General features: G+C 38.4%; 2 protein-coding genes and 4 non-coding genes across 6 annotated transcripts; 2 read left to right on the top strand and 4 right to left on the bottom strand.

Annotated features, from left to right (window-relative positions):
• Positions 1-17,752: 17,752 nt before the first annotated feature.
• Positions 17,753-17,825, bottom strand: TRNAN-AUU (transfer RNA asparagine (anticodon AUU)). The gene has a single exon. It is a non-coding gene; the product is annotated as a tRNA-Asn (tRNA).
• A 157-nt stretch (positions 17,826-17,982) lies between these two features.
• On the bottom strand, positions 17,983-18,055 carry TRNAT-UGU (transfer RNA threonine (anticodon UGU)). Its single transcript has one exon. It is a non-coding gene; the product is annotated as a tRNA-Thr (tRNA).
• A 788-nt stretch (positions 18,056-18,843) lies between these two features.
• On the bottom strand, positions 18,844-18,916 carry TRNAT-UGU (transfer RNA threonine (anticodon UGU)). Its single transcript has one exon. It is a non-coding gene; the product is annotated as a tRNA-Thr (tRNA).
• A 157-nt stretch (positions 18,917-19,073) lies between these two features.
• Positions 19,074-19,147, bottom strand: TRNAT-UGU (transfer RNA threonine (anticodon UGU)). The gene has a single exon. It is a non-coding gene; the product is annotated as a tRNA-Thr (tRNA).
• A 19,380-nt stretch (positions 19,148-38,527) lies between these two features.
• LOC149653634 (uncharacterized) lies at positions 38,528-40,169 on the top strand. Its single transcript, XM_089847018.1, has 3 exons — positions 38,528-38,663; positions 38,757-38,899; positions 38,956-40,169. The coding sequence occupies exons 2-3, from the start codon at positions 38,872-38,874 to the stop codon at positions 40,167-40,169; spliced, it is 1,242 nt and encodes a 413-aa protein (XP_089703144.1). The 5' UTR covers positions 38,528-38,663; positions 38,757-38,871.
• A 7,952-nt stretch (positions 40,170-48,121) lies between these two features.
• LOC149653633 (3'-5' RNA nuclease TATDN2-like) lies at positions 48,122-49,094 on the top strand. The gene has a single exon (XM_089847141.1). The coding sequence runs from the start codon at positions 48,230-48,232 to the stop codon at positions 48,944-48,946; it is 717 nt and encodes a 238-aa protein (XP_089703267.1). The 5' UTR covers positions 48,122-48,229; the 3' UTR covers positions 48,947-49,094.
• The last annotated feature ends 22,995 nt before the right edge of the window (positions 49,095-72,089 follow it).

Below are 72,089 nucleotides of genomic sequence, written 5' to 3'. Positions count from 1 at the left end.
CCCAGTTTTGCCAGGCTTTACGCTGTTGAACATCAACAGCGTCTAACTCGGAGGGTCGTAAGACACTACCCGACCGGGATAATACACTAGAAGTTGCCCTATGGGGGGGGGGTCCTGAGCCATTAAGGCCCTTATATTCTAAATCACAATCCTTGAGGAACCGGTCCATTAGGTCAAAAGAGCCGGGACGCGCTTGCGCCTGACACCCAGCGACAGGGTTTAATGTTAGGGGTATGGGAGGCCCAGTCTGTTTAATATTGCCAATTGGCAGCTGGGGATTAATACCTTGACGAGGCGGGGGTATATTAAATCCATGTAACGGGGTATGTCGATTATAACCCACGGTAGTACCGATTTCCCGTAATATCAAAAGACCCACATAACCCAGGGTAACAGTAACCGCAAATGGAATAATATACGGTAAAAATATTTGATCAAAGAAAAAATAAAGCCCCATTTTAAATTTGAACAAATAAGAAGACCAATTAAATTAAGAAGGCCTATCTGGCAATAAGACCGAGGCCTAAGATGGCGGCCCCTGAAGTTAAGCTCTACCTATACACAATGACGCGGCCCAAAAACGCTTAGCGACCGAGGCTTAGGATAGATGATGTACGGATTTGATTCCTTTAGATAATTAATTTTGATCCCAAAGTAAGAATTAATTCAGTAATCTTACCGAGAAATTGATGTTAACGAAATAAAATAACGGAAATCAGAAAAAAAAAACTTTTCTTCGTAGTCGGATAAACAAATTTTGTGATCTAACTAGTTCGGCAGTCAACGAGAAATGGCTTCCAAAAACTGGGTGCTGGCAAACGCCGACAAAAAGAAGCCAAAAACTTAAGCTCCACCCTATCACGCGGTTCAGAGAGCGAGGTGTAGCCCACCGGGGAATCCTACATAGCCCCTTTGCTCACGCTTACCGGGGCAAACATACGGAGTATACAAAAACCGAGTAAAGAAATACGTAAGATAGACTTATCGTTCGTAGAGTCCTGGGTGTCCGTGCTGGTAGAGTGTTCCCGATGTCTGCGGAACACCCTCAAAGATCCCCCAGGCCGGATCAGGGGCTCACTGTAGGGTGTTCCAATCCCACGTTGTGCAGAAGGAACACACTAAGATGCACAGCAGCCCACAAGTCCAGTAGTATACCAATAAGTTCACTCGGTGAAAAGACGTCCGTATAAAACGCAAGTCCGTATTAAACACAAAATCTGGGAGATAAAGGCGCGAAATTCAAAAAGTTATGTCCTCACTCGGGGCACCAATTGTAATCGCGCGCTGTCACTGAGTCCAGAAAACACACGACTACGTAATTTATCTTAATTCAATATATTTATTAATGTAGAAAACCGGTTAATTTATATTTACAGTCCGTTAGTTAACATTAATATACATTACAATTCCGTTAAATAATATATAAACAAGCAAATAAAGTTAATTTAAATAACAAAAGGTATTAAATTGATCTTGATGCCGGTAACCCTCCAACTGCCTGGATTCCCGGGCTACGTTTGATTATATTCCCTCGGGCCTCCGGGGCTCGAGCAGACGACAGGTCCAAGGTACAGTTCTCCGGGAATGGGCGCCGTCTAGCGGGGAACCCTGGTTGTAGGTTAGGTGGCTCCTCCTCGCGGTGAATCCTGGTAACGGGCTCCCCGTTACAAGTTTATACAAATTAAGTGCGTCAAAACTTATAGGGCTCGACTTCATTTATCAACATAACAAGGATGATTCGGTGTTAAGTTTAGAGATTTCACGTAGGAAAATGCTTACTGACATCGGGGGTCTCTATGAAGTTAGAGTAAAAATTAAGTTCGCCTCAAATGGCATACTTTTTGTTATTCTGGTTTTGAAATCGGTAATACAAGAGACTTATTGGAATTCAGAAACGTCTACCATAGATACAGCTGTGCTTTATAGAGCATTAAATTATCTTAGTGAAGCCAATGTTTTCTGTTCAGGAATTCAGACTGTAGAGAGTATATACTGCCGTATACGCCAGTAAATATAATGCTTTGGTCCCATTGAACCGAATTCCCATTCGACAGAAGGGGGTTTTTTTTGGGGTCCCATTCGACCGAACGTAGCCAAAGGTGCGGTTTTATTATAGTCCCATTGGACCGAAATTCTATTGAACTGGAAGAAGACATACTGTGTGGTTTTGCATTAAATATATTTTTAATTTCACAACTTATTATTGTTAAAATAAATGTGAGTTGAAAATGTATTACTGCACTTATTTAAACTACGTTTTAATTACGGCGAACCTCACCTACCCTAGCCTAACCTAACCTAACCTAACCTAACCAAACGTAACCTAACCTAACCTAACCCAACCCAACCTTGTTTGGAGGTAAAAAGATTATTTATATGAGTATTAAAAGCCCGCCTCTTACCACGAGCAATAATAGAAATATTTTGGAAAAGATGTCAGATAATTAATTGGAGAATATTTTGGAAAAGGTGGCAGCTAATTAATAGGAGAATATTTTGGAAAAGGTGGCAGCTAATTAATAGGAAAATCTTTTGGAAAAGGTGGCAGCTAATTAATAGGAGAATATTTTAGAAAATGTGGTAGCTAAATAAAAGGAGAATATTTTGGAAAATGTAGCAGCTAATTAGTAGGAGAATGTTTTGGAAAAGGTTGCAGCTAATTAATAGGAGAATATTTTGGAAAAGGTGGCAGCTAATTAATAGGAGAATGTTTTGGAAAAGGTGGTAGCTAATTAAAAGGAGAATATTTTGGAAAAGGTGGTAGCTAGTTAAAAGGAGAATATTTTGGAAAATGTGGTAGCTAATTAGTAAGAGAATGTTTTGGAAAAGGTTGCAGCTAATTAATAGGAGAATATTTTGAAAAAGGTGGCAGCTAATTAATAGGAAAATCTTTTGGAAAAGGTGGCAGCTAATTAATAGGAGAATGTTTTGGAAAAGGTGGTAGCTATTTAAAGGGATAATATTTTGGAAAAGGTGGTAGCTAATTAAAAGGAGCATATTTTGGAAAAGGTGTCAACGAATTATTGGAATCAAACCAAACCAAACCTAAACTAACCTAAGCTAACCAAACCTAACCTAACCTAACCTATACTAACCTAACCTAACCTATGCTAACCTAACTTAACCTAACCTAACCTAACCTAACCCAACCCACCCGAAACCAAAATATTAAAATTTTAATTTAAAATTTAAAGACATTGATGGAACTACCATTAAGACTGTACTTCATTTTAAGCACAATTTGTTTATTAATTCTATATATCTCTTGCCTTGAAAGGAATGAAAGTGAGCGTTTTAATTAGTATCACGAAACATTTACTTTTAATATTACTAACATACCTTTCGGAGATTCGAACCAACAATCTATCGCTTCGCAGTCCAACATCGTATCCACTACACCACCGAATCGCTGACGGCTACAGTGTTTCAAGTTATATTCATGTATTTTTTAGGGGCATATTCGGACGATTGGGATTTCGGTCCATCGGGAATATAGCCATTGGGCTGGAAATCTAAAATCATTGCGAGATATTCGGTCGAATGGGATTTCGGTCCATTGGGAATTCGGTTGAAAGGAACGATACCAATAGATAGAGAGAGACAAGATATAGATTTATGGCACGAGAGAGAGCACATTAAGGAGACGGTACCAGGCACCATTAAGTGGCACCCCTAAAAATCGTATTCGCGTACATATATTTAAAAATAGAGTCACAATGTAAGAACACAGTTCAAATGGCCTAAGCGGCCTAAATACAACAATACATTTTACCGCAATATACAATTTAACCCTTAACCCAGTACTTTCGCTTGGACATTTTCTTATCAATACAATGCGAGAAATGGAAGAGATATGACGGTCGTAAAAGGGGACTCTTCGAGAAGCCTAGTTCTGAGGGTAGCGCTAATAAGGTACCGAAGGGAATTGTAGCAAAAGTGTGGGAAAGAAGCAATCTCGGGACTACAGGATATCGTTATAATGAGTTAAAATAGGAAATTTATAAAACTGAACTAAAGGGACACTGACACAACTAAAGGTCAAAATATAACCGTGACAGTCTCAAACAGTTTAAATTTGTTTCCTTCAGTTTCACTGGTTCGAATCTCTTGAAATTTTATTAAGAGGCATATGGAAAGGTTTTAAATTATCGTGCAAAATTTAAAAGTTTTGAAACGAATAGTTCTATTCTTAAAATTTTCCTAAGCGACTGAATAGGTTGTAGGATTATGCACAAACAAAATTTTAATGAATTTTTTGGAAGTGAATTGTTCTTTTGAAAACTTTGAAACTTTGCATCATAATTTCAAACCCTTCATTATGCCTCTCACTAAAATTTCAAGAGATTCGATCAAGTGAAACGGAAGAAACTTTTAAACCGTTCGAAGACCAAGCCCTTTTATTAGGGCTAATTTTCGTATTAATATTTATACAAAAACTATAAAATGAAATGTCTAGAAAATTTCCATAAAATAGCAAGCGTTGTTTTGAACATCTCTTTAAAATTTCAAGAGATTTGAACCAGTAGTTTCAACATTCTGGCTAAATAACTGTGTTCCTCTCATAGCCGGCCTATGGCTCCTTCGATTTTTAAAGCGAAAAAGACCAAAATTACCAACACGCGCTTTTACATAGGAAAAATATTTCCGTGTGAAGCCAACGAGTGATCGAGTGAGCTGTGGTTGTAGCAAGGAAGGCAAAAATGAGAACCAGTCAAAGCTAGGAGTCTAGATCCGTGGAGTACAAATTTATAATGACTAGAATTTTTAAACTGGTCCCTCCTCAATTTTCTAAAAAGTTCTCAGTTAATAAACTGATCCCAAGGACCTGTAACCCCCGGATTTAGAATAAAAAAAACTGGTCCGAGTAATTAATAAACTGGTTTTGGACCTGTGGACCTGTGCTATTTCCAAGACTGGTTGGCACGCCGGCGTACGCCGGTGATATTTCGGCGTCGCGGCGGGGCGGCGCGCTGTTTAAAAGTACGTACGGCGGCGGCGGGGTTAAAAACTAGAAATTTGGCGGCGCGCCGGCGTACTATCGGCGGCGTCGGACTCTAATTTCATCCAACAAAATTAAAAAGTAGCGGTCCCAATCTGGTCGCTGATGAATATTGGTGGTTTGGACCATGTTAGTGAACACTTCCTCATAAAACCCAGATTTGGATGTTACCACATGTGCTTCATCATAGAGCGTTCTTGTACTAGGCAAATATATACATCCAGATTTTCTTAACGCTTCATAAGATGAGGTAGATTTATTTTTAAGATAGCAACACCATTTTAAGAAGGTCTTATCCCACCTCATTCCATATTTTGATCGGTGCATTGCCTTTAACTGTTGTCTAAGGAATACCGCCCCAAATGATCCAGTTGGCTCCATTTTTAATTTGTTTTTAAACATTTCCTTCATTGCTGAAATAGCCTCTTTTGTTTTTTCTCGATTTCGAGTGATGCTTTTATGCTTATTAATTACAGATTTTTGCTGTTTCTGTTTCTCTACTGATTTTTTGGAAATTTTTACAGATCTCAATTTTTTTAGGCATCCACGGTAACGCGCACAATGGTGACATCTTTTTCTACTACCTTGAATTAATCTAGGAGAATCTTCACTGAAAATGGTTTGGACTCTCTCAGAATAGTATCCCTTTTTATGCCTTGTTTGTTTGTTAAAATAATTAACCAAATCTGGATCTGGGTTTCCACAACAAACGTTAAACTTGTTTAATTAATTTAAAAAGGTGCAGATATCTTCTTTTTTGTTCAAGATAAAGTTTGCGCAGACAGGGTTGATTCGGTTACCAATGGATTCTACAATTATTTCCTTATTCACTGTGGTTGTGCACTCCAAAATAGCTGAGCCTTTACAAAGTTTACAAAATTTCACGCGGTTTTCAAATAGTTCAAGTTAAATTCATCTTTAGAGCTTGCATTGGTTGGTTTTGATTTAATGCCCAAAGAAATGAAAGGAATGGGGTCAGGGTTTTCATAAGTTGGTCCTTGGAAACCTTCGAAATGTCGATAACATATTTCGCTAGATTTCGTTACATCAGCTAATGACAGATTTTCACGACCACAAGCTGAAACCCATCGTATACATTTTTCTCTTTCGGTTTTAGTACATGGGAAACGCACAAAACTATCTTGAGAAGAAAGAGGCTTCTTTTGCTATTAGTAATTCCTTTTTTGGTGCATAGTCCATAGCAACACATATACCTTGATGAAGACATTTTTAAAAGGGAAGCATTAGAAAATAATAGAACAGAGAAATTTAATTAATTATATAAAATTGAATTAATATAATTGTTATAATATTACATACCTATCGCATAGCCGCCTGCCTATTGCTAAGCCTAACAAAATAACAACATTCGTTTGTAAAGCAGACGATGCTTTTCAACCAGTTACGCTTGAAAGAATTCAGCCAATTGGGAGATACCGGAAATGGAGACTAAAAATAACCCAAGATATTGAATAATGCCTTAGGGAAGGCTAAACCTTCTATTCCTCTCTTGTGTATATTCTATGGTTTCATGTGACGCTCTCATTGTACAAACAAACAGTTGATAGCATATTCGTACTTAAACACTGTATTATCGGTTTATTCGCACTGAAGTTCTTTCAAGATCCATAGTTTGAAGTAAAAAATTTCATTACTACCCGTTTTGAGTCAAGGAAAGTTAGTGGCGGTAACCTTCTTAAATAGGCTCTTATGCCTCTGTGGTTGGCAGTAAGTTTGACAACGATCATTTTTAATTTTGCGCAGAATTTACAACGTTAAACCGCTTTGTGAATTGTGATACGCAGTGTTACTTTTTTGCTATATTCACGTTGGCGTTTGCTTATCCTCCTAAATTGTTGTGAATATTGTCAGAATTCCATTTAATTATTGAAATTCTAGCCAAAGTGGGTGACAAGGTCACTCGTTAACATATTTTCCAGATCATATTAAGTTAACGCTGCACTTTTGCAACGTTAACAGCAATAGGGTTGATAATTGATTATTTACTAAATTCAATTCAGAAGACTTTATCATACATTAACATATTTTCCTTCATCAACTGTACATTCAAGTAATTATTTTTATATTTACTGGACATTTCATTTTAAAATGCTTGTTCCACTACATTTAGATCTATACTAATAATATGATAATCAGTGGCAAGTGACGCTTGTTACTGCGTCTAAACTTGTGTTCAATTGATTTCAACTATGACAAGGTGTAAATTGGAAGTAATTTTAATTGTAAGAATAGAACTAAAATTAAATTATTAAATAGATGTAGGATTTGGATCATATGGTTTTATTTTTAGAATTTCATACAGCCAAATTAGATGGAAATTTACGATGTCAATATACGTCAAACATAGTACATGAAACACACAATAGGGTGCAATGTCAGAGCACCTTCCTGGCTTATCGTCCTGATAGAATTAAACCTTAAATTTAATCCATTCCGTATTTTCTAAACAAACATTCCCGAAATAATTGCATATATATAAAAATTATCACATGAATGAAACTATGACGTAAATTGCTATTGATTAATGACGTGAATAAAAAGTGAAGTATGGCATAAGGTTTAACCGCCCTCAGTTACAGGTAGTTATTATATGAATGCATTTATTTGTTATAGTTACATAAATAACACATTATTTATTTTAATTGCACTTTTTCCCAAATGCTTCAAAGATGCATCTTGGAGGGTAATTTTATAAAAGACCCCTGTGACTTCACAACCCTAACCATCATGACTTAAATAAATTATTCCTTTGTTTTCCAATAGTTGTTTTATTGGGGAAAAGAACTTAATAATAATTAAAAATAAAAATTAAAATATTTTTAATGAAAAGAAAAAAACAATTAGAAAAAATTATAATAATGAAAGAAAATCAAATAATGTAAAATAAAACTTTTGTAAAACAAAATTATGAAAATGAAAAAAATTGTCATTTAAAAAAAATTATTCTTTGTTGATTTCGACCCTGCAGTAAAATTAATATATTATTAAAAATTTGCATAGTCTAAAGCAAAATTATCAAACAATTATGCAAACGTTTTAAAATTAAAAGACTAACTGTTTAAAGGTTGTTAAAGGGAGAATGAACTGATCATGATACCATTTTTTTGTTAAATTTTTATTTGTTAAATAACATCAAATCATTGATACAGTTTGCACCAAATTCTACTGTAAATTTATTTTATATTATTTTTCCGTTTCAAAAGTCGATTGTCTAAACCTAAGAATGGTCTAAATAAATTCCATAATAATTATTTACGGATAAGTGCCCCGCAAAATTAGAATATCTCTTATTTTTGAGGAAAGACGACTGTATTTTTATAAAAACCTATTTTAGGCAATTAAATATACACGCTTTTGCTAAGCTAAGGCAAACTAAAAGCACCCCCTTTTAAAAAAAGCACAGTCAGCCTTTCTCGAAAATTTGAGTTATGCTTAGAGAGCAAACTTTTGAAACTTTTGAAAAATTATAAACAATTAATTGGTATAAATTTATCGATGATTTAGAAGTTATTTTTATTGTCTGACCATTTTATTCTCCTTTTTCAAGATATAAAATCATTGTTTTGTCTACTAACGGAAAGCTTTCGTCTTTTAAAATCAGATACAGCAGAAAAAGTATTGGTAAAATAAGCACGAAATTTAGTTTTGGTAAAATTTCCATGTAGACCATTCCCTTAAAAACTTGCCAAGAAACCAACTCACTGGGGAGGAGACACCATATTGGGAGAGTTCCCTAGCGCCAAGAGGCAACGCTAGATGGTGCCCGCGTTCGCTACGCGTGGGAGTGTAGATGACTCACACTACCGTTTGCGGTGCTAGGCTAATATGGCGGCCCTTCCACTGTGCAGTTTACTTGCATTATAGGAATGGTCTATTGGCCACCTATCTCCGACGTTATATTTTTGTAGTCAACACTAATTTTAACGACTTTTTTAGTTTGATATAATTATTTTAAATTCCCTCAGGTAATACTAGTCATAAAAGTTTGTTAGAATCCTTTTGTAGAACTTACGAGCCCATCTCCTCCTCCAACTCCCGTATGAACTTTTCATCCACAGCTGCGGACCCCGCCCCCCCAACGACTCATCCGCCCCTTCGACCTCCATCCCCACCTGGGACTCCACCGCCCCACCTGGGACACCACCGCTCCCACCTGGGACTCCGCCACCACCCCGGTGACCACGGGAATCTGGGAGCCCGTTGGCATGAAGTTTTCCGCCGTCCCATCCGCCGCAACTTGCGGGCCCGCCGGCCCCACCCCTCTTTGTCTTCGTGGGCCTGATTATTAATAAATAAAATTAAAGACTACGTACAGCATTTGAAAATTTACATCGTTTAGCTATGAATGAAGTACTGTAACCGTAAAATTTAAACGTAGGAAAGGGGGCCTAATTTCACGGCTCACAAAGATAATTTAATAAAAACCAGCAAGTAAAGAAATTCCCAGGTTACCCGTTTAAAGGTCTTATTGGCCATGACTTTATAATTACCAAGTAGTCCATTGTTGTAGGAAGAATAACGCAGAGAGATAGAGCTAGATTACAATATTTATTTTGGGCAAAACAAAAGACACGTCCGTACTTGTTCGCGTTACAAAAACTACTGTCCTTTAGCAGGCGGCGGCGGGGGTTTTTATCCCCGCCAACATTTAGTATTTTATCTTTTACAAAGAGCTAGCTTAAGGCGCCACTGGTGAGAAAAAATTTAACTAAGAAAAAGATGAAGCAGACGACTTCGGAGGAACGTGGAGGGCGTCGTTACATCCTCCCCCCCGGAAAAAGTCGTCTGCCTTATGACGAGTCGGACTCGAGAGCATCCCGGTGCTCCGGCGATCTTCTGGCCGCGCCTTCCGTCTTGGTTCGTTGGCGGCGGCGGACCTTGTAGACCTCGCTCCGCTTGGGACGTGGCCGAAAGCAGTTCTTTTCGTGGTGACGTCCCAACTGGAATGGTGACACAGGGTGTACCGCTCGTCCGGGACCATATTTGGCGGCGCGGCGCGGCGCTGGTTGGGCGGTTCGCGGAAGCCGCGGGTGGTGGGGGTGTCGCCGTGGAAGTTCCCTGGCCGCTGTCCGGGGTGGTGGTCGCCTGAACATTCGTGGCTATCACAGGGCGGGAACCAAGGAAACCGAGCCCTCGCCCACGGCCTCGTCCAAGTGGTGGCATCACGTTGGGTCGACTCCCTTGACCTCGTCCCTGACCAGGAGGATAGGCGGACAAGATGTCTGCCACCGGCGACACCCGACCAAAATCGGATGGGCGGAGCCGTAGCTCGGGAACGGCAGGTGCGGCGGCACCTGGTGTAGGTGCGGTGGTAGGCTGAGCCGGTGCGGCGGCTGCCATGAAGGCCGCCGCGAGATGTGCGGGAGGCAGCCAGTTCCGGGCCGCCTCGTACTGTTCGAGGACCTCTCTTTGATTGACTAGGTCGGCTTGGACCTCTTGGTGGTGATGCGGAATGGGGTCGGTCTGAACCTCTGCGGCGGCAGTATCGGCCGCCGCGACGATGGAACCCCGAGGAGGGGCGTCCAGGGCACGCGTTACGCACGGAGCGAACAGTAGACCCTCGCACCGTAGGCAAGGGCAGATCATCGCTCTGAGCAGGCGTAGACCGGCGATATCCAAAATTAACAGAGGCCGCTCCTCCTGAAATACGATAGGTGACAGCGCAGCGGAGGTGTCCTCATCCACGCGCGAAACCCTGAGTACCGGGGACTGGGCCACGAGGAGGTCAGCAGGGGCGCCTGGCCAACGTTGGTGGAAAGCTTGTATCTGCTACCTCTGTGGACGCATTCCCTGGCGACGCCCTAGCAGCCGCAGTGCCCCGTGAGAAACGAGGGAAAAAGGTGCCGACAACATTACGGTTGCCGGAACCTGGCTGGCATAATATGGGCGTCACTCGTCTCGATCTTGACTACGAAAGTTTCCATCGGTCCCTGGAAGGCGTCAACAGTTTATTAGTTTGCGGTTCGAACAGTTTCCCACGGCTCTCGCGATATTGCTTGCCGCGAAAAGGTAAAATCACGCGAAGTCACATCGGTGATGTCATGCACGCGTAAATAGTTCGCAACGTCCGGGCGAGACCGGAGAGTCTTTGGGGCACCCATTTTTCCTAATAGTTCTTCTATTCGCGGAAGCGGATACGGATCTTTCACGGTCACTTTATTTAACGCGCGATAATCAACGCAGAAACGTATCTTTCCGCATTTCTGGTGGACAAGTACCACTGGCGACGCGTAAGGACTAACGGATGGTTTCACGATTCCGTCGCGGATCATTTCGTGAAGATGGTCCTCAATTATCCGTCTTTACTCGTCGCTAACACGATACGCGCGTTGACTAACGGGAACATCGGTGGTACTATGGATCTCGTGATATACTAAGTTAGTACGTCCCGCTTTTTCCGAAAATAGTTTTGGAAATCGTAATAATAGAGTCTTTAAGTCTTCCTTCTGTTTAGGACTCAGTGTAGGCAACGCGACAGCTTGTTCAATATCCTCTATAATCTGAGAGGTCGGAGTCTTTAACCCCGGGAGATTAAGCACGAATGGAAACGTTGTTCCGTCAATCTGACACGTTTTCGTACCAAAATCCAAAACGGCACGATGTTTATACAGGAAATTTTTTCCGAGAATAAAATCATTTGGTAGTGAGGGAACTACGTGAAATTCCTGCTTAGTTTCAATTGTCCTAAGCGGAAGTCTATTCGCGCGCGTCCCTTTGTAAAGGTATAACGTCCATCGCCTAACACTATACATTGAGTCTCTTCCTCTTCCGGAAGTACTAAGTCTGGTTTCCAAGTTCTGACTAAATTATGCCACTGATATAAGCTGATAAAACAAGCATCAGCGCCTGAATCTAGTCTGGTCGCGAAAGTCCCATGCGAATATACAGCTTCTATGGCTACGGGAGGATCAACCTCACAGCGACGCACATCCATAGAGCCAATTTCCATAAGGGGCTTTATTTTCTTCGCGCGGCGGGAAGACGTTCCCCTTTTGGTCTTCCCGCTATTGCCCTTTAGCAGGCGGCGGCGGGGGTTTTTATCCCCGCCAACATTTAGTTTTTTATCTTTTACAAAGAGCTAGTGGCGCTTAAGGCGCCACTGGTGGGAAAAATGTAACTAAGAAATAGATGAAGCAGACGACTTCGGAACGTCCGTACTATACCATATTGACCCCAGCAATTGCGTGCTAGATGGCCGTAGCGTTGGCAGTGGTTGCATCGGCGTTTCTTGCCGATGCCGCCGCTACGGCCACGATTTTCGCCGCGCCCGACTGTCGCATCTCCACGGCCTCGCGGCCCCTTCCAGCCCTGCGGTCCCTTCCGGGCCCACGCCCTCTTCTGGGTCCAAGACCCCTTCCTCGCCCCGTTTCCAGGGCGGGGAGTTCGCCATTGAAATTCACATTTACGGTGGAATGTGCACCGGTGACTGTGAAATATCGTTCCATTTTAAACTAAATTTGGAAATAAATAAAGGCTTTTGAAATGAGATTTCGTGGCAACTCTGGTGTGGAAGGAACAATTATTTTGCAAAAGATTATATGTTATAATTTTAGTGTGACACAACAACAGTTTTTGAAAGCAAGTACCATTTATTATTCAGACGAGGATTAGAAACCCGGTATAACAAGTTTCATTCATAAATTATATGGTAAGTGCCATATAACACTGCACCTTTTACATGGAAAATACTTACTACGGTTTATGAAACAATATTTGGTTTATTATGCGTGGTTTCTAATCCTCGTTCGTAGAGGATTTTATACAACAACCTGGTATAAAAAAAATAAACTATGTTTGACAAACTTTGGCATGTTCCAAATCACGTTTAATCTTTTTCGTGTGAAACACCGTCCACGGTTTCATTATAGCACATTTTTTTATTACACCCGCTTCAGACGGTGTAAAAACGTGTTATAATAAACCGAAGTTTGTTACATAAACTGTGGTTAGTGCCAAATTACTATGAATCTTTTTCGTCCGAAACTTTAACCACAGTTAACGAAAGAAACTGCGGTTAATTAATTCAAGATTAAACTAGGTTTTAACACCCCGTCAGAATATAGGTTTAATAAACGAGTTTTATACACCTCGTGTGAAAAGGGTATTTATGCCCTCTTCAGATGAGATGTAAAAACCTCGATTAATTAACCAAATATGACATGTAAAAACCTCGATTTATTAACCAAATATGACATGTAAAAACCTCGATTTATTAACCAAAGTTGTTTCATTAACTGTGATTAAAGTTACACACGAAAAGGTTCCAATGTAATTTGTCAGTACACCTCGTCTGCAGAGGGTATTAGACGAGTTTAAAAACCTGGTATAATTAACCAAATTTGGTTTTATGAACTATGGGTAGTGCCAAATGACTTTAAACCTTTTCCATGTGAAAAACAATATACAGTTTATAAAAAAACTTAGGTTTATTAAAGCATAGCGCGGCTCCAGTGGATCCCCTACAAGTTGGCGTTCCTCACGAACTCCAGTTTTGTCTTGCATGTATAATTCGCGCCCACTAGCCTTTGCCAAGACAAACCCGGAGTTATGGAGGAAAGTCCCCTTGTAATGAATCCACGGGAGCCGCGCTATGCTTTAAGTAAGGTTTTTATGTCCTCTTCATACAAGGATTAAAAACAGCATTATAAACCAAAATATTTTTCATAAACTGTGGTTAAATTACATTGAAATTTTTTTCCTGTGAAAGAAAAACCACAGTTTATGAAAATATCTTTGATTTGTTACACAAGGTTTTAACACTTCATGCCACGAGGGCATGACACGGCATGATTCATGCTCTCCAGAAAGTTCAGATAGCTGCAACGGACAAAGTAAGCAACGCGCACTAGCCAAGGCTTAATATCTATCTATATGGTCAAGAAAACGTTTTCAAGGATTTGAAAGCAGATATATAAACTATGTATCGCGTGCAGAGTGTAAAATAAGATATTCTCTGCATAAAATTATATAATTTGTTACTAAATTTTAAATTGGAAATAATAAGGAAATTAAATTAGAAGCTCCGCATTAAAACCACTTACTTGTTTTTTCGCGTCCAAAAAAGAAATGACTGCGTTCAGCAAGCATCAGCAATGCAACGGTTTACTACGGCATTATTATTCTCTCTAACCTGCCATTTAACCACTTTTTTTGATAGGTCTAGCTGAACGTTTTCCAAAAAAACCGCGAGAAAGCTTTAGATGCTGCAGAGATTGTTTATTCGCTAATAAAAGTAGAGTTTAATGTTTGAAGCAACATAAAAGGGAAAAAATAGGGAACTAAAATATTTTTATTGCTTTTCTTGAATTAGAATTTAGAAGAAACCACATAATGGTTTTAAAACTGGCGGTTTAACAAGTTTGACCGGTTTCAAGCGACTTCTGACGGGAAAATTTGATAAACATATCTTTCAGAGAACAAACAAAACTAAACTAGATTTCTGCTGGATAATGGATAGTGTAATTATTTGAAGTAAATTTTTCCTTCTGATTTCATTAACTGAATTGCGAGTGAAATTTAAATTTTGTAGAAGGGAAATTATCATTTCTCAACAATTTTCATTTTCCTATAATCATTAGACGAACACAAGCGCGGGCGCTCCTCTGCTTCTGCAATAAGTAAACAAAGCTAAGTAAAACCTATCACCAAAGTTAAAAGTTTCCTAGATTATACAAAATCCCCCTACTGCCCTGTCATAATATCCTATCATAGTGAAAATAAAAAGATAAAAATACAATATCAAAAAAATCTAAAAAAAAACTAGAGGCTTCCTAATCCGCGGAGCGAATGATAGTCTAATTAGGTCCTTGACTTTCATTCATTGCAGGGTTACAAATAGGTTGGGTTGTGAGTGAAAATAACGTAGAAAAGTTGCTAATTTGTAACCATTTTTGATTTGGAGTTGTTAATTGGTGTTGCCGCTGACATTCGCTATTGCCTTTCAGTTTGACAGTACGTTTGATCCTAGCGGAACATTCATTACCACATAGTTTTAAATTTTGCGCCTTTTGAATATTGGGAAAAGTGGTTTCTAGTGATAATTCAAATAATTGTAGGTATTATGTAGGAAAATGGAGTCTTTTATCTTTATTTACTTCCCAAACAATATTAAAACCTTTTATTAAAAATATTGATGTTTACATTTATTTAGTTCCGATATAATATTACACCTTTTCCAAAGTTAATTTTACCCTAACTATACTTCGTAAAGTTTAATTTAACGGTTTATCTAGTGTTGATTTACTTTATAATACGAGTTGCAATAAAATATTAAATTTAATTGTATTCTGGTATGAGATTTGGAAATGTTTTAGCGGGTGTTTAAATTTCATAACAATTTTTCCGTCATTGTTGTCACAGGTCACCAAAAAAGTATTATTTTGGATTAATTTCACGTTAATTATATTTATTAAGCTCTCTTACTAGAGTTAATTTAGTTTATTACATAAGTTGAACAAGAAATTCTCCTTAAACGCAAAGCTTAATAGAGCGTTTGATCCTAGCGGAACATTCATTACCGCAAACTTTTAAATTTTGCGCCTTTTGAATATTGGGAAAAATGCTTTCTAGTGATAATTTAAATAATTGTAAGTATTAAATAGGAAAACGGAGTCTGGGTGAAAGATAAGTGTAGTTTCAACTTTAATCTGTTAGTTATATTTCAACTAATACCAATATATTGGTTTAGCCAAATATCGGTAGCGATGGGCCAATACCAGTTTAAACCAATTCCAATAATATATCAGTTTAGTCAAGTAAAGGTATCGGCGCATCTCTATTCTTTAGGAAGGCTTTACTTTTTATCACTCGCACACATAGCAACACTATCATTATAAATACCATTATAAAACAGTTATAGCAACGGATGTGGAGCTTCTGAAATTTTGAAATATTTTCAAATAAATGAAAGATAAGTTCTTCAAGTAGCAGTTCTTTTTCTAAAACATACCTTCGCTTCGCTGTCTTAAAGATCAACAAGCATCACTATTTTTAACATTATCCTAAACTGTGAACCTTCCGTTAATTAATTTTTAGTTAACGTTAATTATTATTTATGCATAATTCGGGGATAATGTTTCGGAAATGGCTTCGCACGTCTCATAGATAGTTTTATGTATGGTACTGAGACCCAAGTGAAACTGGTACCTTAAGGAACGCATTGACTAACCTATAATGACACACTCATTGGTAAGGTTTATTGCCATGATATTTGAATCGCTGCAAATCAGTACGTACCTGTAGCGAGAAATCGGAGGGTTACAGCTAATCTCTCGTCTGCTGGTATTGCGTCCCAAAATAATGTATCGCTTTTTCAATTCTACTTTATATAGCGTTCAGAATATAGGTGAAGGTCTCATGGGAGATTCGAAGATAACCCCTATAGTCTTGGGAATCTTCAAGACGTAGCTCTTTCACTAAACTGTGATAAGCATCCTTCTCATTTCGTTGCTTTATCCACGGTTTCACCCAGACCTTCCGTTTCTTCGCTTTCTTTTTTGCTTGTTCAAAGTTCGCCATTGCGATAATTCCCACTAATGCTATGGCTTTTTTGCGTTTATAGTGGATATCGGAATCCATTTCAAATCATTCCCTCCTTACAGTTAAAAAATGTTTGCATATCAAAATAGCAGATGACTGCTCACTATTGTCATCAAGAACCGAGTTCAGTTCAGCTCACTTCATTATAAACATTCCGAAGCGTACTGAGTAAGCACAAAAAATCAACCTAACAAGTCAGGAAGTGTGAACAGGTGACCTGATTTGAGACCGACCTGACCTGCCAGTCTGACTAGTCTGGCAGACAAGTCAGCTGACTTAAGTTGGATAATGGGAACGCGCCATAAGCCAAACTAGACGCTGGAGGCTCTGAAGCTGGGGGTTTCCAACTTCCCGCCGTCTAACGACTACGAGAGTCGAGAAAAACTACGTACGAAATCAAAGCCTTGGTGTTCCAAAAACCAATATCAAATAATATAATGAAATCAATTACCTTTAGTTTTATAACTGGATTACTTTTTTCAACAAAATTTCGACCTAATAGCAGAGTGTTTCTTAGCAAGGGTGTTACAGAAAATTTATAAAATGAAATAAACATTTTAAGGCGGTAAAATACTAAACAAGCGTCGACTGTTCAAAAACAAGTTCAACCATGGAGGCTGTATCTTCATAAGATACAGGCTCTATGCATAGCCCACTGGATCACGCGCGTCACGACGCAAGCTGCTCGCGCTATAGCTATACACGAGCAGCGCAGCGTCTGGCAGCGCGGATCGATTGGGCTATGCTCTATGGTTCAACTTAACTTGTTGTCAGGCACAAAGTTAGGCCCTCCCTTGTTCTCTATCTGTTTGAAAATTGAAGAAATGGGTATCAGCGCGCTAACAGGTTAACCTGATATTTAACTCAAGAGCCGTACTTCCATAATTAACTAAAATTAACATACTTAATTGTTTCTGATTAGACTAGCCGATCGCACACCCTGAATACTTAATTGTTAAACTAAGAGTATTCCGAAAAGTAACTTCGCTCTAGTTTTTCAGTTAGAGGTGGTTAAATATCACGAAAAACCCCATGTTATCTCCATAGGAAAATTGGTAAAAGCATGTGAATTTTGCTTTAACGTTACAAAACGGTATCAAGTCATATCTACAAGTGCCTACCGACCCTGTAGAATTATTTTTAGTTTTTCAAAATTTAATAGCTACGAAAACTAGTTCAAGTATCACAAAAACGAGGCTCCGACGAGAATCGAACTCATGATCTCCTGTTTAATAGACAGGCGCTTAAACCACTAAGCCTTGGAGCCCTTGTTGTGAAGCGAGATTAATGCTGAATATTTCAGTAATTTAACTCAATTGCACTTTTACCTTATTGTTTGCATATATGCATATCTCAAGCAACTATTATTTTTAGTTTTTCAAAATTTAATAGCAACGAAAACTAGTTCAAGTATCATAACAACGAGGCTCCGACGAGAATCGAACTCATGATCTCCTGTTTACAAGTCAGGCGCTTTAACCACTAAGCTACGGAGCCCTTGTTGTGAAGCGAGATTAATGCTGAATATTTCAGTAATTTAACTCATTTGCACTTCTACCCTACTCTTGCATATATGCATATCTCAAGCGACTATTAATTTTAGCATAAGTAGCATAATAAACATAAGTATGACTCTTCCTATTGTAACAATGAAAATTTCAAAATGAAACCTATAATCAACACTGACACTCTCACTTACATCAGGCCAGGACTCGCAACCCCGTCGAGTACTTCACGCTGGTCTTTGGCGAATGAAATTTTAGCCAATCACAATAAACCATCTCCTTGAACGTATTTGTGTCGGAAATAACTCGTCTGCTATTTAATGAACAAGCTCGCGGGGTCGCGGTGTTTGTATGTTTGACTTTGAGATTGCCATAAATCGGATATTTCAGCACCAAAAATGATAAGCCTTTTGAAGTCTAAATTTTCGGTAACTTAACCTACCCAGTTCAATTTTCAACTTCGTAATGTGGTCGAGCTAAATCCGGTAAAAATCCAATACAAATCACCTATATAACCAAGGCTTAGGACCGTTGACTCAAATCTCAATGGCGTCTCTTTAAACCTCTGAACCGGATTTTCAATATGGGGCGGAAGTCTCTTCATTTTCTACCGCTAGGGGTCTCTGTGCTGGGCGCGAACTTATGATGACGTAAAAGGTCCGAAAATAGGTTTATAGTTAGTTTTGGCTAATTGTCATACTTTTGGTTATTATGTTACTTATGATTTTAGTTTTTCAAAATTTAATAGCCACGAAAACTAGTTCAAGAATCACAACAACGAGGCTCCGACAAGAATCGAACTCATGATCTCCTGTTTACAAAACAGGCGCTTTAACCACTAAGCCACGGAGCCCTTGTTGTGAAGCGAGATTAATGCAGAATTTTTCAGTAATTTAACTCATTTGCAATTTTACCCTATTGTTTGCGGATATGCATATCTCAAGAAACTATTATTTCCAGTTTTTAAAAATTTAATAGCTACGAAAACTAGTTCAAGTATCATAACAACGAGGCTCCGACGAGAATCGAACTCATGATCTCCTGTTTACAAGTCAGGCGCTTTAACCACTAAGCCACGGAGTCCTTGCTATGAAGTGATATGAATGATGAATGTTTCAGTAATTTTACAAAATTAGCTCGTTTGTAGTTTTACCTTATTGTTTGCATATACGCATATTTCAAGAATTTATTATTTTTCGTTTTTCAAAAATTAATAGCTACGGAAACTAGTTGAAGTGAGAATCACTTTCATTTTTTGAAAAAAAAAATTAAGTACTCCCAATAAACCACTACAGCAAGTTCTCTAAAGAATGAGCGAATGTACAACATTTAAACCAAGACGAAAGGAAAAAATATTGTCTCTTAAGAAACCATTTACCGTAAACTTGGCCCATTTACCAGACATTGCTTTAAAAAACTTCACACACCTAAATTTGTTGTATCAATTTCATTTGGTAACAATTGATTTCAACTGCTAAGTGGGGAAATTATCGTAGTTAGTGTTATATTCCAGAATGAAGATATTTGCATATTTGAGAAAAATCTGTTTACATACCCCCTCGAATCTACAAAATTTGGCATATTTGTGGGTAATATGTGTAATGAGGCAGTATTATATCCTTATTTGAGCCTAAAGCGTAAATGCTTAATTTTACCAAATGATCATTTATTAACTTTAGTACCACTTTTACACGATGCATAAGGGAATAAGCCTGGCAGTGGCAACAGCGGCGAACGTTGTGCCTTTTGCGAACAGCGCAACGCGAAAAGCCGATAAACAAAGAACCGGAGTCTAAGATAGCGCTGAAGATTCGGGCTGGCGCGGAAAAAACACAACGAGAACCACGTTTCGTATCGTTTTTGGTGAGATCGGTAATGTCCGAAGGGCTGGAGTCCAAGTTGTTTTGAGCCAGAATATGGTCCTTGACATCATCACAAGAGTATGCGTTGGCAATGTTATAAACGGTGAGTAACGGATGGCGTGGTACCGGAACTTTGCAACGGAGCGCGCGTGATAGGGCTGGCGTTTAGGCAATGATCTCACGAAGGGGTGCAAGATCACGGACATCCCTAACAGCCGTAGTAACCAACGTGGTTTAACCCATTGAATTAGGTCAAACCACGGTTTTGGGTCAAAGGAAATGGTTTGGGTTGAATTTTGGTAGTAACCACGTCCTAGTTTCTTAAGGTGATATATTTTGATAAGGGTGATTTTAACTAATTTCACTACTTTAATATTACTCTTAGTTTTTCCCCAACAATAATTTCCGCAATTATCTGATACACATAAACTTTAAAGGGTTTAATAAGCTTCATTTGCTCACACATTTCCCACCAGAAATTGGAAATACGTTTTTACCCGTTTGAAATGTTTGCCGTTTCTTGTTTTAGTTCAAACTTTTCTCCTAATTTCTGTTCAAACGTCTCTAATTTCTGTTTAAACTTTTTATACTATTGTTGAAGCGATTCCTACTTTTGTTCAAACGTTTCCTATTTATGCTCAAAAGTTTACTATCTTCACACCGAACTCATATTGTATACTCATAAGTTCTGAAAATGGAAAGTTCAAAAATGTGATTTTAAGTTATGACTGAAACACAATTGAGAACGAAGTTAAATGACTATAAAGTGGGCGGAAATCTTGTTAAATTACTAAAGTGTGGATAAACCTGATGTGAAATGAAAGCAAATCGATTGAAAGTAATCGAAAACGACTAAGAAAATGGATCAAAATGTGGTTGCTTTTAGTAGGTAGTTCTCCTTTCATGGACTGAAAAAAAATTATATAAGCATAAAAATAACCAAAGGTTAGTGTAAAGATTCCATAAAAAGAAAAATTTCTCAGTACTGTACAATGTCATTTTATATTCTTATCAGCGGAATCAATACATAAATCACTTCACTCTAAACGAGATATGATATAAAATTTTGCAGTCATCAGTAGAATATTTCAAATATTAATTATTGATCCCTCTAAACGTACTCCCTTCAAAATAATTTTCGAAAATGTTTTCGGAAAATGGAATTGTTCTTGAAAAAGCGGAGATATGATATTTTTTGAATAAAATTAGAGTGAATAGATCGATTAAGAGTAAAATCAGTTGATTGAATTAATTAAGGATTAAACTACTAAAAATACTTAAAGAAAAATTTCAATATCTGAACTTCAATCAATTGATAAACCTCACTCATATCGTTGGTTTTTTCGGTCTTGGTCCAAAGCAAGACTTTTTTGTATAATATCTTTCACTTCAGCCTTAAGGCTTCCGAACTCTGGAGAGAAAGGTTGTTGACAAGGTTAGTAAGAAATCATGTGTTACGGTATATGTAATTCTTTTTTGGTTAAAATGTCGCTTAAAATGTATGCTAATTAGAAAATATATGAAGCAGTCTAGCTATATTCGTGTATACTTTACGCGGAAATGTTAGGATCAGCATTTCATGATGTTTTATAATAATATTTGTTCATTTTAACTAGTTACCAGCTACTAAGTTGTGTAAAAACTGCCGTAATTTCCCTTTTATGATATTAAAATGTACTATTGTTTTAACATAGTAACTCAATAACCAATTCAAAACACGAGTACACCAAGAACATCTTCGTAGTTTAGTTTTCAATAAACTTCGTAAACCTTATCTCCGTTAAAATTGGTTCTTTGGTATAACATAAGCATACATGGTGAGACCTCAAAATCATACAAAGAATAATAACAAGGGAAGGGTAGGTGTAGAAAGGGCCTACTGAACCTATATAAACCATGCCCTAAGTGAACACAATACCCTAAAGATGCACCAAATAATAGCAATACAAAACATGGGTACCGTAGAACCGAGCCGTAGCTTAATTTTCAATAAACTACGTAAACCTTATCTCAATTAAAACTAGTTCTTTAGGATACCAATGACATAAGCATACGTACAAACAAAGAATAACATTACCGGCAGGGTTGGTATAGAAAGGGCTTAATGAACCTATAGAATGAGCTATTATATTGGTATCGTTCCTTTCAACCGAATTCCCAATGGACCGAAATCCCATTCGACCGAATATCTCGCAATGATTTTAGATTTCCAGCCCAATGGCTATATTCCCGATGGACCGAAATCCCAATCGTCCGAATATGCCCCTAAAAAATACATGAATATAACTTGAAACACTGTAGCCGTCAGCGATTCGGTGGTGTAGTGGATACGATGTTGGACTGCGAAGCGATAGATTGTTGGTTCGAATCTCCGAAAGGTATGTTAGTAATATTAAAAGTAAATGTTTCGTGATACTAATTAAAACGCTCACTTTCATTCCTTTCAAGGCAAGAGATATATAGAATTAATAAACAAATTGTGCTTAAAATGAAGTACAGTCTTAATGGTAGTTCCATCAATGTCTTTAAATTTTAAATTAAAATTTTAATATTTTGGTTTCGGGTGGGTTGGGTTAGGTTAGGTTAGGTTAAGTTAGGTTAGCATAGGTTAGGTTAGGTTAGGTTAGGTTAGTATAGGTTAGGTTAGGTTAGGTTTGGTTAGCTTAGGTTAGTTTAGGTTTGGTTTGGTTTGATTCCAATAATTCGTTGACACCTTTTCCAAAATATGCTCCTTTTAATTAGCTACCACCTTTTCCAAAATATTATCCCTTTAAATAGCTACCACCTTTTCCAAAACATTCTCCTATTAATTAGCTGCCACCTTTTCCAAAAGATTTTCCTATTAATTAGCTGCCACCTTTTTCAAAATATTCTCCTATTAATTAGCTGCAACCTTTTCCAAAACATTCTCTTACTAATTAGCTACCACATTTTCCAAAATATTCTCCTTTTAACTAGCTACCACCTTTTCCAAAATATTCTCCTTTTAATTAGCTACCACCTTTTCCAAAACATTCTCCTATTAATTAGCTGCCACCTTTTCCAAAATATTCTCCTATTAATTAGCTGCAACCTTTTCCAAAACATTCTCCTACTAATTAGCTGCTACATTTTCCAAAATATTCTCCTTTTATTTAGCTACCACATTTTCTAAAATATTTTCCTATTAATTAGCTGCCACCTTTTCCAAAAGATTTTCCTATTAATTAGCTGCCACCTTTTCCAAAATATTCTCCTATTAATTAGCTGCCACCTTTTCCAAAATATTCTCCAATTAATTATCTGACATCTTTTCCAAAATATTTCTATTATTGCTCGTGGTAAGAGGCGGGCTTTTAATACTCATATAAATAATCTTTTTACCTCCAAACAAGGTTGGGTTGGGTTAGGTTAGGTTAGGTTAGGTTACGTTTGGTTAGGTTAGGTTAGGTTAGGTTAGGCTAGGGTAGGTGAGGTTCGCCGTAATTAAAACGTAGTTTAAATAAGTGCAGTAATACATTTTCAACTCACATTTATTTTAACAATAATAAGTTGTGAAATTAAAAATATATTTAATGCAAAACCACACAGTATGTCTTCTTCCAGTTCAATAGCATTTCGGTCCAATGGGACTATAATAAAACCGCACCTTTGGCTACGTTCGGTCGAATGGGACCCCAAAAAAAACCCCCTTCTGTCGAATGGGAATTCGGTTCAATGGGACCAAAGCTATCTATTTGGCATTTTGAACTTTAACCGAACTTCTGAGAATTGGTGCAATTAAGCAGAACTCGATCGCTTATTGGCTAAACATGGAAAGCCCGCGAAGATGAGAAGCCAATCTATTGGCCAAAGAGAAAAACCCGCGAAAATCCAGAAAATAGGACATGGAAAAAAGAATTAGAAGACTTCACTTTTGGGCGAGGATCTGAACTGAAAAGGAGAGCGAAGGACTTCGCTGCTCCAGGACAAGGATCTAGAAAAAGGACTGCAAGGGACTCCAGTCTTCCAAGTCCATCACCAGGCCCGATCTTCGTTACCGTTATTATAAAAAGATCGTTACGGGTTCTACGCTCGCTAAAATTCTACGCTGTGCGCGATCGCTTCGCTTGTGCCCAACTCCTCACCGATTGAGAGAGAGAGCCAAAACGCTGGTATTGTTAAGACTTTGAACTTTAGTGTGATAATAATATTATTATTATTTTGGAGAGTGCGTGCTTATTGTTGGGGTTTTATCGTTTATATATTATATCGTTTTGCATGTTTATATTATTTTGGGGGTCATCTATAAAATAACGCTAGTGTCGGGGATTTCCTTATTTACTTAGTTTGTGTTGGCCAGGGCCTTCTGCCTTCGTTACAGTATTTGTTAATGACATTAAAATTTAATTTTGCTTGGACATTTAAACCTGTTAGTTATTCCACTTAATATCATACCCCTAGACCTCATTTCAACCCGGAAATCTTTAATTTCGAGAAGGCTCGTGCCTTATGTGAACCGCTGGATAAGAAACCTATTTACTTTTGATCTAAATTCTCTAAGGTATTAAAAAACGGTTACATAACTGGGGGCCCGTCCGGGATCATTCATAAAGGTTTCCTTGCAAATTTTTTTTTATTACGAGCTTCTCGTCAGCGTATTTCGCCCATGAGCGAATCAGACTCGGATAGCGATTCTGAATTTAGTCAGAGCTTTGTATTTTGCCCCGAGTGTATCCCTAGTTTAGGAAGACAACATAGTTGCCTTGATTGCCTCAGGGCTTTTCAGTCCCAGGAGCGAGACGCTCGCCATTCACGTTTAGAAGCCCTTAAAGATCCATCCCCTGTCCAAGTCATGGCTGATCGCGAGGCCCAAGATAATGCAGTCCTTCCCAATAATGCTATAGAGGTTGAAGAACCCCCGCGCCCACGAAACGAACCTCCTAATATTCCCCTAACCAAGCGGATCAAGCTAACCTTTTGGCTGCCCTTGCTGCCCAAATTCAAGCCCTCACTACTACCCTAGTGGCTAACAGTGGCCAAAATAATGGCCACAACAATGGTTACCGTCACCGAAACAATGGGAACGGGGATGGACCCCACGAGGACGAGGAAGTTGAGGCCACTCCTCAAGCTTGGATTCCCCAAGTCGAGACGCCAAAATATTATGGCAGTGACGACAGGTCCCCCTCGCTAGGCGAATTTTTAACCGCCGCCAAAAGACTCAGAGTCAGTCGGAACATTCCAATGCCCATATTTTTAACGCGTTGGGTTCCCACCTTACTGCTTGGCCCCGCATCCGATTGGTGGCTCGAAAACGATGGTAACTTCAAAACCTGGTATGATTTTGAAGCGGCGATTAGAGATGAGTTTGGGAATGAGGATGAAGACGACAGGATTCGCGACCTGATTGACGGGAGAACACAACAATCGAAAGAGAGCGCCCAGGATTACTTAAACGCCATGCAGGATTTAATGGGGCGGCTAGAAACCCCCCTTACCAATAAAGAAAAAGCTACCAAAGTGTTTAAAAATCTGAGGCGTCCCATCCAGCAAATTCTTTTACCAAAGAAATATACCTCTCTTAGGGAATTGATTGTCGACGTCACGAGAGCGGAGAGTTTTCTTGGTGACGATACTTTGACTTCGCCGACCCCCTTGGCAGCTCCTACAACCCCTTCGCCTAACCCTAGCGCGAATCCGAGAAACGGTCCCCCTCCTAGCCCGAGGCCGAACAACTATCCACGCAATAACTGGAATTCACGTCCCTCTACCTTCAATAGGTATGAGCCCCCAACTGGCTGCTTTGAATGTGGGAGTCGATCCCATTTCAAAAGTGAATGTCCCCGCTTACCACGTGGAAACTGGCGCGACACTAGACCCCCAGAAATCAGGGAAACGGGAGGAACGGCGGGAACTCGGACCAGGGCGCCCGTCGGCCACGTCAATAAATGCTAAGCCGTGCATAAAGAGTCACCTCCCAATTTCGGAAATAAATATTAATATTGTAAATAGGCCATGGGGAGAAAAACTTTTATTTATTCCCGTTCAAATTGGAGGTATTTTTGTAAGACCCTAGTAGATTGCGGAGCCACTCATTCAATTATCGATGGAGGACTTAAAGCCCATATTGCAAAAGCTGGGTATTCAGCTAGTCCCTCTGATGCAATAGTGAAACTCCCGAATAAGAAGTTTGTCCAAGCTAATGGAAAAATTTCTCTCCCCGTTTTAACCCCCGATATATTGTTTGACTGGTCCGCATATCTTGTAAATAATCTTAGTTTCCCCGCTATTTTAGGTTTAGATTTTTTAAGAGAGGCTGGCATGAACGTTAATTTCTCTGAGCGCACATATTACTGGCAAAAGTACCCCTCTGAAGTACACTCCCTTCTCGATGATTGCGGTGCGTGTGAAATGTCCCTAAATAATTATTTAGTGGATAAATATATGTTTTCGTCCGAGAACGATTCGGTGGAGCGGAGGACTTGAGTGCGGCTGTTAATGAAGCCCCATTAAATTCAGAGGATAAAAAGCGCCTTTGCCAGGTTGTGTATAAGCACAGAAACGTTTTCAGCAAGGTGGCAGGTAGAACCACCATAACTGAACATCATATTGAGACCGAGGGTCCCCCAATCGCATGTCGTCCCTATAGGTACGCTCCCCCATTACAAAACAAAATTAACAGTCTAGTCGAGGATATGTTAGAGAAAGATCTTGTAGAACCCAGCGATAGTCCCTGGTGCTCCCCTATCTTTCTAGTAAGAAAAGAGTCAAAAGATGACCGTTTGGTAGCCGACTATCGAGGGGTCAATGCTGTTACAAAAAAGGATCAGTATCCCCTCCCTCGCATAGACGATATTTTGGAATCCATCTCACGGCCAAAGTACATCACCCTTTTAGATTTACGTTCGGGCTACTGGCAGATTCCCCTCCACGTAGAATCCCGTGATAAGGCTGCCTTTGTGACCGACAAAGGTTTCTTCCGCCCTAAAGTACTGATGTTCGGCTTAACGAATGCCCCCCGAACTTTTCAAAGAATGATCAATAACCTATTTCTTAAACTCCGAAAAAGAGGTGTATTCGCCTATCTAGATGATTTAATCCTAGCCACCAATAATTTTGAAGACCATCTAGAACTATTAGATGAGGTGTTAACCATACTAGACCGAAGTGGACTAACCGCCAAGGCTTCTAAAGCCAGGTTTTGCCAGAGTAAAACTAGAATCCTAGGTCATATTATCTCTGAAAATGGAATAGAAGTTGATCCCAGTAAAGTGGAATCAATTCGCGACTATCCCCGCCCAAAATCAGTCAAAGATATCAGACGATTTTTGGGAATGGCGTCGTATTACCGACGATTTGTTCCCCCTTTTTCTAAAATCGCGGAACCCCTGAATAGGCTCTTACATAAGGACCAAGTTCATAGATGGGCATGGGACGCTGAGCAGGAGCTGGGCTTCTCTCAGCTGAAGCATGCTTTATCGACGACCCCTGTCCTTAGTACTCCTCATTTCGACCTCCCTTTCCGAGTTCGGACGGACGCGTCTGACGTTGGAATTGGTGGCGTTTTAAGTCAAAAGATTGACGGGGAAGAAAGGGCGATACAGTATTTTAGTCGCTCATTAGATGCTTTAGAACGAAAATATTCCACATCAGAGAGAGAATGCCTAGCTATTGTCGAAACGGTCGAACAGTTTCGCCCCTACATCCAAGGTTCTAGTTTTGAGGTATTCTGTGACCATAAAAGTTTAGAATGGTTACATAGAGCTAAAGATCCCACGGGCAAATTAACCCGTTGGATGTTAAGGCTTCAAGCCTTTGAACCTTTCCAAATTAACTACATCCCTGGTAGAGAAAACCTGGTAGCGGACGCTTTGAGCCGCATACCCTCTACAGATGGTATTACTAGTCAGAATCCTGTTCGGGAAGAAATTACTTTGTCTGCAGCAAAGGTCTCCCCTCCCCAGAATACTATCGTTAGACTAGATTTAGACATCTTGATTGAAGAGCAAGAGAAAGATGACGAAATTTCCGTCGTTAAAAAGCTTCTTTTAGATCCCACTTTCAAGGTTCCGAAAAACCTAGCTAGGACCATTTCCCAGTGCGCAATGGAAAACGGTTTAGTTTGTAAATGGGTAGAGAAATACAAAGCCAAAGGTTTTGGTGGTTATCGCGTATGGGTCCCGAAATGCCTACGTTCCCGAGTGCTTTATTGTTACCATGACAATAAGTCCTCTGGACATTTAGGTACGTTTAAAACAAACAAAAGAGTAAAAGAAATGTACACGTGGGACAGCATGAATGCTGATATTACCCGGTATGTTAGGAGTTGCCAAGTATGCCAAAAATTTAAAATTCCCCGTGAAAAACCACCCGGTTTAATGAAATCCGCCGCCATTACCGAGCCATGGTCGGTTATCTCCGTGGATTTGAAGGGTCCTTTCCCCCCTAGTAAAAGAGGTCACACACAAATATTGGTAGTAACGGACACTTTTTCCAAATTTGTTGAAATGTTACCTCTCAAAAGAGCAACTGCCCCCGTCATAGCTAACAAACTCATAGACGAAGTATTTACTCGCTATGGGGTACCTTCCAGAGTTATCTCAGATAACGGGAGTGTTTTTGCGTCCAAAGTCATTGAAGCTTCTTTCGAACAACTAGGAGTGAAACACCGGCTCACCTCCATTTACTCCCCTCAGGGCAACCCCGTAGAAAGGGTTAACCAGACACTAGGTACGATGCTCGCCATGTATGTTAAGGACACCCACCGCGATTGGGACCTGGGGCTACAGCAGCTCGCCTTCGCCATGCGAACGGCCGTCCAAGAATCGACGGGCTATACACCCGCTTTTCTCAATTTTGGCAGGGAATTACGCCCCCCTCACTATCCCATACCGGACGATTTTAATTTCCAGGGGCACTTGAATATAGCCGCCCAAAAGGTTCATGCTTTACGTTTGGGGGCCATAATTAAAAAGACGCACGCCGTTGGTCACGCTAAAATGCAACAAGCTCAGAACCGGCAAAAGGTTTATTATGATAAAAAACGGCGTGACGTAGAATTTGAGGTTGGCGATTTAGTGTTGCAAAGAACCCATTTGAAATCCTCTACTAACTCTTATTTTATGGATAAGTTGGGAGAGAAATGGGCAGGCCCCTATAGGGTCGCAGAAAAGCTGTCCCCATTAACCTATAGGCTACAAACGCCAGACGGTAAAAAGTTGTTAAAGGGCACCCACAAAATTACGCAACTTAAAGGCTACGTCCCCCGCTTGCCTGAAGACCAGGTACAGTTGGAACGCGCGAGCTTACGTAGTGAGGCAGCCCGATCTCCCAGCCCTTGTGACAGGAGGCGTTCACTTCGTCCCCGTGACCCTGCAACGGGTAGGGTACTTCCCTTGTAAATATATGTTTGAATAGTTTAATTCGTATAATCCCAGGTTTAGTTTGAATTTCGCCTTACCGTTTTTATTTTGACCTCACGAGGGCGTTCGGTTTTAAGGGGGAGGGAGTGTCACGGTTATATTTTGACCTTTAGTTTTGTCAGTGTCCCTTTAGTTCAGTTTTATAAATTTCCTATTTTAACTCATTATAACGATATCCTGTAGTCCCGAGATTGCTTCTTTCCCACACTTTTGCTACAATTCCCTTCGGTACAGTCAGCCTAAATGAAAACTTTCTCTCTCGCGACAGTCCAATATTGGGTGTGATATCAATGAATTAAAACATTGCTGTAATATTTTTTAAAACATTCGAATAAACCCTGTTTTTTGACCTAGTCAACTAAGAGTAGTATGTTTCCAACTATAGTGGAGGGTTGCCAATGATGACATGAATAAACACAACATGAATGTTACGAATAATGTTTAGAAACCATAATTTTCTCTAGTAGTGGCGTCAAACCTCCATTCCAAGGCTGTCATTTAACTTAAAGGTTGAATGACATTTTTTTTTGCTCCGTTGTGTATGACGAGCTAGGGCTTTACAAAGCCTTACAGCTCCAAATCCGTGGGGAGATAAATTATAGACCTAAGAATTTTTTGGTAGCCAATTTGAATTGAGAAATCGAACGTAGGGAAACTAATTCTTCAGGAAGGGAGTTCCAAACAGGTATAGTTCTCCTGAAGAAAGAGTGCTTTAGTGGGTCTTTGCAGGATGGCGGGAGAAAGAGTTGGCGACTGTGACCGCGGGTATAGTGCGTGTCAGGGGAGAGAATAAAGTAGGTCTGATCGGAGGAGTGTAGGACACGAAAGAGGCTTATTAGATCCATGTAGATGCGCCGACTGGACAGGGGGGCCCAACCGAGGGAAGCGAGTCTGCTTTCGCGAGGTAAAGTTGCGTAGAGACTTAGGGATTTTTGAAGCGCGACCCTGCACGTCGTTAAGGAGTTTTATATCACCACTAGAGGAGGGGTTCCATAGTTGGCAACCAAATTCAAGGGTCGGACGAACATAGCAGTTGAAAAGACGCATAAGAAATCGGTGGGAGAGATTTGGAAAATTGGCTTTGATGGTCGCGAGTAGCCCATTGGCGCGACTACATGTCCTAGCAATATGGGTGTGGAATTTAAGGTTATGGGAGACTTGCACTCCTAAATCACGACATTCGTTTACTCGACGGATAGGTTGACCACTAAGGTAGTATGGAGAGGGTAGGTCTTCATCAGATTTAGTATACGGTTAATGGTTAGCAATAAGGACTTTTGGCTGTTGAAAGAGAGGCCATTACGTGAGGTGCAAGCCTCAAGCCGAGTTAGGTCGGACTGGAGGGTTTGGATACATCGTCATTAGAGTGGATCACACGAAAGATTTTGAGATCGTCCGCAAATCGGCACAACTTAGAGGATAATTGAGAGGGGAGGTCATTTATGAAGATAAAGAACAGGAGAGGGCCAAGAACGCTACCCTGAGGGACGCCACTAGTAACTGGTAGGAAAGTATACTTAGGGAATCGCCAACGCGGACTGACTGAGTGCGAGCAAGTAAGTAGGATTTAATCCACTGGTAGATATTATTATTTATACCCAAAACCCTAAGTTTGGCCAACAAACGTTGGTGGGGAACCAACTTGAATTAGTTTATTAATCATAAAAATAAAATGAGGCCACAAACCAAAATTGTGTTATTCCTGTTATACCATCTTTTGAAAAGTTACGCCAGAAAAGATTGTTTAAGACAGAACAAAAGCGGTCGAGTGGTCGTCACAAATGAGAAAACTGGTTAGTAATTTCTGCCTACACGTTCTTTCCAGAGGAATGTACAACAATGAAATGGATTTTTATTGTGCATATAAAAAACTAAACAAGAAGTTCATTAGAATATACACATTTTCAATATATTATGTACAATTATCAACATTATTTAACGAATTTGGCCTAGTGTAATGGAAAAGATATCAAATTTTTGGGAGTAGATATTATAAGTTTTTTGAACACGATAAATAGGATTTAAATGTTTACAAGACACATGGAAGGTTGCATTTTTACGTAGGGTATGGGGTTTCCCAAAAGGTTTTCTTGGAAAGTAAGTCGCTCATTGTAATTCTATGATTAATTTATTTATGAAGAAATTTAATATCAATTATTTCTAAGTAATATGTTTTGGACGGGAGGTTTAAATGATTCAACTAAATGAGGTAGTCATAATCTAGATGACGCAAGAAGAAAGTATGTACATAAAAGATAAATTTACGCTGGACAGCGTCTATGGATTTGCGTAGGTAAGAACTATAGCCACTTCCAAGCTATCGAACCGTAAGTGAGACGTGATCGGACAAGACTGAGGTAGAGCATTCGGAAATGTTTCAAGGACCTTAGAGGCCGACAAATTTTGAATTCCACTCCCAAAATCCTTCGGCAGCTATTAACGGTAACGGTTACGTGCTCTCGAAATAAACCTCTCCGAGCCGAGACGAATACAATTTCCAAACACCGGTCCGCCAGCCAATGAGACAAACCGGAAATACATAGTTCTAACCGGCGAGATATCGCAATGATCATTTGTAAAGTTTAAAGCGTTTAATAATTTCCTGCGTATCCTCAATGATTCTAATGAGGACCTAATATCTATCACTTAAATGTGTATTTAACTTTCGGCTCACTCTGAACCGTTAAGACATCCTATAAGAGGACATGAAACAAGGTCAATTCTGGTTAAAATCTAGGTTATCTTATCTCATAGACCCAGTCGTTTCAACACGTATGGAGAGATGAAGTATTAACATCCTAATTATTTAATGAAGCTAAAAGTTACGTTTACACTATATATAAATGTAGTAAAGATGAATTAAAAAGTAAACACCAAATTTTAAATGTTAATATCAAAAGATGTTCTTGGAATATTGAGATGAAACAGAGCTTTATAGCTACACAACTACTAAAAGAATCGTAATGCAGAAAAATATTTAAGTATTTCCATTTAATATTCTGCCAAAACGAAATGTTACCGTTTTCTAAGAGATCTTTTCATCCTACTCGCTTTATATTAACTTTGATATGCGTGTAGTGTTTCTATTCAGATGCAATCTTCATTACTCGTTCTATATTAACTCTCACTTGTGTCAGTACATAGAAATAAGTTTCTCTTAAATAATTAATTAAATAAATATAAATGATATTAATTATTTTAATCTCCAGTAAATAACTTTAAAAATAGTTAAATCGTTTAAAATAAAGTTGTTCCTATTATCTTTCGAAACTTTGCTAATATTGACGTTTAAAGTGAAGGGTACCCCTTTTGCCCGCTTTTTTCAAATTTTGGGATATATATACGATTCGTTTCCATTATAATAATAGATAAAAACGCATTCGCGTGAACCGATGGTGGAAGCCCTGCCATTGGGAGGCTAGACGTTTCTCGTAACCCTAGCCGATCGCCGCGTATATCTTGAAACCAAACGGTGACGAAGGAAAAGAAGCCGGAATGGACTGACTGGCGTCCATGTGGAATGGACAAAGACCTGAAGATGGTGGTGCATAGAAGCTGGTGTCAATGTGGAATTGACGAAGACCAGAAGATGGTGGTGCATAGAAGCTGGTGCAAGGTGAAATTGACGAAGATCAGAAGATGTTTGTGCAAGGAAGCTAGCAAGTACAGACTAGTGTCCATGTGGAGTGGACGAAAACCAAAGCTGGTGGTGTTGGAACTCAAGTAGAATAGCCAGAGGAGACAAACCCAAATTTCCGTGAACTGTCAATGCAGTCCGGAAATTGGGAACACGTTTGCTCCGATACGCAAACTGCGAACGCGGTTACGTGGGGCGTGACAGACAGACACACAGACAGACACAGACACACACGATCGTTACAGAACCTCTCCGTGACATTCGTCACTCGGAGAGGTAAAAACTAGTCCAAGCAATTAATAAACTGGTTTTGGACCAGAGGAAGTGTGCTATTTCCCAGACTGCGCCCGAGAAAACCTTTGGGGGTTGACTTTTATAAATCTCGGGCGCTGATTGGCCGGTAGGTCGCTTTATCAGAATTCAAATGATATTCAAATGGATACAAAACTTCAAATATTGTTTAATACTATAAATAGCGCTTCAAAAAATCTGAAAAAATTCAAGGCGGCATATTTTAACATAAGGAATCACAATAAAAATACTTCATTTTTGCCAATAGTGTCCCTTTAAACATTACCTTTTCGATTACCCTTGCAATTGGAACTGAATAAAACGAAAATTTTTGCGACTTACGACCGCAATGGTTTGAACACTTTTCAACAATGCAGTAAATTATTTTTGATTGCAATTAACGCTAGAACTTCATTAAATTAAATTAAATATCCGCACGAACACGAGCTAAACAGTACCGAGGCTATTTGGCCGTAGACATTTTACGTCACCAATCACAACACTTACGGCACAAACATGGCGATGCACAGCACAGCACAGACCCACTCTCGCTCATGCTAAATATATATTCTTGCTGTTTCGTCTAAACTTGTGGCTACGTCATTTATTATGACGTTGGTTTGGGAAGAAGAATAGCGACCAAAGAGAGTATACAGTTGCAAGAGGAGCAGGTTGCGTCGTTGAGCGCGTGATACAGTTGGCTATGGCTAAATGGGCCTTGCGACCCATGGAAGACCCCTTTAAATTGAAGTACAAATACTAATTAAAGAAAGTATTTTTTATAAATATTGAAAACAAACGCGCCATTCAAAAAGTAATATTTTCATTTAGTCTGCTTTGCCTTACTTAAACTTAAGGGGATCATCCCTAAAACACTCCAATCATAACTTGTAAACGGTGTAGGCAAAATGTCATAATCATCAAAATGACAAAAATATTTGGTGCTAAGGGTTTACCACTAAGATAGTGGTGTCCCATTTGAAAAAAATTCCTTGGTGACATCACTCGTCTTAATCATATGGAATGGCTCTATTATCGTTGATTACCTCTTTCCAATGAAGCACATGCGTGATAAATTTTTGATCGCAACATTTTTAGACTCTCCGTGGTACAATGTTTAATTATAAACATACCAAAAGAACTTCCGCCCAAGAAAAACAGGAAAAATTTACAAACATTGGCGATTCGCCAATGAAACGTTCGTCAAGAACAAATCGATTGTATCGCAAAGCGGTTGTAAAAATGGTTGTAAACGACCACGCACCACTTTTTACTGTCGAAAAAGGTGGCTTCAGGGAAGTTTGCGCAACCCTGAGCCAAAAGCATTTCGACATTTCGCGAAGGACATTGGGTCGAGATTTAGACAGGGAGTCCTCGCGTCGGACACCATTTTCAAATGTAACTTCTTGATTTATGCAAAGTCTCGGAATTTTCCTAGAAAATGCGATGGAATTTGTAATCACGTATTATTATTTGTAGGAATTGTTGGGAAGCATCGGTGGAAAACAAATGCACCAAACCCTCGATATCTGGAGTAGTAGGGCTCGGGAATCGGTTCTGGGTGTTAGATGCCAATTCATTGACGAGAGGTGGATGTTCAGAAACGTCTTGGTTGGGTTTTCCCATTTTCCTGGTCAGCATGACGGAGAGGCCATCCGCAGGAAGCTAAATGAAATTACGGAACAGGCGGGAGATCGCGCGAAGGTAAGAAATCATTCTCGAAAATTTTACCAAGTTTACATTTTTGAATATTTAGATTTACTCCGTCTGTGCTGACAACGCCGGAAACATAACTCGGGCCTTGAATATGGATGCCATATTTGACGATAACTGGCCAAATGACCTGAGTTTGCTCATGCCGAAGATGTGCCTTCGGAAAGCGAAGGCGAGCTTTCTCAACTTCGCGAAGGTCATACATTATCTTATTATTTCGTATTATAAGTTTAAAAATAAACTGGTGAAATTGTAGACTGGAACCAATTGGAGGCAATATTCTTGGATGGAAATCGGAGGAACGAGGCTGACTACGAGGAGCTGCATGAAGACATTTAGAAAGAGATGCGTTGCGCATAGCCTCCAGCTGGTGGTGAACGGTGCCTTAAAAAAGTGCCCAAGAAGTGAAAGAATTCTTAAAAAGATAAACAAATGGATATCGTTCCTTCGTCTATCTCCCAAATGGACAAGCGTTTTCAAAAATTATTCTCCTGGTCGCAACGATCTGGTTCAGGCTGGTGGAAATAGATGGAATTCCATTTTTATGGCGACCGAACGCCTAACTCAGGTTGTTACCCAAAGGGTTTAATACGCTTATTTGTAGACCCTGCGAAACTTTGCCAACTTTTGATTCGTTTTAATATTTAAATACAGCCTGGAATGATTGAGGCACTAGCAAAAACAATTGAATTTGCGAAGGCGGACAAAAGAACCGGCGCAAGTTTGAAAAAGGTTAAAACGCCTTGAGAAAATGATGTCCACATTTTAAAAGAACCGCTCGAAATCTTGCGCCCCTTCAAAATATCGTCGGAAATGTTCCAACAACAAGCTCCAGTAGCCTCTAAAATGATTCCGATCCTTATGAGGATATTCGAGGAGTTAAGAGGGACCAGAAGCCCATATTTTTCTAAGTCAAGATGTTCCTTGATGGAGCTTATGGCGGAGCAGTTCAAGGAAGAATGAAACGATGAGGATTACGTCATCGCATCTCTTCTGGATCCCACAATCAAGGCTTCTTTATTCGATGGTAAAGAACTTATTTACATATGCTACAAGCACCAAAGCGATCCGACGGTGCTGTTTTGGTCATGGCTAAACAGACCGCTCAATCAGTTTTTTATTGTTTTAAAGCTTATTTTGACACGTTGTCTCTCAAAAGTAATTAATGTAATGATAAAATGTTTTGGGGGAATGGAATTGTGCCCGAAAACCCGAGATAAGTAAATTTTTGAAATTGATTACCTGTAAAATAAGTTATTTCAACGGAAAACGGTAATGGAACGTTGTTTTTTCATAAGCATGCCTTTTAGTTTCAATTAAAAAAAAATTAATATCTGATCCTTCAGTCAAGTGATAACCTCAGTCTTATCGATACTTTTTAGGTCTTGATTCTAATCAAGACATTTTTGATTAATATCTGCTCCTTCAGTCTTTATTTAAATTAAGATTGTTAAGAACTACGCTAAGCAGAAACATATAAAAAGGGGACCGTAACTTTAGCTCAATCAGTCATTATTTATAATGATACTCCAAAAAAAAAAACGTAACTCATTGAATTTTGTATTCTTATTGTAATTAACATAATAAAATTTTTTAGAACCCTTTATTGAAAAGCGAGGCGCTCCCCTAAAAATTCCACAAATAGGACCAAATTGACAGTTTTACACAATTTTTTAAAACGCTGATTTAGCTTATGTCTGTTTAACCTTTAGCTCAAACTTTTCATAAGCCCGATATGAAATTCGGATATCCTTAAAACTTCTCAAAGACGATCTGAGATTATCAATTTCGAACTTTTTTGTAGCATTAACTAACGTCTGTTTGATATTAAGCTTATAAACCTTAAACACAATAGAGTCAGGGCAATGCCGACTCAGTTTATAAGGGCTACCCTAAAAGTCCACAAAGGTGATCCAAGATTGTTAATACGCCTAAAAAGTGCCCTCTTCAAAATATGTAGCCGGGGAAAAGAGAGTGTGGTCGAGTGGGCTATGCTAGTGGGTATTTTGGTAGTAAGTAGCGGGGGTTGGAACTCCAGGCATAGCCCACTCCATCACGCACTCGACAACGCAAAGCAATTCGCGCCAGCGTGGGAAATAAGGCGGTAACACAGGGCAGGGTTTAAAAATTGCCTGGTACAGTTCAAAAATTAAATCGGACGGGGTCAGTGGCTCACGAGACTACTAAAAAAATTCAAGGGTAACCAGAGTCCACACATTAAAATTCTAATATTTTAATTATCCACTTATTTAGCTCAGCAGACGACGTGCTCTGGTCAATGGTCACGGAGCAGTTTATTTATTCCAAGTCAGGAGGGTCGCTGGCCTAATGTCCAGTTTAAAAAAAAATCCTTATTTCCCACCCCGACTCGCGCTATAGCACAAGCAGCTTGCGACGTGTTGCGCGTGATCGAGTAGGCTATGCTCCGGGCAAAAGAAATCTTCAGTTCAGCGTTGCAAATAAGGCGGTGGCACAGGGAAAATGACCAGTTTAAAAATTGCCTGGTACAGTTCAAAAATTAAATCGGAGGGGGTCAGTGGTCCACGAGACTACTTAAAAAATTCAATGGTAACCAGAGTCCACACATTAAAATTCTAATATTTTAATTATCCACTTCTTTAGCTTAGCAGCCGACGTGCTCTGGTCAATGGTCACGGAGCAGTTTATTTATTCCAAGTCAGGAGGGTCGCTGGCCTAATGTCCAGTTTAAAAAAATCATTATTTCCTACCCCGACTCGCGCTATAGCGCAAGCAGCTTGCGACGTGTTGCGCGTGATCGAGTAGGCTATGCTCCGGGCAAAAGAAACTTCAGTTCAGCGTTGTAAATAAGGCGGTGGCACAGGGAAAATGACCAGTTTAAAAATTAAATCGGAGGGGGAGCAGTGGTCCACGGGACCACTAATGAAATTCTAGGCTAACCAAGACCAGAGATGCATATGACAAGGACTCATTTCTCATAAGCGAGAATGGCCAACCCTCTTGTGTTAGATACAGCCTGGCAGCCCGGTATAGGGTCTTTGCGCGTGACGTCAGGTTTCCGTCCCCTTTCCCTCCTTTACGAGATTTTCTCTCTCCGTCGACTGCTCGCTCACTACGCCGCCATATTGACTGGCCTGTTAAACGGGTTGTTAGAGTTATAGGGCGGCCTGCAATAAGTTTCGTTGCAGTTCAGTTGAATTAAAAATTTAAAACTAAGCGGTTATTTAAAATAGGAGGCGGTATTTATTGTACGGTGAAGGAATGTAACGAAAATTCGCGGAATCGGAAGAAAATTGTCGTTTTTTAAAATACCAGCTGTACTAAGGCACCAAGGCCCAATTGCATTGGACTTATCAAAAAAGCGTAGGAATCTTTGGATTACTAGAATAGAAAGAAAGAGTTATTTACAATAACCCTTTCACCTAATAAACGAGGCCCACACGTATGTTCAAAACATTTTCTTTCAGGTAAGAATCTATTATTAATTGTAAGAGTAATCTTAATTAGTAAGTTGATATGATTGAACATTTACAGGAAAACCATCAGCGCTGTTCGATCAAACCAATCCAGATTGGGCACCAAGTTTGTTCTTAGGCAAAAACAATTTGAAAAATCCCAATATGATTCATTCGCGTTGGAAAAGAATAGTTAGTCGAAAATTAAGGATTAAAACCATGTATCAGTCTAATGAAGGAACTTCATTAACAACGGAAAACGTTCTGGGTGCTAAAGATGGTAATGTTGTCTTATTAATAATAATAAAATGCTTTAATTTTTGGAACAATCTTAAAATAAACTCAGAAATATTAAATTAGAATAATGTTATAGATATTAGAGCCATGGAAACTTCTAAAGACTGCGAAAGTACCCTAGATTTGACTGAAGCTGCTCCGAGTAAAAAAACAAATCAGCCTAATGAAGCAAATGAAGAAATTTGCTAGTAATGGAATTAGTTTCTGGTGATAAAGATGGTAATGTGATCTCCCTATTTGAATAAAATAAGGAATGTTAATGTATATTTTTATAGATATTAGAGCTATGGAAACTGAATGTGAAAGTGCGCCAGATATGATAAGAGCTGGTCCGTCTGAAAATATCAACGAAGTACCATTCATCTCAACTATTGACGTTGCTTGCCAGATGGGCTGCAACGAGTTTAAAGATGTATCGACTGAAACTGATCTGACTATGGAAAATATTAGGAAACTTCTCAGTCCGGAAACAAATGAAATATCTACCCAAACTGATATGACCATGGAAAACATAGAGGAACTTGAACTTGACCACCGGAACATCAGCTTCGAGCTGTGCTCGACTAAAGAAAAGGTTTTGGACGTTTCTCTCACGGAAGACACTTTTGCAAATAACAATGAGAAAACCAAGTTTTACACGGGGCTGCCTTCCTTTAGAGTGTTGATGATTGTTTTCAATGTCGTTTGTGTCGCGATCCCAAAATCCGACCGGAACAAACTAGATCAGTTTCAGGAGTTTTTACTTTTCTTGATGAGGATGAGATTAAATTTATCCTTACAAGATTTGGCTTATCGATTCGACATCTCCGTCTCTACAGCGTCTAGAATATTTGATAGGTGGCTTGACGCCTGTAACATTCGACTTCAGAAGTTTGTTGCGTGGCCAGAAAGGGAAGAATTACGGAAAACCATGCCCCTAGAGTTAAAGAAAGCCTTTGGAGATCATGTAGCAGTTATTATAGATTGTTTTGAAGTTTTTATAAATCGCCCAACATCGTTAATTACTCGAGCGATCACATGGTCTAATTACAAACATCATAATACAGCAAAATTTTTAATAGGCGTAACTCCACAGGGTGTCATCTCATTTATTTCTTACTGTTGGGGAGGAAGAGTTAACGATAGGCATTTGACAGAGAATTGTGGGATCCTTAAAAAATTGCTTCCTGGTGATCTAGTAATGGCCGATAGAGGGTTCAATATAGAGGAAAGTTTAGGTTTTTGCTGCGCTCGATTAGCAATTCCGAGCTTCACACGGGGAAAAGACCAGTTAACATCATTGGAAGTTCATGAAACAAGAAAAATTGCAAACCTACGCATTCATGTTGAGAGGGTAATTGGTCTCTTGCGAAACAAATACCAAATACTACAAGGTTGTTTACCCATTGAATGCGTGACAAAAAGAGAGGGGGATGAAATTACTCCTTTGGATAAAATTGCCATTAACAAATCTATCGAAGTCTATAGTTTTATGAAAAGAAATGTATAAATTTTAATTGTAACAAAAGTGACAGTTTTGTGTAACATAAAAATAAAAGTAATTTAAATAAGGAAGAAATTAGCGAAATTACTTTCAGTACTAAACACCATACAAGTGTAACCATAATTTAGGTAGCTTAGGAACAAATGAGATCAGTAGTTAAGGGCAAAATTTAGGTTATCACATTTAATTTTCTTTCCCTTTTGTACCCTTCTTTGACGCTTTGCCCCCCTTTTTTTTGAAAGGCGATAAAACCGCGCAATTTGGACAATACCACAATTTAGCTCTTGGTGCCCTTTTTATACCCAAACATTTGTAATGGAACCATTTATGTTTACAGGATCGGTTTTCACACATTACCATGTGATCATCTTCTTCCTCAGGCATTTGACCAAAACAATAAACTTGGGTATCCACACTAGAGTTTCCCGCGTTATTGACTTGCTCACTAAATACCTTCATTTGACTAGACCTAGAATAAAATTTCCCTAATAACTCTGGTAAAATTCCAATTTTAAAGAAATCTGTCGCTTTTGTTAAACAACTTTCCCAAAAACTCTTATCTGGAGTGACCCTTTTAACAAAGAAATCTTTTGTAGACCAGACAACTAAATCACAGTACTTAACATCACAGACAAATAATTGCGTTTGAATCTGGTAAAAATAGCTGTGCTTTTCATTCAAGCCTAAACTATTTTCGTCTTTTGAAGAAACGAGTCTTTACCCCCTACCATCTCTTCTACAAGCATGTCTCTCATTGAATATGGACACTTGATTTCTACGATGCCTTTCCCACAACAGGAACATTCAACTAACCCATCAGGACTAGCTCCGTCCACTTTCGCTAATACCCATGGCACAAGTAATTCTTTGTTAAAGCTCTGCGAATGGTGAACCTAAGAGAAATATTTACTATGAAACATGTCTTAATAAAGTGCAAAGTTGGTTTATTAGAGAACAAACCTTTCCAATAATTAGAATATCCCCATTAGGAGTAAACTTGGAATAAACATTGCGAATGAAACCGCTAGTAAAATAGTTGTGACCATCCAAGGATTTTATTGCTTTAAACTGTTCCGGGGTAAAGTGACAAATACCCAAAACTAAATAGTTAATTATGTCCGACTGTTCTATATTCGGCCAGTTTTCCAGAAGTTCTTTATCGTGGCGACAATCTCCTTCCGTTAGCTCATAGGGATCTAACCCACACAAGCTTATTTTGTTTTTGTACCTTATTTTGTCGGCATCACCGTTAAGAGATTCTAAATACAACTCTTTAAATGTAAGCTTCCCTTTATCACCTTTTTTCACAGCTGGCATTTCATAAAATAAGGTAACCTGAGCGGCTGAGCCTGAGGTAGCAAAAAAAAATATGCCAAGGCTTTACAAAATTTGTAATTTATATATAAACCTTAAATTAAATACCTGTTTACGTTGTAGCAAAATATTCCAATGATATAGGTGAACTGTCTCCTACTTATCTAAGTTCAATTTACGGTTATACAAATTCTCTAATAATTTTACAAACAGATATTAGCCGCTAAGCATGGGTTTCACAACTAGCTTTAAGCTAGACGAATATATCTGGCGGCTTTCAATATGGCGGAGGCTGGAACCGGATATTGGACCCAGGTTTCCGCCCCTCTTTTCCCCCCCTTTTTTCCCCTCGCGCAAAGACCCTATAATTTTGGCAATTTAAAACGGATCCTAAGGTTGAAATCCAGTACGTCGAAGAATCCCTTCCAAAACAAGAAAACGCTTACGACTGTGGATTATTCGTTTTGTCATACTTGTACAATACTTTAAAAGGAGTGCCTCAAATGTCTTGGAAACCTCCACCCGACAGCTTAAAAGGTCGGCAATGGATTTATCATTTGATACAGAGGTTCAAGAAACGCATGGGGCGTGTTTAGGAATTAGGTTACGTTATGCATCTGTATCGCAAATAAACAATAGTACAATTTTGACAAATATAGAATGAAACTAAATATCAATTTTAACAAACCAAAAATGTCCTTATACGTAGTGAACCTTTCATAATTTGGGGATCCAAACCGCACGTGACGCCACTTGTTCACACTTATTGGTTCAACAGTGAAGTTAACCACGCATATATAGAACTAAGTTTAATACTATCTTTAAAATTGAAAGAGAAATGCAGGGGAAAACTTGCAAGTAAAGTATACACCAAACAAGCGCGGTACCCCGACTGATGCAAGTGCAAGATTTGATATAGTAAAATGCAAGATTTCTATTTCTCATTGAGATCTACATAACAAATTGTCAATATTTCAAATAAACAAACAATCTAAATATTATCTTTAATTATTTAAATTATTCCTGCCATAATTGTTTATAGGGCATTAACGAACAACAATTTATTTGGCTCTGAAGACCCATTCTGTTACCTCCACGTCGGTCAGAGCTGGAAACTATTAAATTTATGATAGGCTAAAACAGAGGGCTTATTTGTTAAACTGTTATTACTTAACAATTTTTAAAATAATTATCTCATTGATAATTAAAGGGAAACGAATGTTCTGGTAGTGATAAACTCATTTGAATTTCGAGAAATCATTGAGCCTTTAGCGAGAGAATTATACACTGATTTTATCAGGCCAGCAATTCAAAACTTATATAGTAATTATCGTGCAGCCGTGTTTTCAAGGTATAGGCGAGTTTTGAAGGAGGAGCTAAACTAATAATTATGTATGACAAATTTTGATTGACGGATATTGCGCCCGGTCCTGAGCACGCGTTGCTACGTCACAGTCATAAAAACAATACAATTATTTACTTCCTATAGGAAGTAAATAACTGTATTATTACGGGATCGTCATAACTCTCTATCTCTCACCTTAGTGATAGCCCCCCCTTCCGGAGCAAAGACCATTCTCAATTACAATGTTGACCCTTTCGCAGCGGATACACAGTTCACTCAATAGCTATCAACATACTTTATCATCTAGTCTATTTAGGAAAATATGAATAATAATAATAATTCGTTTAATTATTACTAGGTAAGCTACCCGCCGTTGCTAACTTGTTTACAAAAAGTGCACTTGCAGAAGTAATAACTTTAGTATATCGTAACTTTGCGAGGTGGTGTGGTGCAGGGTTAATGATACAAGATTTACAGGTGCTAGTAGAGCACACGTTATGTCAACACAAAAAAAAACCAGTGGCTAGGAAACGTATCTATAGATTTAGCATAATTGGTATCGAGTATTTACACCCTGTATAGACCAAGATGACGGTTACATTTTGTCTCTCCCCTTGTTTACCGCAATGAGATCTCTCTATTCCTTTTGTTACAATTTTTACCCTTGCTTCACGCTACCAAATCCATTTATGGTGGAGTAATTCTATTTGTGATAATTAGTTTCCTTAATAAATTTAATAAAGGGACTGTAAAGAAGTCGACGGACCGTTGATTTTTTTTTCTGAATAGGCTATTCACGTGTATAGAGCTTTTACCTTGTGTATCCTATCTCGAAGGTGGGCCAATTTTGTAGCTATTCATATATGGTTTGATAGATACCAACGATTTCTCAAACTCCCCACCCCATTTTCATTGTTCTGTTAGGGATTAACCTTCCCTGCTTGTTTTTGGAAGGGTTCGACAGCTTTAGCCTTTATTATTTTGGTTCCATAGAAATAGTTTCGCCTGCATTAGCAGCTTGATATTTTTCGCACCAGACAGTCTACCGTTGACCTCCCCCCAAACCCCCTTCTCAAGAGACGATTTTTAGGCGAAACAAAAATGTAAAGCCCTGCCTTTAGTGGCTTATCTGCGTACTTCAAATCGCTAGACTTCCCCTTAAGATTTTCTGGTGTAAGTTTTTGTTTTCGTTCCCATATCTAGACTCCAAACGCGCTTCATTATGTCTAAAAACACTCTTTAAGCGTGATAAATTTCATTCCACACGGAACGTGCCACGAGAATTTTGTTAACAAAACGGCAGGACATTACGCGATTGGTCGTACGTCCTTGTTTAAAATTATCCATGAAATCTGAACCTAATTTGAATTTTAAAATTATTCGGAAGTATTTCCTGAATGTTTCACTATGCAGACTGGTCTTATAATTAGTAGAAATATCGATAAAAAAATCAGTTGATTTTCTTCTTCACCCTCCCTTTAAGAATGAACTTGGGGAAATTTGTTTTCACGCTATAGGATAGGCAACTCCATATCTCGAACGACAGCTTATTCTGTATATACTCCTTTTAAAATCGGTTGTCAACACGCGCAAAGCTAGTTCTCTATGTAACGTAGCTTTGCGCGTGTTGACGACAGACGATAAAAATCGGGTTTAAAATATCCGCGAGTTTTTTCGCTCGAGTGCACAGACCTCTAAGCCCTAGTTTCAAATACGTGTAGTAGGATGTAGGCAATTTCACACGTATTTGAAACTGAGGCCTACAGGTCCGTGCACTCGAGCTAAAAAAACTAGCGGATATTTTAAATCCTGAAGATCCAGAAGTTTTTCGTCTCTTGACAGCACGTACAAAGCTAGGTTACATAGAGAACTAGCTTTGCGCGTGCTGACAACCGATGCAGAGTATATACAAAATAGGCTGTCGTCCGAGATAGGGAGTGGCCTGTCCTGTAGAGTGAAAACAAATTTCCTCAAGCGCATTATTTATCCATGGTTTCAGACTTGGTTTGTTAAACCATGGATGGTCAAACTGCGAATTGTTTGACCTTAATTCGCATACTAGCCAATTTTTTAGGCTAAATGTAAATTATCCTTGAATAATTATCCTATAGGTTTATTAGCTGTTTTTAATCATGATTAGTTGTTTGAAATTCATTATTTATATTAATTAGCTGAAAATTGAAAAAAAAACACCAATGCCGGCCTGCCAAGATGTACTTTGGCCGTATAGAAAATTGCTTTAAGTTTTGCTTGCGATTTCTAGGCTATTTTTTTACGCTCTTGGGAGAGACTTAATTTTTTTAAACGTACCGACTGAAAAATACGTTTGGGTTTAACTTTTGGTTAATTATTTCAAAAAAATTTGAGTAATTTTCTCCATTTGGGAGAGGGTTGAGAAAGGCTCGAGAGCCGACTATCATTTTTCGCTGACTCGTGAAAGCATTCTTATTTTTCAAACAAGTTATAATCTTGGTCATGGCATGGGCAAAGAAATTGCTTTGTCAGTGGTCCTGGGACCGTACAAAAGGCTTTCCTTTTATTGCCAGAGAGCGTGGCCCAGGGGTTTACCAAGTGACCACCTCTTTTTCCGTGACGTCAAAGATGTTTATCTTACACCTGGACACGTGCGTCACTGGTTTATCCCCGGACCCCCAACTCTTTCGCTTTACAAAGGTTTTATTGAAGTTTACAAGAAATAAAATTAGATACAGAAAATGTGGTTGCCGATGCCTTGTCTCGATGCCCGGTATCAGATTTGGACACGGTCAGTCCAAAGCTTCTAAAAACGGACGACACAGATCAGTCGCCCGGTCCTGAAGACAAGGAAGTCCGGGTCAATGTGGTATCTTGTAACCCAGTAGCATTAGGTCTCCCGTTAGATGTAGCAACTAAGGCCGACATTAAGTTAGCACAGGCTAGTGATCCATACTGGCAGTCTATTAGACAGGACTTAGAAACTGGTAAGGCGTCAAAATTGTACAGACTAAAGGAGGATATGTTATACCGGATAGCCCAGGGTTTTCAACCGGAAAAGGTAGTTATTCCAACCGCGATAGTACCACGGGTATGTCAAGCGTACCATGACCATCCGCTCTCGGGTCATAGAGGTCGCACCGCAACTTATAAACGGGTGCAAGCTAAATACTACCATCCGAAGTTGTATTCCCTGGTTCAAGATTATGTCCGGGGATGTGAAACTTGTCAGAGATATAAGAGTAGAAATACTAGGAAACCAGGTTTAATGATTCCCTCTCATAAAATCCATCCCGGAGATTTGGTAGGGATTGATATTATGGGTCCCCTACCAGTAACGAAATCCCAGAATAGGTTCTTAGTGGTAATGATAGACTATTTTACCAAGTACATTGAAATATTTCCGGCACGAAGCGTTACCGCCCCTATATTGTGTAAGATTTTACTACAGTATGTTTCCCGTCATGGTACGATGACTGCCTTACTGTCGGATAATGGGCCTCAGTTTATATCAGTATTATGGAAACATTTATGTAGAATGCTAAAAATTCAATTGAAGTTTACATCACCTTATCATCCCCAGGCAAATATGACAGAAAGGGCAAATAGGGTCATAGGCGAACTCATGAGTATTTATACCGGGAATTTCCATACGAGGTGGGACGAAAGCTTGCCCCTTATTCAGTTGGCCATTAACAGTGCCATACATACTTCCACTGGTTCATCCCCCTTTTATCTACATCATGGTTATGAGCCTACGTTGCCCTGGGATGAACGTACCTTTGCCGGGATACCCGAGGACATCGAAGGAGAGATTAGGGGATACGAGGACGGACCACTCCGGGAGTGGCAGTTATCCATTGACTTTGCCCAGGAAATGAATGAGCAAGCCAGTGCCAAACAAAAACGCTTCTATGACCGAAACTATTCAGATGGGGAACTAGAAATGGGGCAATTATTATGGAAAGCAGGACATAGCTTATCAAATGCTGCAGCTAAATTCTCGGCTAAGTTTGCTCCAGCTTGGGAGGGTCCCTATAGAGTGGTCGAAAAGATATCCCCAGTTTCCTATGTTATCATGGATTTGGAGTCAGGCGCTTTGGCCGGTACTTGGCACATCAATCAGTTAAAACTGCTGTTGACCTCGGTGGTTCTAGAAACTCAAGAAGCCACAGAGATAGAAATCCCACCGGTAACACAGGAAATGGAGAACGGCATAGACCCAGATGAGGAACAGGGACCTGAGATGGTTGTCACGCAAGATGAAAGGTCGTTTGACGAGGCCAATTCCCGGGAAGGACTGGAGAATGTCTGGGATACGGTACCCGTTAGAGTATATTACTTCCGGCCCCGTCAAGGCCAGGCTGAAGGGATCGGTGATGGGCCACCAACATCGATAGATGTAGACCCGGATATACCCGATCCGAATCATAGCTTTTTGGTAGTACATGACTTAGTTCCCACCCCGACACCACGGCGGGAATATAACCTCCGACGCCGGGTTCGAGATCAGGAACAGGAAGGGGTAGACCTAGCGGTGGCAGGTCCTTCCGGTGAGGGTAGGCGGAAACGTGGTAGTCAAAAGGACCCGGTGCCGGAGATAGACCAGGAGGATGAGGACAATGTGTTAATGGCTCCCTTTCGATATGGGTGGAAAAGGGAAATAGTTTTGAGGAAGGATACCGGAGGTCGAATTGGGGACGTGTATTATTACACACCTGAACCAATAAAAGAAAAATTGCGATCATACAAACAAATTGCGGCTTTTCTCGGTACCCATCGGGACCAAGCCCGCCTATTAGGCATGCGTAACTTCAGCATGAAGCCCCAGCCGTTCGCGTATCCCCCGTTTGAGATCGTCCGACATGCTCTATGGTAACACCAGCCCAGTCGTATTGCGATCGGTTTTTCGTCTGGATTATATTTTCTGCAGACGAAAGTTTAGCATGAACATCGTGAACGAAAAGCGACTGGTAGAAGCTACAGTTTTTCCTCTACTTTTCAGACTATGGCGGATATCACCCGGACTTTTTGGGAGCTATTTGGATCCATGGACATATCGTCTAGTGGGGACGAGGACGAAGAAAGAATAAACGAACAACCTATAATGGACGTGAACCACTCATTGACGGAGGGACCAAACAGTTCCCCATCATTGCACACACTCCCCGAAGATCCGATGGCGGTTGCTATCATAGCTAATCCTCTGGCAAGTCAGATGACTGGCTTAGACCTCTCTACATCAATTGACGCCACAACCCGTATAATGCAAAACAATGCCAGCAGCTCCGCCATGGGTTTACGAGACCCCCCTCCCCCCCGTTACATTGACGTTTTTGGTTCACTCCCCTGCTATGTGTCCCGCACGGTTACGGACATAGCTGGGTTCTCTCTCCATGTTAAAAATCTACCGGAACGGTTCCCAGCCGGTTTCATGGGATGCATTTCCCACTTCGGGGCCATACCAGATGAACTGAACTTAGAATACATGCGTTCCGCTTTTTCTAACCAAGGTGTCTTGGGCGCGGTAGGAGTCCCCCCTCTCTACGCCAACGCATATCTACAAGATAGAAGGATTGAGCAAAATCTCCTTATGGCTTTGGCGTTTTCTAAGGTACGCGCGGTAGGCGCTATTGGATTGGACTTTTCACGCACTATCGATTTATGTCCCCCGGAAACTCAAATCCAAGCCTTCCGGCGCCAACTCCAGTTCGCAAAAGATTATGGATACCCAGTGTTGATACAATGCCGTGACGGACGTCAGGCCTTGGAGGCTCATAAAACATGCTACCGGATCCTAACCGAGATACTTCCTCGAGGACACTCGATTGTCCTCTTGAATTTCTCGGGCGGTTACGAAGCAGCCGAGAAGTTTCTATCCCGTTTTCCCCGGCTGTTCTTGGCTCTATCCCCCGCAATGGAGCCACATTATATGATTCGGTTCCTTCGCGACATACCACTTGATCGCCTATTGGCCCAATCAGGGGCTCCAATGTTCGCAACCACCCGGGAACCGACGACGGCAGTTCCATCCCCCGGATTGGCCTTTGTCGTTATACAACTAATTGCAGATGCAAAAAGTCTACCGGTTGCAGTAGTAGCCTCTATGATCTGGGCCACCTCCCAGGACTTGTTCCGCCACCCGGTATAGGTTGCATAGATTAACCTTCTTTTCTTAGATATTCTTTAGGTTTGTCCCCATAAGCTGATGGGCTACCCATTCCCGGCGTCCTTTCGGACTTTATTATTTTTGTATTCTTGTCGGATGACTAACTGTGTTACCTTTATTATTTTTCCACTTCCCCACACAAAAAAAAACTACACATTTATGATTATTTGTTTTCTTGATCGCCGTTTTGTACCCCTTTCCCAACGTGGACATATCCGCTTAATAAATATGTTTTTCTTTAACTCCTTGCCTGTGGGTCACCCGTGTAGTTGACTTGATTCCCTGGTTCTGGGTGGGGCTTCCCTTCCCATTATTTCGTTTTTCAGAAACTTCCAACGACCTTCCACTGCTGTTGCTCCGTTCACCCGGGGCCGCTGCTTCTTTCTTGCCGAGGGAGAGGATGTAACGGGGAGCCCGTTACTATAGTTCACCACCAGGTGGAGCCACCTAAACTACTATCAGGGTTCCCCGCTAGATGGCCCAGCAAGCTGAACCTTGAACCTGTCGTCTGCTCGACTCCCGGATTAGCTGAGCTCTGGAGGCCGGAGGGGATATATTTGAGACGTAGCCCGGGAATCGGGGCAGTGGGAGGGTTACCGGCATCAAGACTAATTTAATACCTTTTGTTATATAAATTAACTTTATTTGCCTGTTTATATGTTATTTATCGGATTGTAATAGATATATATTAATTTTACTAACGGATTGTAAATATAAATTAACCGGCTTTCTATACAAATAAATAATTAATTAACTGAAACTACGTAGTCGTGTGTTTTCGGGTCTCAGCGATAGCGCGCGATTACACTCTGTATCAAATGATAAATCCATTGCCGACCTTTAAAGCTGTCGGGTGGAGGTTTCCAAGACATTTGAGGCACTCCTTTTAAAGTATTGTACAAGTATGACAAAACGAATAATCCACAGTCGTATGCGTTTTCTTGTTTTGGAAGGGATTCTTCGACGTACTGGATTTCAACCTTAGGATTCGTTTTAAATTGCCAAAATGATATCAATTTAAAATTTTTTACATGAGGCTCGATAACCTCTTGACACGTTCTTGACGGATCAAATATAGAAATAATGCCGTTTTTCCGAATTATTGCTAGGAGCCAATGTTCTGAGTGGTTCATGGTTCTTGGAAGGATCATTAGGATGTCTCTTTCATAAAAATTGGTTTGATTACGCATAATGTGTGTACAAACTTGATCTTCGGTTTCCTTCTGACTCATTAAACGATAAATACATATTGGTATCCACAAAAAATCCCCTTTTCTTCCGAATAAATCCAAGAACTCTTTGCCTGCATAATCCAATGAATTGTCATCATTATATACTTGAGGTTTCAAACACTCATACTCTCTCAAATTCAGGATTTCCTTTGTGCATTTACCGTCGCAAAAGAAATCACTCAAATCAAACTCTTTCGCAATGTCAGCGGCATTTCTTTGTCGTTCTGCGAACCCCATTTGCATATTTGCAAGGGTTTTGCTAACAATCACGTTTTTCCTGGAGGGTTTTGAAGATTTTTCTAAAAAATTTGTTTGGATTAAATTAAATATTCATCTTCGTAGTAATGTGCTTGTAAAAGGTAATTTAATATCTTCACCGTTACGCAGTAAATAATATACGTATAACACTATATACTGTATAATCGGAAGTCACATGAATTTTCGGCCTTTGGGTAGTAAAGAGGCACGTTATATCCCTCCCATTCATTAGGAATTACATCAAGTAAATTATCAGCCAATTCAAAAACGACTTCATAGTCTCTATCCGATACTGAACTTCCTGATTGAAGCGCATTGAACTCTACCATTTCTTTTGATTTTTTCGTGATGCGCACCAACTCGGAAAGATGATTATTAATTTTTGTTTGTGGGGCGCAATATGAATTAGTAATGTCCTTTCTTTAATTTTTTTGGCGACATTTTCTCTTCGAAATTTTTCATAAAGCTCGCTATTCCCAAACAAAAAACGAAAGCTGTCGAATGTTCGGGAATTCATGTAAACAAAATCATTTGAACGACTAGATTTTTGCGAGAGGATTTTAATGGCTTCATGTACTGTTCACCCTCTAATTGCTTTATTCTCTTCTTTAAGTTCGCATAATTCCAAAATTTGATATGTTTCTCCCATTTCCTTGTCAATGGAAGAGTGAAAAGGGCTCCAAGGTGGAAATTTGTCCTCGACTTGGACCATTTTCGCTGCTTTGAACTCTTTCCGGGTTATTTTTTGCAATGGAATTTCAGCGAGTTTTGATATTTTTACTGGCGGTTCTTCGGAACCCATATCAGAAACTTTGACATCGAATTTCTTGGATGTTTCGGATTCCACGTTAGAATTTTCCACAGCCATGTCGGATGTTTCTGATTCCGTATCAGAAACTTAAACATCCGATCTTACATCCTTGCCTGTTTCGGATTCCACAGCCTCGCTGGATGTTTCGGATTCCACATCAGAATTTTCCACAGCATCGCCGGATATTTCGGATTCCACATCAGAATTTTCCACAGCCTCGCCGGATGTTTCGGATTCCACATCAGAATTTTCCACAGCCTCGCCGGATGTTTCGGATTCCACATCAGAATTTTCCACAGCCTCGCCGGATGTTTCTGACTCCACATCAGAAACCTGCTTATCCGTTTTCACGCTAGGGTAGTTGGAAGCTTCGGATTTCGCCTCAGAAAATGGCATATCGATATTAAACTTTGGCATGTCAGATGTTTCCGAATTCGTATCAGATTTTTCAAAGCCAATATCAGCGTTATACAAACCTTTCGGCGCTTTTAATTTGTCTGGAAGAAAATCATCTGTTACGTTACAGCTTGCATTAATAGAATCTGGAGCATCCAAAATACTGTAATCAAGTAATTGAGGATAATAACCTTTCCTACCACGCTTTCCCGTGGTTGTTGCCTTGTACCGATCACTTAGTTTAGAATTCGGATTTCTCAGTGTCGGAGCTGTTCTTTGGCAAGGCATTTGAACAGCTAAAATGTGGAAACACTGATTCTTTCCCCACTTGCACGTTCAAGGTCGCTCAATATCATTGGAATTAACAACGTTTATTCTGTTCTCATGAAAAGGATCCCCCACTTTGTTAACTAGCAAGTGCTGACAAAACTCAACTAGTCCATTTTTCAAACACAATTTCTGCCAAAAACCCAATAGAAGCTGTATGTTCTAGTTTGCCTTCGGTATAGGAGCTTAATTTAGATTTGACCTCTTGGATTATCTCCTTCTCTGAGCGGAAATTCAATTTCAGTTCATAGTTGCAATCTTTAACGTTCTCTTTCACTGTGTGGTCTCCCTCAATATTCTTCTATGCTTTGCTGAACGAGTCCAAAGCAAAATGCTGCAAATGAGTCATTTTTAAAACCGCTTCAGCAAAATCAAGTTCTTTTCCTTTAGTACTTAATTTTAATACACTACGGAACGATTCGCTTAAATTATTTGTTGGAGGTTTTGATTGAAACGCAGGAAAACGTTTGAATTGCGCCGCAATCGCATTATTTTTCAGGTCTTCTCCCAAAACCGTATCGGCGTATGTTAAAAAGGCTGCGACCATTTGCTACGATATTTCTCGTACTATTCTTCAAACTGTTCCTCGTTTTCACGTTGTAAAAGGGCACCCAAATGAAGCCGATATCCTTTAAGGTCTGAAGTAGTACCACCATTTCTACGCAACCAATATTTTACATCGTTTTGATGTGGTTGTGACAAAACAATAAATTATCGGATGCCTGTAAAAATACTTCATAGATGATGGCCGGCGCGAGGTAGGGAGAAGTGAACTTCGTGTAAAGTAATATATTTCTGCTTTCTGCGAACACGTTTGCTCCAATTTGGCAACTGCGAACGCGGTGACAGACAGACACACACACGTCCAGTGTAATACCTCTCCGTGGCATCAACGTCACGGAGAGGCAAAAATAGAAGTCAGGCTATCAAAACTTTAAATCAACTCTTAATTATTTCACCAGAATTCTGATGTCACAAATTCACATGTTAGATTGGTAAGTTGAGCCCAACCATTCTTACAAGCCAAAATTGAAGTGACTCGTTGTCTTAAGGAATTGTTCATCGATTTGCTTGGTACTCTCTTTAAAAATGGCTGTTGCCTTTTGATGTTCACGTCCGTCGCGTATTTCCTGTCAAAGTTGTCAAGAAAGTGAATAGACACTCTCTTAAAGAAACATAGATCTTATTTTAAATAAAATGAAACAACAAAGTCCAGGGTTGGCACGCTGGTATCTCCCCCAAAAAATAAACAAAAAACATAAAAAATTAATATCAATCCGGTTTTATCCACCTGGATTAAACCGGTTTAAACCACGATGAAAAATCCAGTGGATTTTTAAAAAAATATAATAATAGAGTACAGCGCAGGCACCATAAAGTGAGATGGAAGGAAACGTTTGACCCACATGTCTTTACCTCTTTATTTCATTGAAATGGTCGATTCCCATACATTGTGGGTTAGTTTAACGCGCCCTCCTCCCACTGCCCCACCCGAAACTCGTGAGACTGGGTTGAATTTTTCGCAACGCTAAATTGTTGGGTCGGACCGCGCGTTTAGAAAAATCTTTATCAGAGCCTGCCCTATTGAAGATCACAAAAAGCCTACCCGGGCCCGACCCTGCCCTATTGAAGATAATAAAAATGGCTACCCGGGTAGACTGTATGATAACTCTACCCGACCCGACCTGCAAAACATTTTCAGTAATTTTCTCACCCAACCCGACCTAGGATTTTCCGACCCGATATGGGTCGGGTTGGACAGAAAAATCCCGATTAAATCAGGGTCCCTACTCATCTCTAAGGGAAATGTCTATAGTTTTATCATTTTTTCTGTACAATAAAAATGATTCGGCCTAGCAGAAGACATCTAGCGCACTAAATGTAAAAAAGAAGTGCTAAAATTAAGCACTAGAGAGTAGTTTAAAAAAAGCCAGATAAATCCTATAAAATTCGGTTTAAACCAGCAAAAAACCATACCAGTGGCTTTTTCAAGAAAAATCCGGATTTTTGCCAACCCCGTATCAAACCGTTCTATTTTAAGGGAAGAGGAAATGAATGGAAAAAGGATATTTTAGTTTATGTGTAAATTACGATTGTAATTTACACGGTAATTTAACAGGGTAACTGTAATCTACGATTTTCTTGGGTAAATTACGAAAACGGTAATTACCCTGGTCATACAGTGGTAATTTACCACCAAATTCTCATTTATTTCTCTTGCAACAGGGTCTAAAAGATCCATCTTCTCAAAAAGGGGATCCATCTTCTCAAAATGGGTAAGAAGAAGAAAGTGGATATTGCTATTCAAAAGTATTTTGAGCTGCAAACATCAAAACTCGGTGTGTAAAATACTGTTCTATCAAAAGTATAGCTGTGTTCAAGTGATTTTTTCATTGTGTAGCTTATAAACGATCAATATAATTAATTTTTGAATTTTTCGTAAATTACCAAGAACGGTAATTTACGCGGTAAATTACGGCGTAATTTTCCATTTTCCAAAATTACCCTTATTTTCGAACCCTAGTTATGAGGCAAATGAATTTTCTATAATTACAAGTTGGATTTTTCTTTTTAAAGATGGCAGCACGAGACGTGCTATAATATTACCAATTCGTAATATATTTAAATATTAATGTAAAGAATCTACACGTTTGTCACTGCGTTACTGAAAATCAAGCTGCTTTCTTTCGCGATTCCACAAATTCCTCATCTTATTTCAAGTTTCTGATTAATGTTGTGTCACTATCCCTTTAAATTAACATAAAGTTAACAGTTCATATTTCTGAAGGATAAAATTTGTTCTAAGGTTTATTGTAGCCTGCTTTGACTAGTTCGTTAGCGACCCCTAGCGATGAGTAATACAAAACAATTTGACCTGCAATGTTTAAAAATGTCAAATACGTAACAAGTGTGACGAAGTAGCGTGTTAGATCGTGTTCCACTGACGAAACGTTCTCCGCCAAAACTCTAGTAGGTGAAATCTTCTAAACCTGCAGAGAGCACTCTAGTTTTCTTGGCAAGGCCTATTTAAAATGGATGGTCGAGCTTTGCTTGGAATTCAGAGTGAAAATGGTCGAGAATACATTTCAGGCAACATAAAAATCGTTTAAGGGGGTAAGCCTAGGGTTTTGAAGTAATAAAGGCAAATTTTCTTGAACTAAGTACAAGATAACTAAATAAGATAGAACATCGCGGTTTGTTTTAAAAATACATTTAATGTCTATTGTAGCGATTGATATAGTTTTGAAAATATTTTAAGTATTATTACTATTCGTTAATTTTAATTTAAAATAAAGAACTCCCTGAACTGAAATCTCCAGTTCTAAACTCTCGAATTGCAAAATTCCAATTGTCAGCGGTCCGTACCGAGGCTTTATAGCGAATGATTTGCTTTGGTGGCTCTAGCTTAAATAGATTTAAATTAAATGCGAAATTTGTAATCCGAAGCCAGCTTTTCAGGTTTTCTAAAGATGGCACCACTATGTATGAGTTGGCTTTTGATATGAACCTTATCTCAACCCTGGCTGAGTTCTAGGCCTTCCTGTCAATCATTCGTCCACTCCCTTGTATAACCCCATGCTCCCCAAATTTTACCGTCATATTATCTTTCTCTACACCGTCCTTCCATTGATTGGGGGGGGGGTGGGGGAGATTTTTTTTGAATAGGCTATTCTTGTGAATATAGAGCTTTTACCTTGTGTATCCTTTCTCGAAGGTGGGTGAATTTTGTAGCTATTCATATATGGTTTGATAGATACCAACTATTTCTCAAACCCCCATCTTCTTTGTCCTGTTAGGGATTAACCTTCCCTGCTTTTTCTAGGAAGGGTTCGACAGTTTTACCCTTCATTATTTTGGTTCCATAGAAATAGTTTCGCCTGCATTAGCAGCTTAGACTGTCCCCATGAAGTTTATTTAGACATGACATTTTTCGCACCTCCCACAAACCCCCTTCTCTTTTTCGAGCCATGTTTTTCGATTAGGCAAAACAAAAATGAAAAGTTCTGCCTCGTACTTCAAATCGCTAGACTTCCCCTTAAGTATCTTTTTAAGTCTGGCAAACGTATATTTAAGTCTCTAAGGTACTGGACAAAGAAGATGTTGTGGGAAAAAATGTTATGTTATTTCTATTGGAAATATTGAGTAAAAAGGGCTGGTTAATTTTAAGCAAATGAAAACCACCCTTAGCAACTTAATTTAAAAAAAAATTAAACTATTATGTGGATAACTTTGAAATTTTAACCACATATTGATGACCCGAATTGTAGTTCTGTGGAAAAGAGTTACATCCAAACAAAACAACCTTCCTTATACATTAAAGTCAGTATGAAGTCCTATCTAAGAGAGCTACCGCTCTCATAGGATTTCAAAGATTAGCTGTGGAAAATTAGCTATACCACATTTACATATGGCCATTCTTAGCGAGCGTTTATACCGTATTGTAAGAATACAATTTCGGATTTTCTGTGGTGTCCCACAGGTTTTCAAAACTGTAAGTTCAATATTTTATGGGAAATTGTATATAATATTCAAGAATATGTATTGATCATGAATAGCATAAATCGGCAACCTAACACCTATTTGATTTATGGTTTGATAGATCAGGTAAGGTTATATATAATTTTATGTTAGGCTAGGTTGCCTTTGCTTTAATCTTAATCAATGCACGCCTAAACCTCCTAAAGGAAATTTGCATAAGCTGATTGGAAGTATGATTTTACTGACAGCCTGCTAAATAGATTAAAGCACATTTCACTTAGGGCTATAACACAAGTCACATTCCCAACACAATTGAAATTAAGACTGAAATGACATAGATTATAAAAAACGTTCTTGGTCTGGACTCATAGCTCTCCGCGCTCACCTCAATTAGGTGAGCCTGAGCGCGAATTGAGCGAGCCTCTTCAAAATAATTGATAAGCTCACGAGCCCGAGCCAAGCCTGAAAGTTTATGAAAAGGATTTCTGAGCTTGCACCTGGGCTCACAATACGTCACAAACAATGTGAGCCTTGAGCTGAGCCCAGGTTTAACAGTAAAATTAACGAGAGCTTGCGCTGAGCCCTCTTACAATTTTTTTGGCCTTCTTGAGCTCGAGCGAGGCCAATTAAAAAGTATGAGACCGCTCATTTTGAAAGGGCGCTCACAGTTTTGAGACTGCGCTCAGATTGGCTCAGCGCCCCATTCAGTGCCAACAGAAACTAGTGTAACTCATTGGTAGATAAAATTTTTCAAGTTTTCTTAATACAAAAGTAGTAAAAGTCATTTGGATAGTAAATAATATTGTATTTTTGCAGTTATCGCGTGAAAATAGCAGCAAATTTTTTTATTTTAACATCTATACTGATTGGAAGAAATATTGTCCGGAAATATGAGACCAAGCTCGATCTTGAGCTTACTAAACTGAATGAGGCTGAGCTTGAGGTGAGCCTTAAAATTCTATCGATTTTGAGCTCGAGATGAGCCCGCGAAAGATATTAGAGAGAGAGCTTGAGCTCGAGCTGAGCCCATCAAAATTATGTGAATGAACCCGAACCCGAGGTGAGCTCATTTATAAAAACCAACTAAGCTTGAGCTCACTTTGAGCTCTAAGGAAACATTGTTTCAATTTTGAGCTTGAGATGAGCTCGTTGATCCCTCAACACACTCCCTACAAAAAAATTAATTTCAGAACAAAATGTTTCGGAAAATCGAATGGTTTTTGAAAAAGCGAAAACATGTAATTTTTTCAAATAATTTAGATGGAAGATAATTATCATTAAAATCAGTTGATGGATTTAAATAGTGATTAAGGATGCAATTAATCAAAATAATAACAGAAAAGTTTAAATATCTGATTTTTCAGTCAATTGATAAACTTCACTCATGTTGTTTGTTTCTTCGTTCTTGGTCCAACCCAAGACGTATTTTATAATCCTCTATGGTATAACCTGAAATAGGGATAACACGGTAACCTAGCTATGAATAAAACTTTGGATAACGCTGGAATAGTTCATTATTTTAATTTAAACGCCTAGAGTTGCTTATCAGCAAACACCAATAGTTGCATATTCACTTAAATAGATGATATTCTTCTCTACTTAACTATATATTTATAGTTATTTTTTCAGGGATTGGCCACAACGATCGCTTTTATGATCACCTATGATTCAGTCCTATACCTGGTTATTGTATTATATTTGCATGAGGGCATTTTGACGCCCTACCGAAGAACGTCTTTCTTAAATACCTTGTAAACATTCAAGAATTATCTTTAATATATTACCGATTATTGGTGACGTTGGTCAAATGCTTCGGAAAATAAGAGCGCACTCCCGCTTTTAAGAAAAATGTTTACTGACCTTTTTATCCGAAGATTAAAATTGTAGGGAAATGAGTCAACGCTCGAAATATTTTTCTAATCTTGCAAAAATAATGGTCGAGTGTAGAATAATAAATTTTGCGCGGTAAAATGTGCACAGTTAGACGCGGAGTAATTCTAAGGCTCAAGATTAACCAAAACATCTCCCCCTTTTCCAGAGGAGATTAAAACGTTGATTGGGTTCGTGCAATAAAATTCCAATTACTTTCCTTTATAATTAGAAGACTGAATATATTAAGTTGACCGTTTCACTAATGTTTTTATAGAGTTTGAGCTGCTACAAAGCAATATCGAAACTACCCAAAATGTAGTGTTTCAATGTGAATTTTGCGGTGGCTTTCAATTCGCTCATATACTATCTATATAAACTAGTTTGATATCACTGACTAAAATATAAATATCTCACCGTTTTCCAGAGGAGATTAAATCGTTGATTGGGTTCACTTTCATAACTGTCTCTTGTAACTAAAAGCCTGAAGATAAAACCTTGACCGTTTCACTAATGTTTTTAGAGAGCTATAAAAATACTTGGTGTTTCTGAGAACTATGCGTACCTTATAACCGTAGATTCCTTGCAAAATTGGAGTCGAAATTTCCAGAGCCGTTTTGGTCTAAACTAGGGATGAACCGGTGCCGATACCATACTCGGGGTTTCCCGATAGTATAGGATCGGTTCGTTTATTATGATACTAAACCGATACTCGTTTAAAATGCGTTATATGGCGCTTCGTGACATTTTTAGGTCTTTCAGTTATGTACTGATGTGGTGATAATACATTTTTATTAATGTCAAGAAGCCGTGATGTTATTTTGGAAGTACCTCTAAACATTATTACTTGGTAGTATAATTCATGAAATTACTCTATAATTATTTTCTAGTATTTTTAATACATATGTAAATGACACTATACTACTAAAAGTATCGGTATTGGTTGAAGTATCGAGTTTTAGATCATAGTGAATAAATATCGGCATCGGTTCATGTTTGCACCGGTATCGGGTTAAGCCTGGTATCGGTCATTTCTAGTCTAAACCGAACCGCTTCAGAGTTACAAGCTCTTAAACTCCTTTTCAGCCGAAGCGCAAAATTTTGGTTTAATGAGGCATATTGCTTTTACAAACAAAACGGATTGTCAACCGATTTTTGTTATTAAGGTTTTCTGAAGAAAATCACGATATGCAACGATACCTCTCACTACCTTTTTCAAACAAACTTTAGTTTTAATATGTCGTCTGAAGAGGGTATAATCAAATGGTAAAGGAAAATTTCAACCGTGATATCATCGGTGATTACCAAATTAAGAAGTTCTTACAAATTATCTGTTTTATATTTGAACTTTGCACAAATGATAGTCTAGAAAAGTTTTTTATGCTTTGTAACTAAAACAAAGGGCGCCACGTTTTTTGCGCAAATTTTTGAGCAACATAACAGCTTGCCTATCTCTTTTAGAAGTATTAAACAGGTTCAATAGTAAGAACGTTGCTTAACCTTTATCTCACAATACTTCCTGGTTTTTCGGGTCACGTTCAGAAGCCAAACAACATGATGTAGACAAGATACCTATTCTTTGGTATTTCCCAATAAGTTTAATGCAATAACTTACCCTTGTATTTAAGGCAGACTTATTTGAAACACCCTGTACATATAAGGTCGTTTTCGGAATTTGGTAAAAGAAATGTTACGTCCCCCAAAAGATTCAGAACATTTATAATTAAAAATGGCTCCAGGTGAATTTATTCCAAAATTAGATATATGATATTAAGCACGATGCTGAACAATTCTTCAACTTGGTGCAAATTTCTTTAAAGATCGGTTAGCCCTGTCGGTGATTTCAGAGTTAAGATTTTAGAAATCACGGCCCTCGACGCTATACCTTTAAAAGTGCCAAAATTATTATCGGTATCCCAGACGCATCCCTTCCCCATCTGTTTTAAAATATATTAAGTAATTCCTGGACGTGCTACTTTAAAGGACGGATTGCAGCCCATAGAGTCCCAGACTAAACCACAGAACAACCAATATTAAGCTTACTCGCCCCTTTTCAGCTCCAAAATAAGGAGAGGGTTATGAAAAAGTCAGAGCTGTGGAAATTAGCTGGCAACTAATTACATTATAATTAGCAATTAGATAAATTTTTATTAACTAATTAACTAGCCAACTAGCAATTAGATTAATATTTATGAACTAATTAATTAGCCAATTCACAATTAGACATAAAATAGAATTAAATTCAATTAGAAATTAGTCATTTTTTCTAATTAATTAATTACAATTACAAATTTCTAATTAATTACTTGTCTAATTAAGGTGAAAAAAGAAACCGTAAGTAAAAAAATAACACCATAAAAAAGCCCATGAATTTCCAACTCCGCCTTTGGTAATGCGAGGTTTAATGTCTTCGAAAAAGGGGTTTGCAAGTCATACATGTATTATTATAATCCTCGAACCTTCCGTCATGCTAAATTTTGTCTAATTTCTTCATTTTCTTGCCACATTTTCTAAAACGGACTCCGGAGTTGTAAATCCATGGGCACTGCTATTAATTCAAGAAGGAAAAACAATGGAAATATCGAAATAAGGGAGCTTATAGACTTCACTGTGAGGGCATTTCATTTACGAAGAGATGGAGAGAGAACATAGTGGGTGGGTCAACAATTTTGTGTCCCTCACTGCTGTTAGTGTGACGCATTCTCTCACGTTTAGATGAAACTCTGTATTTTAGTTTTTACATGAAATCAGCGAAAGATATTAATTGAAAATCCAATTGGCTAATTAGCCCAAAACTAAATCGAATTAAATTTTAATTATATAATTACCTTTCCGACGCATACTTATTAATTATAATTACTTCCCAATTAGCAGGAAAGTAATTAAAATTCAATTACTATTTTCAATTAGTAAAAAATGCCAATTAATTAGCTAACTAATTAATTAACACAACTCTGGAAAAAGTACTGAGTTAAATCCCGGTGAAAGCTAGAGCCATCGAGCGTTGATAGCTCAGCTGCATCAAAAAACACATGTTTTCAATTACATGTAATTAAAGGTGTGTTTTTATTATAATTTATGTTTAATTATATCAATTAAAAGGCTCTTTTATGTATTATTAGTTAATACAACATTTTCTATTTTGAAAACGCCGTTGATTCTATTGTAATCCTAAAATCTCGTTTTGTCATGAATCGATTAATTATTATGAATATATATCTACATTGACTAGTTTCATTACCTATTCGGGGATAAGGGGGGCTAGTGCTTATGACGTTAGTCAAGTTCCAGGACTTTTTCTCAGCATACGAAAGTAGCGTGTGAAAGAGTATTCAGGGCCGGATTAAGAAGATTTTCGCCCGGGGGCAGTGGCTCGATGGGCGCCCCCTCCCTTGGCCCCATAATTTATAAAAACCAGCTAGAAATTTTAACAATTTTGTTTTTATTAGAAATATAGGGAGCTAACAGTTCTGACCCTGAAACGTCACACCCTTCTATCTCTTACTGGAGTTTCATACCCCCTAACGGTTGGAAACAGTATTCTACGCGCAAAAATGCCAACCAGAGGGCGGCTGCGTGACGTCAGACTATCTCTTCCCCCTAGCCAGCTGTTAGCTCCCTATTGTAATTTTGTTAAGTGAAAAGTATCCCTATGCATGGCTGATACTCACTCATACGCTCAATTTTAGTTGAATAAGTGACTAATAAATTTAAAAATAGTAAGCAAAAAGTGACTAAATAAGGGCAAATTAAGCTATAAAATAAGGGCACTTTAAATGAAATGTTTTCAGACGTGATCGATTTTCATAATTATTTTCAGTAGTTAAAGATATTTTAAAGGTCGGTGCCGTAATTAAGCCCAATCTATGGGCTTAGATATTTCCAGTCAAAGGAAAGGTCCAATCATAAAATTTCTACGGCGAAATTGAATTAAACAATTTTGGAGCACAGCTCAGAATGCAAAGTAATTGATGTCGTTTTAAATCAAAACTAAAAGATTCATTTGAATTGGATTGATTATAAATATTAAGTTAAATATTTGATGAGCGAGCGAAGCGAGCTCCACAATTTTTTGGGTTTGATCAACTGTAATCTCGTTGTTTTTGCGTTAAACCGTCATACAGTCAAATATATTACGTTTAACCTTGTGGTCGAGAAGATAAATAACACCGAAAGACTCAAAAATCCAAAAAAAGTGACAAATAGTAACTAATTTTTGGAAAAGTGACTTTTAGTAACCGAATTTGAAAAAAGTGACTTAGTATCAGCCCTGCCTATGTCTTTGAATAGGCTTTTCTAGATTTAGACTCGGAAAATCTATTTATCGTCTCCTCCTAACTAATTTGGTGTAATAAATTGGTCTCGATAGCTAATATACCTATTTAAAAACGAAAAACAGTCCCGTAATCATTCAAAACTAACGTCATGTTTTTGAGTTTTTCGAAAATTTAATAAAACAATCGCTCAGATTTGGGTATCACCAGACATCTTGGGCGCCCCTATTTTGCGCCCTGGCTATTGCAGAGAAATCTTACGTTCTGTGCGAAAACCGTTCAAATATAAGATAAAAACAAAATGTTCTCAAACTAGTCACGTAATTAAAAATTAAATATTTGCAATAGAAAGAGAAATCTCACCGGCTATGCGAGAAACAACGTCAAAAAAAAAAGGAAAATGTTTCAAACTAGCAACATATTTAAACAAGTTGGGAGAACCAAAATATTACCTCTCCGAGTCAAGACGACTACTTACAAACTTATTTACCCAGATATGGAAATGTTTATGAAATATTAAAGCAGTATACAAAGCATAGCAAATATACTGTAAATCAGACGACATTTTACATCCAATAATGATATACTTGTACACATTAAAATCATCCGATGGGGGAAAAACGGGAAATGAAGAGATAAAACTTTGGAGGGATATTACCTTTACGTGTTTGTAAAGGTCCAATTTTCTACTCCTCAACTGTATGCCCTCTATGTTCAATGCCATATTCACAACAGGGTTGCCATGTAAACACTATCCTCTCGTTTCTTCTCAACGATTTTCTTAGTTTGTCAACATGACTGTTAACGTTACATAACACCAAAGCTTATTTGTGGCTACACACACTGAAAGTAAATGCGTACCATAAAAAGCATGAAAACACGAAGCTATTATCCGATTACGATCAGACCTTTCACTGGTCTGGGACTCTGGGCTGCGTTCAGCAGAGCTCACCAAAAAAGACGGCGGATTTTGGAAATGTTTACCGGTGAGGTCTGTCGTCATAGCTTTTCTCCGGTCATCGGCGTTTTATAAATGACGCTAGCGCAATAAAGCGTGCAAGGTACCAAGGCTTAACAAAAATTGTATGATAACATATTTATAGAGATAGATAACAACTTTTATAATTAAAATTAGAAACTAACATATCTCTTAAAATTCTCGCGTGATCAACTGGTTTCACGCCAATTAAATAGTTATAGTCCCATAGAGCTATTTGTATTAATTCCTCCATGGTTTTTTCGCCAAGCTGAGAACTTTGCGTTTAACGTCACGTTATCCAAAGAGCCGACTATTTCCTTTGAAGCGCTAGCTCAGCGCTAAGCACCGTGACGTCAAAATTCAAAAACAAAATCCCGTTATGTAGGACAGTGCTCACAGCGCTAGGCTCTACTGAACGCGGCCCAGATTTCCACCATGATTAAATAATCTAAGCCTAATTATTTAAAAGTGTATTTAACTTTCGGCTCACTCTGAACCGTTAATGTCTCTGCATTACAGAAACGAAAACCAAACTTAAGCGTTTACTTTTTGGTTCACTAGGCCTATTGACAAATAAAAGTTCATTTGACCAACATAGTAGCGTTGTGCTTGTATTCACTTTAGAAAGGATTATGCTATAAACAGATGTAGTATAGCTTAAGTAATATTTAAACATCCATTTTAAAAAATAATATTAAAAAATCTTTGGAATATCAAAATGAAATAGAGCTTTAAAGCTACAAAAGTACTAAATATATCATAATTACGAAAAATATTTCCACATATTCACTTTATATTAAGGATAAAGGGAATATTATGGTTCTGTAGGATTCCTTTACACATCAAAACAAAACGAACTTCTAACGCAGCGCACTACTGTAACAACGGACGGACACACACAGACAAAAACATAGACTGCTTTTTAACTCTTTCCGTATTAATTTTGAATTGAGAAACAAGATTATCTTAAATATTAAAATAAATATAATTAATATTTAATATTTTCTTCGTTAGTTATTCGCCTTATTGAACGTTACATCGTTTTAAAAAAGAACAATTAAACATTCTTGAGAGACTTGACTAATATTGGCGTTTGAAATGAAGCATACGCCGGTTGCTTCGTCTTAATCAAATAGGTAGTATATAAGGGTGTCGAACCACAGCTAAAAGCAAGAACAACCGCAATTGCGAAAACCTATCGTGGACAACCCACCCTAGGGAGGCTAGACGTTTCTCGTAACCCTAGGTGATCGCCGCGAATGTCTTAAACCCAACGATGACGATGGAGTAGAAGCCAGGTGTGCAGACTGGTGTCCATGTGGGATGGACAAAAACAAAGACCAGAAGATGGTGGTGTAGAAGCCAGGTGTGCAGACTGGTGTCCATGTGGGATGGACAATGACCTGAAGATGGTGGTGTTAGAAGCCAGTATGTACAGACTGGTGTCCATGTGGGATGGACAATGACCTGAAGATGGTGGTGTTAGAAGCCAGTAAGTACAGACTGGTGTCCATGTGGGATGGACAAAAACAAAGACCAAAAGATGGTGGTGTTAGAAGCCAGTGTGTACAGACTGGTGTCCATGTGGGATGGACAATGACCAGAAGATGGTGGTGGTTAGAAGCCAGTATGTACAGACTGGTGTCCATGTGGGATGGACGAAGGCCGTAAGATGGTGGTGATTAGAAGCCAGTAAGTACAGACTGGTGTCCGTGTGGGATGGACAAAGACCAGAAGATGGTGGTGTGAGAACTCAAGTAGAGTAGCCATTTCCGTGACTGTGAAAGCAGTTCGGAAATGGCGAACACGTTTGCTCCGATTTGGAAACTGCGAACGCGGTCACGTGGGTGTAACAACAGACACACACACAGACACATATACAGACACACAGACACACACGATCGTTACAGAACCTCTCCGTGACATACGTCACTCGGAGAGGTAAAAATATTTGCAGTAAACAGAGAAATCTTACCGTCTATGCGAAAATTGTTGTTTAAAAAATAAAAAGGAAAATATTTTCGAATTAGTCACACATTTGAAAAAACATATTTGTAATAAACAGAAATCTTACCAACTATGCGAAACTCGTAACATATTTAAAAAATATTTGCAATAAACAGAGAAATCTTACCGTCTATGCGGAAAACGTTGATTAAAAAATAAAAAGGACACTTTTTTTCGAATTAGTCACATATTTGGAAAAACATATTTGTAGAAAAAAGAAAAATCTTACCGGCTATGCGATTTTTTTTAATAAAATAAAAAGGAAAATATTTTTGAATTAGTCACATGTTTGAAAAAACATATTTGGAATAAACAGAAATCTTACCAACTATGCGAAAAAAAATGTTTAAAAAAATTTTTCAAACTAGTAACGTATTTAAAAAATATTTTCAGTAAACAGAGAAATCTTACCGTCTATGCGAAAAACGTTGTTTAAAAAATAAAAAGGAAAATGTTTTTCTAATTAGTCACATATTTGGAAAAAAGTATTTGAAGAAAAAAGAAAAATATTTTCAAACTAGTCACATATTAGAATAAAATATATAAATGCAATAAAGTAAGACATCTTACTTCCTATCCGAAAAACAATGTTTATACATAAAAAATAAATGTTATCAAACTAATCATGGAATTTATAAATAAATAAACAAACCTACCTCCTCCTATGCTTGCAGGACGTTCAAAAACAAAATATAAATTTAATCATATGCTAAGACTAGGCCGAATTAATAAAATGAACCATGTATGAAAAAAAGTAGATGACTCGGGTCTACGATGCTATTATTGACAATCTTCGACAAAGGGAGGATTGGAAGGGCCGGAACGTTTGGGGAATGAAAAAACTTGACCACACAACCAAACGAACCTTTTCGCGTTCTCGAAATTTTAAACATAATAGCCCTTAATGCCTAAAACTGGATGGCAAGAACGCGGACACCGTTTCATCTTAATATTTTTCCTCCACGAATGTATCAGGGAGCCATACATAAAAATAGAAATAAGGAACCATTCCACCTATTCTTCATGAAGTTTTAGCCGTCACTTAAAACAGTGCTTAAAACCAACCGATATCTCACTGGTTCTCGTGAAACCCACGTAATCGCAACGCCGGTGTGGGGGAGTGAACTATGGTGCGCTCCGAATAAGAGAATGTATTCTTTCCTTTTACTTTAAGGTATGGCTCCCTTAATGTACAAATATACTGAAAAATTTTACTCTCTATAGAAAGCAGAAAGTTCAAAAATAAAAATTAAGTAATAATTAGATTTTCAAATTAGACATACGATTAATAAATAGGCATTCGGTAAAAGCAAAGAATGTTTACTGACTAGTCATAATCAGGGTTTTCAGGCAAATCATGTAAAGAAAGAAAATGTTTTTCAACTTGAAATCGTTAATTGAGCAAAGCAGACAAACCTACAATCTTAAAAAGAACAGAAGTAAAGAAAAACGTATCATGAAAGTTCAGATAATCATTAAACCAATTAAAAGAGTGATCTTACTATCTATACGTAGCCCAAAAGGTTTTTAGTGAAAAAAAAAACCAGAAAAAGAAAGTTTTTAAAATTTTTATTGTCAAACACAAATTATGGAAAAAAGAAGGATAAATTAAACGATTTAATTGTTATTAAACTTAATATTGTCAAATTAATGCAATAAGGAGAGAAACTTACGGCCTGTAACACGGAGTGTAAAAAGATATAAACAAAATCCGTGTTATTATAGTTCTTATATTCTATAATCGCAATAATGTCGCCAAATTACCTTCAATTCATGGCGCAATTTTTTTGGTAAAATTTATTGCACAATTTCAAATTGGAATAAAATAATAATTGGATTAGACGAGAAACTTACCATCTATTCGTAGCGCCAAAGATTTAAGTCGAATAATCACAAAACATGTTGTAAGTTTTCAATTCGCAAATAATCGAAATAGAACACTTACTCTCTGTTCAGAACGCGATGTTATGTTTGAAAAAAAAATAAAAACATGTTTTCAAGCTTAAACTAATAAGTGATAAAAACAATCAAAGAACACTTACTGGCTGTTTCATGTCGTGATGCTTTTAGGCAAAACAAAAAGAAAACATGTTCAAATGAAGTTATGGTTAGAAATCGACCTGCTTCTATTCAAGCTACAACTACCCCAGAAGCTGACTCGTAACACTCAGAATGAGGCTGCAAAGCACAACAAACTATGGTTGCCTCTATCAAACCAACTGGATTTTCTTATAGCGTTTTGCACTCGATGTGATCAATATATCATATTTTATTTCTATACAGGGTGGAAACCTTGGCCAGCAACATGTCACGTAATTTACCCTAACAAATTTTATGATAATTACCTTCAGATTCAAGATTTTGCACCAGACTAAAAATGGATAACATCACGATGATAAGAAGCAAAGATGAACGAACGAGAGTCTGAACGAATGACATCTTTATATAACTGTAAAATAATCATGTTTATGGTAAGATAAATGCAGTTGGCAACGTCTTGTCTTGGATATTTTCGATGGAAAGGTGGTAAACGTCACTGAATTGCATGTTTTACAAGTATTACAGGTAGGGACGGAAATGTGCTAATAGATATCTTAAAAAAATAAATTATTTCAGCATTTTAATTTTTCAAGTTTGAAGATTTTAGTGATGTGTTTTTGTTAAGAAGTTTTTTCGTGGGAAAAAAGCCTATGAAACCCGAGTGTTTTTGGGCTGGATTCTTTTTTTGGATACCCTAGTATGCGTGAGAAATTTTATTCTGATGTTTTCCAATAAAATCTATTTCTTAATCCTTTGAAATAAACAATTATTCTATTTTCCTTGCATTGAAAAACAAAATTTTTAGGAGGGCTTTTGGTCATTGTGTTTTAAATCACTAGTGATGGCCGATTTAGTAAATTAACCGATGTCGATACCCATAACGTACTTTTACTGGAATCGATACTGATTTTAACCGATTATTTAAGCTATGGGAGATAACCGATTATTTACCCCAATGAAACCGATATCGACAGGTTTTTTAATTGATTTCCCTAAAAAGGTAGAGTCCATCTCCCCTAGAAACCCTCCCGCAACATTCTAGAACCACCCTAGAGGGAGGGGCACAACAAATTATACCGGAAATAGACCTGGCTAGTTCTGTTGATCACGTGAAGTTTGAGCTACATAACATTCCTAAGTTTCCACTCCCTATTATAAATTCTCTCTGGTTTTACCGATTATCAAGTATTTTATACCGATTATGAAGCATTTTTTATCGATTATTATCCGATAAATTGATAAATTAACCTCGAGCCGATTAATTTATTAAATTGGTAAATGAATCTCGATCCGATGTACAGGTTAAAGAGACATATCGGTCACCGATATCATATCGTTTTGTGCCCATCTATCACGAACGAAAATGCTTGGCCTGCCCGGAAAACTAATATTTGGACACACGAAAAAAAGCCAAAGTTTTCTTACCGACAACAAGTTGAAGAGCGTAGAGTTTCAAGTTGACGTTGAAGGGTTCTCCAAAGATGGAATGATTTTTCCACTCGCGAAATAAATATCACCTTTTATACGATGTTCTTGTTGACGACAAATTGTGATTAATCATTGCTTTGTTTTCGAAATTTTCTTCTCCATCTAGATTTAGCCTTGAATTTAATGTTGGAGCGCATGTGCATTTGTGTTGGATAGGACATAAACGTACACTTACTCTTTATATACGAATAAATTCACTATTACATGGTCTAGTCTGCATAACCAACTCGTGAATAATTACATTTACCTCTATGTACTGTTATCGTTAACGCAATAACAAACAAGTTATGGAAACCAAATAAACCTCTCCGAATAAAAGATTAGGGTAATCTAACCAATTAAGAGGTTTTTCTTAAATAATTAAATAAATATAATTGATATTAATCATTTTAATCGTCAGTAATTTACCTTAATTCTAAATAAGTCGTTTTAAGGAACTTTATTTCTAAAATCAATTTAAAAATAGCTATTATTGACGTTGGAATTCTAGCGTATGCCTCTTTCACAATTTTTGGAAATTTAGAATATATAAGATGGTCGCAATTGGGTGAAACTTTGGTAGAAGCTTTACCATTGGGAAGCTAGACGTTTCTCGTAACCCTAGCCGTTCGCCGCGTACATCTTAACCCTAACGATGATAATGGAGTCAATATTGCTAACTGCGAACGCGGTTCGGATATTGCGAACACGTTCGCTCCGATTTGCCAACTGCGAACGCGATAACAGACATACAGACAGACACGTCTAGTGTAATACCTCTCCGTGACCTCATCGTCACTCGGAGAAGTGAAAAACAAAAATCGTACGTTTTTCACGTACATGCAGAAGTCCATTAAATTAGCCTAGGAAGTAACCAAACGCGGTCTTTGGGACTTCACTCTCTTGTGTACCAATATTGAAAAAGAGCGACACAATCGCCACCTCACGATAACTTTTCTCAGATCTCCGGTTTAAGTGTAACTCGTACCACAAAATTTGCTCTATTGGGAGAGTAACAGCTATTGGCTGAAAATGAACGCTAGGTCTCTAAAGAGACCGGAAACGCCTCCCTTCCACTGTAAAACCGAGCCCTCTCTATCTCAGGGGAAGGGATGGGGCTGTGAATTTGGGAACAGTCAAATGCATTCGGTCATTTATGATTCTTCCGGTTCCTTTAGAGATCCAGCGTTCATGGGCTAAAGAAGACACACGCCCCGCTCTCGTGAAGAAATACTTCCAAGAGAGGAGCTCGAGATTGCTAGCAGGGTTAGGAAAGGGGGAAAATTGAACCCCCATCCATGGAGTTAGAAGGAGTTCTTACTCCAGCAGAGACGTACGCTATACCAGATATTGTAATTGTTTACTTCCTAGGCTAATTTAACGAACTTTTGGTACATGTTAGAATCTCCAGAGTATAATCCTTGAACTATCTAGCTAAAAAATACTTGAACTTCTTTCAGTTATATTTAAATAATTAATAATAATAATCTAAGCTTTGACTATGAAGGGATTGTAACGTGTGACTAAAATTTAAATTGACCCAAATTTAAGAAAAATACGTCTTTCTTAAGTCACTTTAAGACGACACAATTTTTTAGAGTTAAGTAATAATTTTGACCCATCTAGTCGATTTAATTGTAGTATCATCTGAAAAGGCTTTTAGAGTTGGACAATTTTGAGTTGAAAATCCATTGCCGACCAAACTCGGTAATATTTGAAATTTTAAGGCAACCATTTATGATTAACAGCTCAGTTTATTTTTGAACCTTGGCAAGATTTATAAAACTTATGAAGATTAAAATCTTATATTAATTATAAAAAGAACGTCTTGGTTTGGACCAAGGCCGAAAAAACAAACGATATGTGTGAGGTTTATCATTTGACTGAAGTTCAGATATTGCAATTGTTTTAGTTATTTTTATCCATTTAATCCTTAATCAATATTAAATTCAATCAAATGATTTTACTGTTAATCGATCCATTCCCTCTAAATTAATTGAAAAAATTACATATCTACGCTTTTTCAAGAACAATTACATTTTCCGAAAACATTTTATCATGAAATTAATTATTTTGAAGGGAGTACGTGTTGAGGTATCAACATAGAATATTTGAAACATTCTATTGACTTTCTAAAAAGAGCAAGCGAACTTTGACATAATTCGAAAGGAAAATGTAAAAATTTTATCGAAATGCTACATTTCTATTGTCGCCTCTATGAAGAAAAGATTGCACTGCAATTTCCCTCTCCGTGCTTTAGAATTTCTTGGTCATAACTCAGTCTTCATTTGAAACGTCACCACACCTTTCTACATTGTTGGCGCTACATGTACACCGGTTACGTATTACGCGTAATCATTTTAGCACGCTTAAATACCATTTCGGAAAACACCCAGGGGCGAGGCCACCATTGGGGTATTCTCCCTCGCACCAGGGGTCACCGCCAGACGGTGCCAAATTTCACTAGAGGCAGGAGGCTAGTCAACTCGCTCTGCCTATAGCGGTGCTTCTAGGCGAGAGAGACAAGACCCCAATGGCGGCATCACCCTTGTGTTTTAGTTTCTCTGTATGTAATTTCTAAAATGATCTACTCACTTACAAATGTACACAAATTACACTGAGTGATCGGTCCTTCAGGCGCTAGCGAGTGACAAGCCACAACCATAATCATTCATGTACACGAATGTTTTATAGTTTTAGGTTATTAAGGTTGGTGGGCAAGTCCGGAGAGTCACTAAAGTGAAAAGGTTTCGAACTATATGGTATTATTGGCTGAGTGTGTTGCGACGGCTCTAGATGACCCATATGCTTGAACCACTGGTGCTTTTAAAATTTTTTATATTGGGAAAGTAGAGGAAGGGGGTCGGAGTAAAGTGTGATCTTCGCATAACTGGTAATGAAAAATGTGTATACCCATATTATTTCTGCATGAAATGAATATAACAAGTCATTGGTACTGAGAAGTATTTCTTTTTATGTAATCTTT

The sequence above is a fragment of the Phalangium opilio genome, unplaced genomic scaffold (assembly GCF_054372755.1).
Source record: "Phalangium opilio isolate 3A_F unplaced genomic scaffold, DU_Popi_V2 ptg000082l_1, whole genome shotgun sequence".
In the NCBI taxonomy this organism is placed as follows: domain Eukaryota; kingdom Metazoa; phylum Arthropoda; class Arachnida; order Opiliones; family Phalangiidae; genus Phalangium; species Phalangium opilio.
Note: the sequence above shows the minus strand (reverse complement) of the source record. Positions and strands in the feature narration are given on the sequence as shown.

Coding starts and splice junctions, on each gene's coding strand:
- LOC149653634 (XM_089847018.1), top strand. CDS start 38,872: ATGGAATTAGTTTCTGGTGATAAAGATG. Junction 38,900..38,955: donor AGTTTCTGGTGATAAAGATG/GTAATGTGATCT, acceptor ATATTTTTATAG/ATATTAGAGCTATGGAAACT.
- LOC149653633 (XM_089847141.1), top strand. CDS start 48,230: ATGGGATGCATTTCCCACTTCGGGGCCATACCAGATGAACTGAACTTA.